This window comes from Nicotiana tabacum, chromosome 23, assembly GCF_000715075.1.
Source record: "Nicotiana tabacum cultivar K326 chromosome 23, ASM71507v2, whole genome shotgun sequence".
NCBI lineage: Eukaryota > Viridiplantae > Streptophyta > Magnoliopsida > Solanales > Solanaceae > Nicotiana > Nicotiana tabacum.
Window position 1 is genome coordinate 77408210 of NC_134102.1, and position 72089 is coordinate 77480298.

Sequence of the window (72089 nt, forward strand, 5' to 3'; positions counted from 1 at the left end):
GAGATTGAGGATAAAGATTGGGTCAAGAATTGATTGGAATAATTGACACTGATTGATGAAAAATGATTGGCCGAAGTTTGTCACGGGCAGTTGTACAAACAAAGAATGGCTAGTGCCTACAACAAGAAAGTGCGGCCAGAAAAATTTTAAATAGGGCAACTCGTTCTGAGATGTATCCTCCCGCATCATGAAGAAGCTAAAGGAAATTGGCTCCAAATTGATGCAGTTAAAAAGGTACTATGTTTGACCCTTCACGCACCTTTAATGCTCTTTGATTGTGATGACGAAGGCTTTCACTCTCGCTACCCAAACACCATTAACCCTTTTTGCCAACCCTTTGAGCCGGTTACCTTTCTTTGATTACCCTCTTTGGAACTTGAAGGAGTTATTGAAAAGAAAAAGAAAAAAAAAGGAAAAGGAAATAGAAAGAAAACAAAACAGATAAAAAGACAAAAGAAAAAAAAAAGTTCATGTTACATTGAACTACGTTTGACTTGATTCCAAAAGGATACGTAGGCAGCCTCTCTCTGGGGTTCAGTCACACCAAAATAAAAAAAAATCAACATTTCCAAAAAAAAAAAAGAAAAAAAGAAAAGAAAAGAAAATGAAACTAGGGCAGTTGTTACAGATGGTCGAAGATGGTTTCGCTTTAAAGGTTCCAAAGTTGTAATTCAATCCAAAACTTTTTTACCCAAATCCTTTTCAAGTCCTTCCGATCAATCAACGAGAATGTTCAAGAATTGGAGGATACAGTTACTTGGATCTGATACAACCAAATGAGAGAAATAAAATAAGAGAGTCTTATTGGTGAAAATCCTCACGACCATCGTAGGGCGTTGCAGAGCAGAAAAAATAAAAATAAGAGAGTCTTGTTAGTGAAAACCCGCAAAGGGCACTATAAGGCGATGATGAGAAGAAAAATGAGAGAGATTAGCTGGTGAAAACTCACAAAGGGCACTACTGATCGAAAAGAGGATCTTCACAGCCATTGGTATTGACAGTCCTGGGCATTGTTTCTCGATTACGAGGCAAAAGTTATGATGAATTTCTGAGAGTCAGACAGTTTACACAGATCATGCATCCAGTCCAAAAAGTATGTCATGTTCATTGAAATTTGCATGTACTCCAGATAAGTCCTTCTTTCCTTTCCCCGAAAAGGATATCTTTTGTCTAAATTCATTCTACATTCTACTGTTTGTTTTTCCTTGAATCCCTTTAGGTCTAACTCTGTTTTGAAACTAAGGCAAAGAAGGGACAGCAAGACTGATTTACAGGACTCCAGTTTGATACAAGCTAATATGCAAAAAAGGCACCCAGACTCGGTATGGGCATCAAGTTGACCCCGACTGGCCATGGCGGCCGATGCTTCGAAATCAAAAACTCTTGTAAGGATGAAATTAAATTGAAAGTTCCTACAAGGGTAAAATGAAGTTGAAAAGGTTAAGTCTCAAGTGGCTAACCGTTTTGGCAAAGTTTGAAACGCCAAAGGTTCCTCCAATGCTCTGAAATTGAAAGTGTTGAGGAAAGAAGTCGAAAGTGAAATGCCACAAAGTAAAAATAAAGTTGAGAAGGTTAGGTCCCACGCGGCCAACCGTGGTATTCAGGAAGTCATCATAAAAAAGATGGGCACAAAGCCAAGCTGCCAAAGACATCAAGGCCAAAAATCGACCACCACATTTTAAAACTCACATTTTTTCTTTGTTAGCAGCAGGAACAAAGCAGTGCAGAATGTCGATTCCTAAAGGACGAATGTTACCAAAGGTAAGTTTTCGCAAAATCTCCATTTTCTTTTTTTTTCAACATGCATCACTATTGTTCATACAGATCATTTTGGTAGCTTAACCCAGGTAGAACCTTTTCGCCTAGGGGGATCCAGCTCATAGTTCCGGGTAGAAGTACTCTTTGCCCGGGTTGTTTTTTCATAGCTTAACGCAGGTAGAACCTTTTCGCCTAGGGGGATCTAGCTCATAGTTTTCGGGTAGAAGTACTCTTCGCTCAGGTTTTTTTTTGTAGCTTAACCCAGGTAGAACCTTTTCGCCTACGGGGATCCAGCTCACAGTTCCGGGTAGAAGTACTCTTCGCCCAGGTTGTTTTTCGTAACATAACCCAGGTAGAGCCTTTTCGCCTAGGGGGATCCAGCTCATAGTTCCAGGTAGAAGCACTTTTCGCCCAGGCTGTTTTAGGTAGCTTAACCCAGGTAGAACATTTATGCCTAGGGGGATCCAGCTCATATTTCCGGGTAGAAGTACTATTCGCCCAGGATTGGTTTTTGTAGCTTAACCTAGGTAGAACCTTTTCGCCTATGGGGATCCAGCTCATAGTTTCCGGGTAGAAATACTATTCGCCCAGGATTGGTTTTTGTAGCTTAACCCAGGTAGAACCTTTTCGCCTAGGGGGATCCAGCTCATAGTTCCGGGTAGAAGCACTTTTCGCCCAGGCTATTTTAGGTAGCTTAACCCAGGTAGAACATTTTTGCCTAGGGGGATCCAGCTCATATTTCCGGGTAGAAGTACTATTCGCCCAGGATTGGTTTTTGTAGCTTAACCTAGGTAGAACCTTTTCGCCTATGGAGATCGAACTCATAGTTTCCGGGTAGAAATACTATTCGCCCAGGATTGGTTTTTGTAGCTTAACCCAGGTAGAACCTTTTCGCCTAGGGGGATCCAGCGCATAGTTCTGGGTAGAAGTACTTTTCGCCCAGGCTGTTTTACGTAGCTTAACCCAGGTAGAATATTTTTGCCTAGGGGGATCCAGCTCATATTTCCGGGTAGAAGTACTATTCGCCCAGGATTGGTTTTTGTAGCTTAACCTAGGTAGAACCTTTTCGCCTATGAGGATCCAGCTCATAGTTCCGGGTAGAAGTACTTTTCACTCTGGTTGTTTTACGTAGCTTAACCGAGGTAGAACCATTTGCCTAGGGCGATCCAGCTCATATTTTCAGGTAGAAGTGCTTTTCGCCTAAGCTTGCTTTTCATAGCTTAACCCAGGTAGAACCTTTTCGCCTAGGGGGATCCAGCTCATAGCTCCTGGTAGAAGTACTTTTTGCCCAGGCTTGCTTTTCGTTGCTTAACCCAGGTAGAACTTTTTCGCCTAGGGGGATCCAGCACATAGTTCCGGGTAGAAGTACTCTTCGCTCAGGTTGTTTTTTGTAGCTTAACCCAGGTAGAACCTTTTCACCTAGGGGGATCCAGCTCATAGTTCCGGGTAGAAGTACTCTTCGCTCAGGTTGTTTTACATAGCTTAACCCAGGTAGAACCTTTTTGCCTAGGGGGATCCAGCTCACAGTTCCGGGTAGAAGTACTTTTCGCCCAGGTTATTTTTCGTTGCTTAACCCAGGTAGAACTTTTTTGCCTAGGGGGATCCAGCACATAGTTCCGGGTAGAAGTACTATTCGCTCAAGTTGTTTTTTGTAGCTTAACCCAGGTAGAACCTTTTCACCTAGGGGGATCCAGCTCATTGTTTCGGGTAGAAGTACTCTTCGCCTACATTGTTTTTCGTAGCTTAACCCAGGTAGAGCCTTTTTCACCTAGGAGGATCCAACTCATATTTTCGGGTAGAAGTACTTTTCGCCTAAACTTGCTTTTCATAGCTTAACCCAGGTAGAACCTTTTCGCCTAGGGGAATCCAGCTCATAGTTCCGGGTGGAAGTACTCTTTGTCTAGTTTTGTTTTTCATAGTTTAACCAGGTAGAAATTTTTTACCAAGGGGATTCAACATTCTTTTTCCTAAGTAATACAGGGCACCAACCCCTGGTTACATTTCCTTTTCAGTAATACATGGCACCATCCCCTGGTTATATTTCCTTTTCAGTATAGGGTACACCAATCCCCGATCTCCTTACCAGTATAGGTTACACCAATCCCTAGCTGTGTTCTCCAATATAGGATACTTCATTCCCTAGTTGATTTGAGCTTAAATTCAGGGTACACCATTCCTGTTCTTTTATTTCTTTCAATAAAGAAGTAGTTTAGAATTTTTGTTACAATAACTCACGAAATTTTTCTAGTGAAAACTGGGGCAGAAGAATTTTGTTTGTTTGTTTGTTGTGATGTCTGAGTAGGTTTTACCACGAGGCACAGTGTTCGAGATGAACAAAAGAAAAAGTCTCAATCCAGAATAAAGAAAAGAAAAGGAAAAAAAGTGAATCCAAATGCAGAAGCAGATGGAAAGTATATGGACTACTCAAGACATGACTGAAGTTACGAGCTTCACATTTCCCGTTTTGCTCAAAAGAAGCCGTAGAAGAATGAACTAGCACTTACAGCTAGCAAGCATCAAGGTTCAGATCAGAGCTTGCATGAACAACCAGTCAAGATTCAAGATCAAGCTTCAAAAGACTTATAGATAGGAATCTTGTAACTCATAGTTGATAGGCTTGTTTAGTTTCTTTCAATTTTGATGTAATAGCAAGACCACGGACAGGAGCCCCGACGGAACCTCACTCGACTCTCCAACTCATCACTCCATCATTTTTCTTGAACTACACGCGACCTGATTCCCTTATAACCCAGGATATGTAGGCTGTCCAAACCAGGACTCGGTTGCACCTTTTTCTTTTATTTTCTTCCTCTTATGAATAACGATATGGTCAAAACTTAGTCACACGGCTCACTTTATCTTTGCCTGAAAACTTTTAATTTTTCCAAGCAAAGAGGGGCATGCTGTGAGCACCTAATTTTTTACCGTGCTTGAATATTTCCCGCTCCCATCTTCCCATGCGTGTCCCCACTCTTTGTCCCCCACGCGTGTTCCCACTCCACTTTTCCTTGTCCCCCACACTTGCCCCCCATGCTTGTCCCCCACACTTTGTCCCCCACACTTTGTCCCCCACTCACAATCCCTAACTCTATTCTTCCTCATCAAAAACGGACAAAAGGAGCCCAAAAAAGGGGGGAGCTCTATCCTTTTCTTCCTCTAAGAACAAGTAAGAAAAAGGCAGTCAAAAACCAATAAAAAGACCTCCAAAAACCCAGCTCAAAAACAGCTGAAAATCACTCCAAAAACGGCTCCAAAAGCACCTGAAAAATAGCCCTTTTCCAGCAAAAATTCGCTGCAAAAATAGCCAAAAAAGTGATGAATCGCAGCTGGAAATTCCAGCCCCCAAAAGGCAACAAAACAGCCCTTGAAACCAGCCTCAAATCACCCAAAAAAAACACCCCAAAACTCAGTTGTGTTACTGCTGAAAATCAGCCCCAAAAATACTTTTTTTCTTCCTCCAAACAACCATCAAAAGCGGTAATACACAGCTGCCGATAATCCCTAAACAGTCATTAAAACTAGTCACGAAAATAGTCATCGTCCAGGTCGGTAGTGGCGGTATTCCGTTCCAATCAAGTAGAGTTCGTCGCCGTCGTTCAAGCTACGATCTTGGTTTGAGATCCCCGTATATTTAGCTCAAGTTTTCTGGCCAGTTGTTTTGATCGTTAATTCAAAAATTTGACCTTCAATGGAGTTTCTTCATGTTTAAAATAAAGAAAGTTGCTACTAAAAGGTCATACTATAACTTTACTTATCTTCTAATTTTCAGATCTTGTGTCGTGGGTGTTTGAATTGTTTTGTTTGATTTCGCTTGTTTCTGTTTTGCTACTTACGTGATACTAATATTTTGAGCCTTCCATTTGTGATATTTTCTTGTTTAACTGTAGAATCAATATGAAATTTTAAGTGTTTGTTTGCTCTCATTAATTATCATAGTATCTTGTTTCATGTTAGATATGGTTTATGCGGATTCATTATTGATGTAAGTTGTCCGTTTGGTTAAGTTGAATTAACAGATGTTATAAATCGGTTTGGTTGATTTCTTTCCGTTGGAGTTAAAACTGGGAAAAAAGATAATATTGTTTGGTCATGAAAGCATTTGGGTTAAAGGGATTATTATTATGACATAGAGTAATAACAAATCATATTAGTTAGCCCATTCCTTATAAATTAATAAATCGTCCGAATCTTCCTAGCTTTAGTAAGATAATTGAACTTGTTAATGTATCAAGAGCTGATCATACGCGTCTTATCCACAGTCATTGCTCCATAATTCTCATGCCTCACAATAATCTCAAAATTAGTTTAGAAAAAATAATTCATAATAATCGCTAGTATTAATAAATCTATCATCGTGATTATGCATACGTTCGTATGACATAATTGAGATTTTCAAAATTAAAATAGAAGTATGCGTTCGCGCAACTTTGGACAAAAACAATCTTATATAATAAAATGTTATTAATTGTGTACACGTACGCGTAACATGATTTCGGCACAATAAACAAAACGGATTCACACACGTAATTTATTTCAAAGATAATTTCATATTTTAATAATTAAAAGCGGATAGATAAAACGTGGAAATAAATAAATCACAGTTTATCCAAAATTAACTTAAGCCAAGTTGTAGTCAATAAAGCGACCGTGCTAGAACCACGGGACTCGGAGAATGCCTTACACCTTCTCCTCGGTCAACAGAATTCCTTATCCGGACTTTGTTTTTGCAGACCAATAATAAAGGAGTCAAACCTTCCTTTGACTAGGGATTCAAATAAAAGGTGACTTGGAACACCGGCAAAAAATCAATTCCAAGTGGCGACTCTGTAAATAAAATAATCCCTATTTAAAAAATTATCACTTTAATTGGAAAAACTCTTTAACCCACAAACAATAACACATTTATCTTTTGGGGGGAAAAAAGGGGTGTGACACTTCCCTTAGTATTATCTTGGTTTAAATATTCTAAAGGAAGATTTTGACTCATACATGTGGTTGTTTGAAGAAGATAAAAGAAGTGAAGAGAAAAAAGATTTCAATGCCAAGAAAATATGAGGGTTATGGAAAATATTAATTTCTACTGCCAAATAGCAAGAGTAAACCATGTGAACTGTTCAAAGGGATAAAACAAGAAGTAAAGAGAGTTATTATTCACTGCCAAGAAAAGAAGAAGGTTATGGGAAATTATAATTACTACTGCTCTGCCAAATAGCACCAACAAAAGAAAAAGGTTATAGGATGTTTAATTTCTACTGCCAGTTATTAGCAAGAGCAACCCATGTGATTGTTTGAAGAAGATAAAAGAAGTGAAGAGAGAAAAATTTCACTGCCAAGAAAAGAAGATGGTTATGGAAAATATTAATTTCTACTGCCAAATATGGTAAGGGAAAACCATGTGATTTGTTTGAGAAGAGCTATTCTCCCAACATAGATATTTTATTTTCGTTACATTTTAGAACCCTAGCCTGGAAGCAAGCAAAATAGTTACTGGCATTGGCATTATAAATAGGGATGAACTATCAGACCAAGTCATTCACCTCTAGTTACTGGCAATTTTTCTTTCTTTCGAAAAGGAAAAGATTTCACTCACTTGCTTTCTCGGATCAGCCTTTATAAGAAGAACAAATGTATTCTTTCATTCTATTTCTCTTTGCATCTCTTTCTTCTTGTTTTGGCTTATACTCTTTTTTCTTCTTCATTGTTTTAGCTAGCTAAAACTTGGCAATCCGTTGTTTTAATAGAACGAATCTTTACACATGCAATATTATAAGCACGAACCAATAACTGCTTAATTATTTGACAACTATAATGGCCCAAAAGGAACTGATGGTCAACATCACCATACTTCACAGCGCCACTGCTGAAGGCGCAGGTATAATATTTACTGCAAAGTACATTAAGCAACAGAGTAAAGCGAATCACATGCAGACTAGTATACCAATTAATAATATAGTTGACTGCACAATACATTAAGCAACAGAGAAAAGAGAATGACATGCAGAATTGTATACTAATTATTTAATTTGATTTCGAGTCACTAACAGTGTGCCTTGACGGGAGTCCCCCAGCATATCATCTTGATCGGGGATATGGCACCGGACTTCGCAGCTGGATCATCACCATTGATGTTAGTTACTTTTACTTCTTCTTATTCTTCTATTATTCATCTTCTTTTCATCTTTATCGTAACCAAGTTGCCAAATCTACAATTATTAGGGCGGTGGTTGGTGCTCTAGTATCTCGGATTGCCATAATCGTTCAAATAGCGTCTTAGGTTCTTCCACAAAGATGCTGCCACCACAAGTCAGATTTTCAGGGATTCTTCATAACGATCTCAGAATTAATCCAGGTGAAGCTATATCATATTTACTATTTTCTTGCTTTGTCATTTTTCTTCATATTTTAGCGGCTACTAATTTGTGAATGTACGAGTTGGCAGACTTTTACAATTGGAATAGAGTTAGAGTCAGATATTGTGATGGGTCATCCTTCACAGGTGATGTTGACGATGTTGATCCTGTAAGTAGTACTGCTTCCCTAGTATTGAAAAATAAATTGTAGTAGTATTTGTTCTGCTTTACAACTTTTCTGATATGAAATATTTTCCAATCTACATTAGGATACCAAACTTTATTATAGAGGAGCAAGAATCTTCAGAGCCATTATGAATGATTTATCCAGAAAAGGAATGCAAACGGCTGAAAATGTAAGATTCAACTGATATCGCTCTCTTATAACCCCATATAGTATAACACAAGTCACATACTAAATTACTATAGTACTTTACAACTTTTTTCCCAATTAGCTTAATTTTGAAACCAAAATGCATTTTATATGTAGGCAATCCTAAGCGGAACTTCAGCTGGCGGATTGGCTACAATTTTGAATTGCGATAAGTTCAAGTCTCTCCTTCCAGATGATGCCAGAGTAAAGTGCGTTGCAGATGCAGGCTTCTTCATCAATGCGTGAGCTCTTCTTGCTATAGGATAACTCAAGAAATTAAATGATGTTTCGATGTCTTATTGATTTATGTCTATATTGCGCTTCATGATTTATGCAGCAAGACAATATCTGGCACTTCAGATATTCAAGATGAGTATAAGAGAGTGGTTACTTTACATGTGAGTCCCATTGTCTTTTTTGTTTAGTAAGATATATATGGTTAATAAGTAATTGCAAGTTAAAATTCATTTTTAAAATATTTCTATTTCCTCTTGTTTAAGGGATCGGCTAAGAATTTGCCTCCATCTTGCACCTCTATAATGGAACCAAGTCTGGTAAGAATTTATGTTTTAATTTGGAAACAAAAAACAGTTCCTTATGCTATATTTTTATTGCCCTCTAATAACATTAGTTTTCCTTAATGATGTTACAGTGCTTTTTCCCTCGAAACGTTGTTCCATACGTTCAGACTCTACTTTTCATAATCAATTCACAGTATGACTTGTGGCAGGTCGAAGATACAAATGCTAGTTTCTTTCCTTTAAAGAGTTTTATTATTCTTTTCTTTAGTTTCTTTAAAATCTCTCTCTTTCCTTGTGATAATTCAAAATACTAATTCCAGGTTAGTAACATTTTGGTTCCTGAGTATCTCGATCCTCAACGTGTCTGGAAGAATTGCAAGGTTCATATAAGTAACTGCACATTAAGCCAGCGTATAATTATTCAAGGTTGCATTAATAATACATACCTTCCAATTAGATAAGTTATGGCCTTCTTCATTCTTTTTGTTTCATTTTGTTTTTGTTTTTGAATATAGATTTTGGAGTGGAGTTCTTGAAGGCATTCTTGGGACTCACCCCTTCGTTTACGAGGGGTTATTTCATAACCTCTTGTTATTCCCATGGTCAAATTCAATCGGCGAGGTATTGGTTCAGTGCTAACTCTCCAAGATTACTTAATAAGGTACGTAATTTTCTTTGGCTTTACTATATAAAGTTTGATTAATACATGCAACTTTTGTTGTTTTTAAATTTTATTATGTGGGTATTATTCTTAATTTTAATTTACGAGTTAATAACAGATATTGCTGAACATTTTATCTGTGTAGACAATCGCTGAAGCCGTTGCGGATTGGTACTTTGATAGAGCAGAGTTTCATCAATACATAGACCCATACCCTTGTGGTAGAGATTGTTGGTCAACTTCATGAAACGAAATGCTCTACTGAGATGTGTAAAAGTAAAACTAATTCAGATCTATTCAGCGCTAGTGAATGAAAAGCAAACTTTGTTTGGTGTGCAATTATTGTTTTTTTTTTCGTTGACAATGACGTGCTTGCTAACCGTATATGTTTGAAAGATGAAGAATCATCTATTTGAAATAAGCTACAGTTTCTTAACATAAATTAAGTAATCTTAGAACTTTTCAGGATTCAAATTCCTGAACTAAGGTGCAACATCATTATTATTTACCATATTCCGTTGACATATGATCATGAAATCCACACAGAAAGGTTTCTCTAATTCTTAATTAGCAAAAAGGCTATAAGCTTTGACAATACAATTAATGAACTGTCTACAAATATTTTCTCATATTAATTAATGAGACTTCATTAATGTCTCTACTGAAACAACCAGGGTGAAAAGAGACCGAGCGATCGATGCATCTGAATATATGTACTTTTTTCAGCCTTTAAAATGAATGAAATGTATGTTCATCCATAACAAGCGTTACAGATCTAAATACTATTAATTAATATATATTTATTTAAATCCTACAGCCTTGTCTTGGGAAAAGGTAAAACGTTATTGTGCTAGCAAAAGAAAAGGGGTAAGCAAGAATATTTTTATTCTCCTTTTAATTTATTTATTTGTTTGTGTTTGCTTCTTAACACTGTGATTCTATATTTGGAACAATCACCATTTCCTTACTCTTGAATTTTGTAGGTTGAAAATGTCTTCTAGTCGGAATTTTCAGTTCATATACAATAATAGTATGTGAAAAGATGCACATTGCAATTTCGCATATATACAGATGCAATAGCAAAATTGCCACATCACTTATTCTAACGTGTATCTAAAATAAGAGCAACGATGACATTCGGGAGCGAGTGAAACAATTTGAGATTTCACTTCAAGAACCAAAATTAAGCTTGTCCACGTGCTTTATTGCAAAGATCTTATTTATTTTTATTTTTATTTAAAAAAGTGAGCATCGATATGGTTTGTTTATATTTGAGAGTATTTCTTGAATGCATAATGCTTTACAAGTTTAGCACAATAACTACATTGATGTGGTAAAATATGTACACGATCGAAGGCACAACTTTTGATACAATTAATATTATAGTTTATATAAATTCTAAAATTAAAGGGTGCTTATCAAAGTTTTTGACGTTATTGGATTATTGTTATCTTTGCAGGAAGTATAAACACATTTGGTTTGTAAGCAGATGAGGGTATTAAAGCAGACTTGTGTATTTTTCTTCATAACGTGTATGACTTTAGTAAATTGTAAAACATACCCTCCATCGGTAGAAGAAAATTGTGTTTGGGAATGTGTTGATTATTTAACAGTAACAAGAGGCTTAGATCATACTCCTCAGCCGGAATTGGAGAGAAGATGTAGAGATGGAGTACCAGATTTTTATTGTGAATCTAAGATGTTTTATGATGGATATTTTAGTGATGACTCTAATCCCAAATCCTTAGATGTATCCTGTTCTCCCCCATAGTAAGGTAACTTTGCATATGTATTTTTTGCGTATGGGAATAACTTTATATTTGTAATTTCAATTCAATAATAATATTATGATAAGACAAATGCAAGGCATAACGAAAGCTTTATTCAACATTCTGATTTTCTTATTTTATAGCTTACGATCTATTATTAGAGGATCCACTTTTTCTTTATCAGTTAAATAAGGGTTTCCAAATGAATTTATATGTGTCATTAACTAATCCATTCAACATCTTAAGGTTTTTGGTTGAATTGTTAGATTATTATTGCACATTGTTTTGTTATAAAACAAAAACTTCTGTGAGATCATTTTGTCAATTATCAACATGTTCTATTGCCATGTCTTTTCTCTCTTAATTAACTCAGCTCATCTAGTCGCTCTGAATTATTTTTCTCAATACGAGCCATTTACTTTTTTAAAAAAACTTGGTGAAAAATATTAAACAATTAATATAAGGTGAATTGTTCGCGAATAAGCAATCTAGCATTACATTTCCTCTCACTAAAAACATGCGTTCTTGAATGGTAAACGAGGGGTTGTGGAAGAAGTATGTGCAACTACCTAATCGGTCATTTTGAATTCTAGCAGTTCGTTCCTTAATTTGAGACTCCCCATAGGTTCACTTGATATTTTATGATTTGTGAGTGTGGATGGTTCACTGATGCGAAATAAGTTAACAACAGGAACTAATACTGGAATTTCGTAAGCGTGGTCATAACATAAAGGAATCAATTAAAGAAAACCACAATGATCATATACGGACAATAGCTGATATAACAATGAAGAACATAACAACAAGAAGTGTTTGCACCAAAAACTCTTTGCAACATGAGATAAACAACATGAGTCACAACGAGGTACCGCCTCGTGCATAATAAGAATCACAACCGAGGTACCGCCTCGTATATATCAAGAATCACACGGCACGACCCAAATTCCTAACCTATCATGATGGCACCTAATGTGGTACTAGGCAAACTGACATTTCACAAAATTTTCAACACTTTTAACAGAAAACGAATTAAAGCAGTTTAAACAATGAAAGTTCTCATAAAAACGAGATAGAAACCCAAAACACAACGCGAAAGTTCCCAACTATCGGGGTGCCATAGAGTACATGAGCAACTATACATCACGAGCCCGAAAAATACTGTCTATGATAGTGTGAAACTAAATACAATAAGTGGAAAGATAGGGAAGGAGAGACAAGGTCTGAGAAATGCCGGGCAGCTACCTTGGAATCTTCAAAAGATCAATTGTGCGATGTAATCAACACCCACCATGTCCGGAAATACCTGGATCTGCACACGAAGTGCAGGGTGTAGCGTGAGTACAACCAACTCAGTAAGTAACAAGACTAAATAAAGAGCTGAAAGTAATGACGAGCTTCACAGTTAATGTTCAATTATAGAAATTTCAACATAGGAAGGTAGGCATGCTTTCAAGTTCGACAATTACAGCCAAAACAGTTAATTCATGTCAAGTTCAACTGAAACAGAAGATAATATCTCTCAGAAATTTCAATACAGTGATATATGACAGCTGAACTGCAACAATGATGAAGTTAATGCATCCTCTCAGAGCAACAGTCACTCAGTCCTCTCATTCAATCCAACCTCACAATCACTCTTTCCTCACAGTCAATTATTTCTCTCAATCTCTCAACACTCGGCACTCAGTACTCAGCACTCGCACTCAGTAGGTACCTGCACTCACTGGGGGTGTGTACAGACTCCGGAGGGCCTCCTTCAGCCCAAGCGCTATAACAAGCCGATCTTGGCATATATCAGTGAAACATGCGGCGGCATACAGCCCTATCCCATATATATCCTTACAATCAAGCCCTCGGCCTCACTTAATCATCAACCTCTCTAGTCTCTCGGGCTCTCAGAAATCATGATAAGCAGTCCAAACTACACCGAGCACTTTTGTTTATGTATGTAATGCATAAGGGCAGTAAATAGTTAGTAAATAGGGGTAGTCGTTGCCTCCTTTGTGCAAGGTAACAACATAGGCCCCCTTCATATTTTTGTACTATTTGTTGGTTGAATGATAGGGCTACGCCACCATACGGCGTAATTGTTAAAAAAAAAAAAAGCCTCTTATGTTGATTTTGTGTTGTCAATTTGATCTATAGCATTTCGCTTTGTGTTTCGAGCTTTTGGATAAGTCTATATATGGCATTTATGGTGAGTTTCAAGGCGTTTGAAGAAGGTTTTAAAGGTAAAAATAAGCAATTTCAGACATATTCTACAAGCTGTGTCATTTTACAGTACTTGTATATATAGCCTCTTTTTTTTACTTAGAGTTTATTTCACCAACTTGGGAGCTAAAGAGATTGGATTAAAATAATTTTTAAATAAAATTTTATCTACTTTATTGTGGTATGTAATTCTAATTTCAGTCGAATATTACATGAATCTCTATGTGATTTTGCCTTAGAGTCAAGGATTTCAAAGAGAAAACACGGAATTCCGAACCATAACTTAAGAAAGTAAATTTTGAGGTTATGAATACTGATTTAGACTCAAATTTGAAAAACATTTCATATTCGGACTCGGTAGGTTATGGATCACCGGGATTCAACTCTCATTCGGGATTTGACCATGTGGGTCCAGGGTTGACTTTTGTTGACTTTGATCTAGGCTTATCCTTTGCTTATTGTCACGACCCAATTTTCGTCTGTAGGATGTCGTGATGGCACCTAATCTCTATGACTAGGTAAGCCTAACATGCATATAGAAATAGCGAAAATACTACTAAAACTTCAAAATAAAAACCTTCACGCTATAATAATGAACTCAACAGTGCAATGGCCAACACTCTTCGCAAAACATGGTGGAATGGAGTCATAAGATCTACCAAAAAGTACTAATAGTGTCGATATACAATACAGTTTGAAACAAGAAGTAAACAGTAGAATGTTGTCACGCCCCGAACCTAGGAGCGAGACAAGCACCCGGTGCCTCACCTAACCTGGCGTACCAAATTGCGACTAAGGGACTCTGAACATATAATGTCATACTTTGGCCATGGGGCCACCTTGCAAGACAATTTGCGAAGCAAAATATAAAACTGAATGGAAACTAGTGCTAACTAAACATCAATATAAAGCTAGGCCGAAAAGGCCGTCATAGCTACTACAGCTGACAAACTACCAAATATACATACCAGGCCTACAAACCCAACATACTGCACTAACCAACAGGATATGTCTACAAGCCTCTACTGATAGATGTATTGTGATCAGAACAGGGCCCCGACATACCCATATTATATATATAAATACATACATAAGATGCACACAAAAACCTAGACCCGATAACTCCGAAGGATGTGGAACTTACCGATCAGGCTAAACTCTGGAAACACCTACTGAGAAGGTCTACTCGTCTGTCTATCTAAACCTGCATGCATGAAATGCAGCGTCCCTGGAAAAGGGACGTCAGTACGAAATAATGTACCGAGTATGTAAGGCAATAACATAATTGAAAATCGAAACTGAACTGATAATATAATAACTGGAAGTAACTGGGAGTCAAAGATGATCTGGAGATATACTTACCTGCTGATAGTGACTAAACTCCTTCAATATAGTAAGTAAAATAATTGTACGGCCTTATAAGGCTCGGTATATATAACTGCTCTGCCATATTAGGCTCGCTCATAGGCGCTCGGCCATACTAGGCTATGTATCTCGACCATGCTGGGCTCGCTCATAGGCGCTCGGCCACAGTAGGCTCGGTATATAACTTTCCATCTGATCAGAGGTTGCCCAATAGGGGCCTGCCCATCGATTATAGCTCGATGGTAATAAAAATACTGTAATACTGTATATATAGGCTTGCTGCTCTCTTGACTGGAAGAAGACAATACTAAAATTGAATATAGAGTCTCGATAAGGAATAATATTGTAACTTATGAGACTAGAATAGTGTGAATAAATTCATAAATATGAACTTCTCTTTTTGTCTCATTACTAACACATGTAGCTACGAGATCATGCCAAAATGAAGGAAGGCTTAGCCTTAACATACCTTATCACAATCTTTCCAATCACCAAGTTGAACTCACCTCTTCGCACCTTAATCTACAAGAATGATAATAATACTATCGTTAAGTTACGAAAGTTACAACTATCGCACAACGAACGACAAACTTATTTTGTATTAAAACGGGCAGCATCTCCCCTATAATCCTTACTTCCTCCAAATTCAAGATAACACCAACAAATACAAGAACAGAACAATGACAACATATATACATCATTTTCCAGCCCTATATACACCATCAAATACTACAAAACAGCCCAACACACCCCAATCTCTTCATACACAAAACGACCACCGTAGTAGTGTCAAACGACCCGAAAATGTTATGATGAACGACCAGCCAACCACCCTACATTTATATGGTGTTTCTACACCCCCTTCCTCCTCCAAAACTCCACAAAACAGTAGTAAAACACGCAGCCCAACAGCAACACAAAACAGTCCACAAAACAGTCCGCTACAAGTGAATAACTCGAACTCACGGCTTCCGATCACCGTCCCGTGAGTTCTCACAAGTATAGAACGACTTACCATGAATTTATAGAAGAAAAACTGGATGAAAGGGAGCAGTAAACTCACCTTATTTGTTGGATAACTCAGCTCCTATCTTGGTTCTTCAAACTCTAGGTTTTACCTCCAATTAGAACTTGAAAGGGAGAGAAAATCAATTAGGGTTTGTGGGAAATTTTTGGGAGGATTCTTTGCAGAGCTTATGTCTGGTTATTATGCTCTATTTTAAGTCTAATATATGAAGAAAATAGGCCTTTAAAAGGCCTCTTTGGACGACCCGAAATGGCCCATTTTTGGGCTTTCATTTAAGCAAGTAGGTGACACACCTACTTGTCACCTAGCAGCTTGCGCAGTTTCGCAAAAATGCCCATATCTCATTATTCCGATGTCATATTGACAAACGGTTTAATGCATTGGAAAATAGACTCATAGATATTTAATTTGATGGGTGGAACACCCCATAACTCTAAGTATATTGGGAGAAAATTGCAGTTACATTTGACCCAAAGTTTCAGTAAAACTTATGAGTGTAACTTGTGATGACTTTCATCGACTTTTGTTCCACAACTCGCTTGACATTAAAACATAACACACGGATGTCATACGACTAATATAAATCATAACATATTCTCCTTATCATGTTAATCACCCTAGTCTCACCCCAAAGGTACATGTAATAACATTCCCAACTTGTCGACTTTCGACGAAACATTGTTTTATACAATTGCTTTAGCTTCTGAACTGTCCAACCCTCTTTGTACTTGTTGTTCATGATCTTCAATATTTGTAACCTCATAGGTAACATGATTAACTTACTTTATATACTTTTAAATATTATCTCATTTTTTGGTCCTACTTTAATTTGCTTACGACGCATTTTTACGTACAAACATATAGGGTGTAACAAATGTCTAAAACTAAAAGGGACTTCGAGGTCTGGGGACGTCAAGCAGGTGTACTTTGAAGTCTCCAAAGCAGTTACTCAATCAACCTCTAGCGTCTGGCATGAGCCGACATACCTGGATCTGCACAAACGATGTGCAGAGGCGTATTATGAGTACACCACAACGGTACCCAGTAAGTATTAAGCCTAACCTCGGTAGAGTAGTGATAAGGCCATGTCAAGACACCTACTAGGACTAAATAATTAGTATGAAAATACAATAACGATAAATAATAGAAGGCGGAGAAATAACTGATGCGAAATAAGTTAACAACATGAACTAATACTGGTATTTAGTAAGCATGGTCATAACATAAAGGAATCAATTAAAGAAAACCACAATGATCATATACGGACAATAGCTGATATAACAATGAAGAACATAACAACAAGAAGTGTTTGCACCAAAAACTCTTTGCAACATGAGATAAACAACAAGAGTCACAACGAGGTACTGCCTCGTGCACAATAAGAATCACAACCGAGGTACCGCCTCGTATATATTAAGAATCACATGGCACAACCCAAATTCCTAACCTATCATGATAGCGCCTAACGTGGTACTAGGCAAACCGACATTTCACAATATTTTCAACACTTTTAACAGAACACGAATTAAAGCAGTTTAAACAATGAAAGTTCTCATAAAAAAGAGATAGAAACCCAAAACACAATGTGAAAGTTCCCAACTATCGGGGTGCCATAGAGTACATGAGCAACTATACATCACGAGCCCGAAAAATACTGTCTATGATAGTGTGAAACTAAATACAATAAGCGGAAAGATAGGGAAGGAGAGACAAGGTCTGCGAAATGCCGGGAAGCTACCTTGGAATCTTCAAAAGATCAATTGTGCGATGTAATCAACACCCACCATGTCCGAATATACCTGGATCTGCATACGAAGTGCAGGGTGTAGCGTGAGTACAACCAACTCAGTAAGTAACAAGACTAAATAAAGAGCTGAAAGTAGTGACGAGCTTCACAGTTAATGTTCAATTACAGAAATTTCAACATAGGAAGGTAGGCATGCTTTCAAGTTCGACAATTACAGCCAAAACAGTTAATTCATGTCAAGTTCAACTGAATTAGAAGATAATATCTCTCAAAAATTTCAATACAGTGATATATGACAGCTGAAGTGCAACAATGATGAAGTTAATGCATCCTCTCAGAGCAACAGTCATTAAGTCCTCCCATTCAATCAAACCTCACAATCAATCTTTCTTCACAGTCAATCATTTCTCTCAATCTCTCAACACTCGGCACTTAGTACTCAGCACTCGCACTCAGTAGGTACCTGCGCTCACTGGGGGTGTGTACAGACTCCGGAGGGTCTCCTTCAGCCCAAGCACTATAGCAAGCCGATCTTGGCATATATCAGTGAAACATGCTGCGGCATACAGCCCTATCCCATACATATCCTCACAATCAACCCCTCGGCCTCACTTAATCATCAACCTCTCCAGTCTCTCGGGCTCTCAGAAATCATGATAAGCAGCCTAAACATCAATGATATAATGCATCAATAATGAACAATAGCAAATGAGATGTAATATGCAAGTAAAACTATGACTGAGTACAAAACAACAATTTAGCAGATAATTCAACATGTACACGACCTCTGTGGGTCCCTACAGTGTCAACACATGGTCTAAACATGATTTCTAACATGATTTGCAGTTTAGTGTCTCTTATACGTGGAAAATGTATGGATAACAGCAGATTATTCAACTACACAGTTCCATGGAATTGGCAGAGCTACAATTCATACGGTGCACGCCCACACGCCCGTCCCCTAGCACGTTCATCACCTCAAAACCAAATACATGACACATAATACGAGGTTTCGTACACTCAGAACCAAATTTTGAACTGTTACTTACCTCAATCTGAGCAACTCTCTATCTAACACACCTTTGCCTCACGAAACGGCCTCTGAATGCCTCGCATCTAGCCATAAACAATTCGATATAATCAATAAGGGCTAAAGGAATCAACTCCATAAGAAAATGTTAAGTTATTAATCAAAAGCCAAAAATCGACTCAAAAGCCGACCCCCCGGGCCCACGTCTCGGAATCGGGTAAAAGTCAAAAAATTCGAACAACCATTCAACCACGAGTCCAACCATACCAAAGTTATCATAATCCGACAGCAAATCATCACCCAAATCCCCAAATCAAATTCTCCAAATTCCTAGCCTCAAACTCTCAATTTACACTTTAAATACATACCAACTAGGTGGAAAAGCATTGGGGAAACAAGATTATTGATTGAAAATGAGCACAAGGGACTTACCTCAAGAATCCCTTCAAAAATCCTCTTAAGAGTCGCCAAAACCCGAGCTCAAGTTGTTTAAAATGAAGCAAAATCGCGAACCCTATATTTAAGTGTTCTTTCCAGTACTTCCGCTTCTATGGAAACTTAACAGCTTCTGCGGCATCGCAGAAGCGACAACTCACCCGCATACGCGTCTTCTTCCGCTTCTATGGCCCCTCCCTCCGCTTCAGCGGACTCGCTTCTGCGAGCATCCAAGTCGCTTCTGCGAAACTCAGCCCCCTTGCTCAATTTCGCTTCTATGGTCCCCCTGCCGTATCTGCGGTTACGTAGGTGCGGCAAATCCCTCACACCTATGGCCACCTGCACACACCCATCCAAACTCACACCTGCGCAACCTAGGCCGCACCTGCGATCAAAGCTTCGCAGGTGCGGTTACACCAGTAGAGTCCAGCCTCAGCAATCTCTCAACTTCAACTTTTGATCGGTTAACCATCTGGAATCAACCCGAGACCCCCGGGACATCAAAAAACATACCAACAAGTCCGACAACCTCATACGAACTTAGTTGAATCCTCAAATCACATCAAACAACTTCAAAAAATTAATCGCATGTCACGACCCCAAATTTCCCTCCATAGGATGTCGTGATGGCACTTCGTCTCTAAAACTAGGTAAGCCTATCAATGCGGAATAATAATAGAAATATGAAATAAATAAATTTTCAACCTCACATAATTATAACTCCCAAAACCTGATTGAAATAAGTCACAAGCTTCTAAGAAGTAGTACGAATATCTTCATACATCAGAGTCTAAAGAAAATAAGGAAACAACATAACAAGGATAGAAGGGGACTCCGGAGTCTGCGGACACTGGCAGATATACCTCGAAATCTTCGTACACGGGTAGCTCACTGATGTCTGGACTGGTAGGATGTACCTGGGTCTGCACAAAAAGATGTACGAAAGTGTAGTATGAGTACACTACAGCGGTACCCAGTAAGTGCTAAGCCTAACCTCGGTAGAGTAGTGATGAGGTTAGGTCAGGCCCTACTGGAATAACAAAAGACATGGTGACATGTTAAACCATATAATAACAATAAATATAATAGAAGTAAATCAACTAAGTAGTATGTCACCATTAAATTGCACAGAATAAGGGCAAATAATACTTCGTGAAAAGAAAACAGAAATTTATAACTTTAAAAAAATCACGATAATAATCAAATGCAACCGCTGCCAAAAATAAATATCAACAAGGGAACTTCCGAGGTACCGCCTCGTAGTCCCAAATTATAAATAAATTCACAATAACTCGTTTTCTTATATCACAGCGGGAGCCTTCACATTTAATTTTAAAGAAAATATTTTTCCTGAAATAGCATTCCGCGTTGTAGCCACCCTTATCACACCGCATGACTTCTAGTAGTTCCCCTACTAGCCACGCGTATCAAGCCACCCTTATCTCACCCCATGCGTTTCAACACCAAGCCCTTATACCACCGCGTGCGTATCAATATCACAATATATCATAATCTGCACCTCAAGTGCTCAAATATTTCAATTTTCCAAAATAAACAATATCAACAATATTTTTCACAACATGGAGCTCACGGCTCAATCACAATGAGTACAAAAATCTCACAAACTATTCGGGAATAAATAACTCAACAACAATAATATTTCAAAATTTTTAATATGTTGCCTCCGTACCAAATTTAGAATATCAAATACATCATATTAATAATATTTAAATTTAAGAAATTTAACCTTCAAATAATGTACAGAATCAAAGAAATCAAGTTTCAGCTAAACAGGTAAAACAATTAGATGGAAAAGGTCAAGCAAGTTTAAAGTATAAAAATTAGATCAATGATGAAGAATATGCAAGATAAAATAATTTAATTAATTTGAAATAGTGATCTACAAAAATTTAAAGACATAATCTTCCACATTTAGCCTATGTACACACTCGTCACCTCGTGTACACGACTTTCATCACATTACAATTATCACATCAATACCAATCCTAGGAAAAATTTCCCCCACACAATGTTAGACAAGTCACTTACCTCGATTTGCTCCAATTTAATCCAATAGTAGGCCTTTTCCTCGATTATCCAACTCTGAATGGCTCGAATCTAGCCAAACTAATTCGATACAGTCAACAAAAATTATAAGAATCAATTTCTTAAGCAAATACTATATTTTTCAATAAAAATCCGAAATTAATTCAAAAATTACCCATGGGGCCCACGTCTTGAAATCCGGCAAAATTTACGAAATATGAACGCCCATTCGACCACGAGTCGAACCATACCAAAATTACTAAATTCCGATTTCAATCCGCCCTTCAAATCCTCAAATTTTTTCAAGAGAGTTTTCAAACGTTTCCAACTTAATTTACCAATTAAATGATAAAAACAGTGATGAATTCGGGTAATCTAACCAAAATAGAGTTAAGAATACTTACCCCGTTATTTTTCTTGAAAATCGCCCAAACATCGCCTCTCCCCGAGCTCCAATTCGTCAAAAATGGAAAATGGGACGAAGTCCCATTTTCAGAACTTAAACATTCTGCCCAATGATTTCTTCTACGCGATCGCGGACCAACTCACGTGATCGCGAAGTACAAGTTTTTATTGTCGAAAAATAACTCTAAGCGATCGCGGAGAATTCCACGTGATCGCGAAGCACAGTCTCCGCAAGCCTACGCGATCGCGAAGCATTAAGTGCGTGGCCCAGCTCCCGCCATATTTCCTCTTCGCGAACGTGGTCTTAGCCACACGTTCGCATAGCACAACTTGCCAAACCTACGCTATCGCGGATCGCGTGCATAGCACAAAATTTCCAGCTTCCCAATTAAGTCTACGCGATCGCGGACCTTCTCACGCGATCGCATAGAAGGAAACCAGACACCAGATTTAAGCAACTCCAAGTCCAAATTTTGATCCGTTAGCCGTCCGAAACTCACCCGAGGCCCCCGGGACCTCAATCAAATACTCCAACAAGTCCTAAAATATCATACAAACTTAGTCAAAACTTCAAATCACATCAAACAATGCTAAAATCACAATTCACACCCCAATTCATGCTTAATGAAACTTAGGAATTTCTAACTTCTACATTCAATGCCGGAACCTATCAAATCAAGTCCGATTGACCTCAAATTTTGCACACAAGTCATAAATGATATAATGTAGCTATGAAAATTTTCGAAACTGGATTCTGACCTCGATATCAAAAAGTCAACTCCCCTGTCAAACTTCTAAACTTAAATTCCTATTTTAGCCATTTCAAGCCTAATTTAACTACGGACTGCCAAATAAAATTTCGAACACGCTCCTAAGTCCAAAATCATCATACGAAGCTGTTGGAATCATCAAAATTCTATTCCGGGGTCTTTTTAAAATAGGTCGACATCCAGCCAACCTTTTCAACTTAAGTTATAAACTTTGGAACTAAGTGTACCAATTCATTCTAAAGTCTTTTCGAACCCGAACCAACTACCCCGACAAGTTACATAACAGTTATAAAGCACATAATGAGAAGTAAATAGGGGAACAAGGCTACAACTACAAATAGCACATAATAAATACACCTAGGGGTAGTTTATCCCACACAGAGTTAGACAGGAGACTTACCTCGCTTTGAAGTTCCAAAACCGGCTCCAATGCCTCTCTAACAGCTCAAACCAAATCCCATCGATGCAAAACTATTCAAACAACGTGCAAACTAGTCAAAATATATTATAATATCCATAATTAATTATTTTAAACAATTTCCCACTCCGCTTGAGCAGTCTATAAAATTAACCCTCGGGCCCACGTGCCCGGATTTCAAAAATTTTCGAAGATAAATCCTACCCATAACATTACTAACTCGAATATACAATTTATTCCAAATTCCATGTCCAATTTCGTGGTGAAAATTCAAAAAATACCAAATTTTAGGTTTCTTTCAAAATCTCACAATTTCTACCAATTTTCATGCTTGAATCCATATTAAAAAAACCATGTAATTAACTCACAATGTGAGGAAATCACTTACCCCATTATAGTTGATGAAGATGGCACTCTAAAAGTGCTCGAACATCGGCTCCCATGGATGAAATGAGATGAAAATGGGCCAACCCCCCGTTTTAAAGAAGCCTCACTACCCAGCACAAATTACGCTTCTGCGATGAGAAGGTTGCTTTTGCGACTGCCGCTTCTGCGGCTCCAAGTCTCGCACCTGCGAGAAACCAAGCCAAGGTCGCTGGACATATTACGCCCCTCATGCGCATCTGCGCTGCCCACTCCGCAGGTGCGGTCCTGCTTCTTCGGCGAGATGACCGCATCTGCGATCTCAGCACTGCCCAACAAAAATCCGCATTTGCGTCCCTCTTGGCCTCTTCTGCGGCTCCGCACCTACGGCCAAAACCTCGCAGGTGTGGTTACACCAGAAGACAAATGCTTCACCATTTCTTCCAAGTCCAAACTCAATCCGTTGATCATCCGGGATCCACCCGAGGCCCCCGGGGCCTCAACTAAACCTACCAACAAGTCCTAAAATACGATAATGACTTAGTCGAGCCTTCAAATCACACCAAACAACATCAAAACTACGAAATCGACGATCGAATCCTTCTTTATACTTCCAAACTTTCAAACTTCGACGAACGCGTCTGAACCATACCAAAACATTCCGGAATGACGCCAAAATTTGCGCACAAGTCATAAATTATAATACAAACCTACTCCCACTTCCGGAATAGGAATCCAACCCTGATATCAAAAAGTCCACTCCCGATCAAACTTCCCAAAAATCATCAAATTTTCAATTTTCGCCAATTGACGTCGAAATGACCTACAGACCTCCAAATCAACGTCCGGACACACTCCTAAGACAAAGATTACCATACGGAACTACTCCAAGGCTCAGAATCCTAAACAGACATCGATAACATCAAAAACCCCTTCAACCAAAACTTAAGAAATTCTTAAACTTTCAAAATGTTAACTTTCCATAATAAGCGCCGAAATACTCCCGGGTGATCCGATACTCAACCCGAACATACGCCCAAGTCCGAAATCATGATACGAACCTATTGGAACTTTCAAATCCCAATTCCAAGGTCGTTTACTCAAAAGTCATACCTTAGACAATTCTTCCAACTTAAAGCTTTCGAAAATGTAATTTTCTTTCCAAACCAAATCCCGAACTTCTCGAAATTAAATTCCTACCACACGTACAAGTCATAATACCTAAAGTAAAGCTACTCAAGGCCTCATACCGCCGAACAATGTGCTAGAGCTCAAAATGACCGATCGGGTCGTTACATTCTCCCCCACTTAAACATACGTTCGTCCTCGAACGTGCTAAGGACTGCTCCGGAGTTGTCCAAAATCACTGTACAACACCTTGTGCACCTACCCGTGCCACCACATTCCGTTTGGATGCATTAGCTTGAGCCAGACTGAAAATCCTCCCTATAACCTTAGCTACCAACCTTTAAAACCAAGTTCCAACTTCCTAATTTCTTTACAAGGCCTGATTCTAACACACGAACACCGTACCAATCATCACGCACTGTACCAAAACATGATCATGCATCTATGCTAAAATCACACCATGAACCACATAAGTAGGTTGTCCATAATAATATCTTCCGACCACAATAGCTAAAATTTCACTAATCCAGTCCCTGCAATACATCTCATGACGCATATAAATCCTGTTCCAAATCTCGCAATACTGCCACAACGAAAAAGACGTGTAGAAACTCATAACCACCTGTCGAATCAATAATTCATGGATTCTCTCCTCCTAACAAGAACCATTACCTCATTCTGAATTGAATAATAATATTTTCCTTTTAACATACCTTATATAAATCTGATTGCACAAATTCCAGGCACAATAATCTCATCTCACCTATTACAAGCTGCTCAGGCAATAAACCGCCTCAAACACTGATTCAGATCTCATATGACTCCATCAATGCGCCAACAAAATACAACTCGAATATAACACATAAGGAGAAACAAACTCTGGAAAAGAATTATCCAGCCCGCGTAACGAATAAAACGGTCGAACAGATGTTATGAATCCTTCTCAGAGGATGAGAAACAAAATATGCAGGAATAGATATAGGGAACCGTACTCAACATAACACTGTTGCGGCGTGCAACCCGATCCAAACATGATACCATTGCGGCGTGTAACCCGATCCAAACATGATACCGTTGCGGCATACAACCCAATCCAAATAAAATACCCATGGCGGCATGCCACCCGATCCACTCACAAGAATAAATAAGGACATACCCCTCAAGACATAATGATTCTACCTATGGAATACCGAATATCGGCCACAAGCACTCCAAGTGAAAAAACACAACTCTGGGGAGACGGGTAGTGTAATACTCTACAAAACCCAAGCACGACTAAGGTGCAATAAATGACATGCATATCGAGAGCCATCCTGCTCATCTGAAACCACAAGCTACATGGGACCTCAACACACGTGCGAATAATCAAGTTGGATCAATCCGGCACAACCCCCACAGTTCACAACCAAAGGAATAGAGCGCCTTCCACGCATAAACCCTCACATTAACGATAGTACCAAAAATCTCCGTACTTGGTTTCGATCTTTAACCATCAAGTTACTAGCATGTCACACTCATACAATTTCCCCGTGGGGTACGCTCCCACGACCTTCCGCCCAGGTAGCCAAGTGCGCACATCCATACCACCAATTGTACTAATTTTGTAAAGCAGATCAAGAATCCGCAAATCAATACACAATGCTCCTTCCACATGGCACTATTCCCAGGAGACACTAGGATAATGTCAGCTTACTCTAAACATCTAATTCTTCTCGACTCATCCGAGCTCGTGACCTTTTTGTCAACACCGAACTATAACCTTGGTACTCAACTTTCAAATTCCCATGCCGCTCACTTGTAACGACCCGACTTGTTATTTTAAGAATTAGCATCCCGTTCAGAAGCTTAAGACCTCGAGAAGCTTTGTAATGTGTATTATGACTTACGCGCGCGGCCGAGTTTGGTTTTCGGATGATTCGAGATTTAATTGAAAGAATAATATACTCTTGTTTTGGAAGATTAAATGAAAAGAGTTTACCAGAGTTTGACTTTTATGCAAACGATTCCGGAATGGAACTTTGATGGTTCCAATAGCTTCGTATAGTGATTTCGGACTTAGGCGTATGTCAGGAATTGGAGTTGGAAGCCCGTAGAATAATTCAGCGCATTTTGGCGAAAGTAGAAAGTTGATGTGTTCTAATTATATTATTTTGTGTGCGAACGAGGACTAACAATATGATGGATACCTATTGGATAATAAGGGTACGAGGCATATTATAAGTGATATGGGGTCTAAGGAAAATCCTAAGTCTAAGACAAATTTGAAATTTTATGATAGACTAAAGTTCCAAATGAGTACGCACAAGACCAAACTTTGGACGAGCATATCTACATATATATAAGAAGTTATATGATGTATGAACTATCAAATTAAATTTCTTCATGTTTAGTTTCTAATTCTTCAAACCGTTCATCATTTGGACATCCCTACAAGAAGTTATGATCAAATTACCAAAGGCTGGAAGAAGTTATGACCAAATTACCAAACGCTGGCAGAATTTGTACTACCGCGCCGCGGCTGTACAAAAACGGGTTTTTATGACTCGAACCCCATTTCATTTAACTCGATTGGGGTTAATTTTTGGGGCAATTCCTGGTGTTTTAGAGAGAAGGGAGAGCGATTCTAGAGAGAGGAAAGGGGAGAACTAAAGATTTCACTACTCTTCCTTGAATCAAACCTTGAAATCGCATCAAAGGGTTGCTAAGGCTTCAAAGAGGTAAGCATTTCTTTCCCTAATTCTTCAATTTCGAAATCCAACTAGAAATGGGTAATTATTAATATGATTCTTGGATGTGAGAGTATTAATTATACATGCTTGTACCAATAAGGTTTGTGGGAAGATTGTTGAGTTCAAATGGGTATAGATTGGTTTGAAAATGGTAGAAATCTTCAAATGCTTTAATTGAAGATTTGAAGGGCAATCAGATGTCGGAATTCGATAATTTTTATATGGTTGAACTCGTATCGGAAAGGGTATTCGGATTTTGTGAGTTTTTTGGGATTCGAAATGTGGGTCCCACTGTCGATTTTAAAAATGAATTTCGGATTTTAATATGGAATATTAGTAATTTCATATGGAATTAATTCCTACGATTCGTATTGAGTATATTGAATTGTTTGTGACTAAATTTGAAGCGTTCAGACACGAATTCGCGAGGCAAAGGTTTATTGGGATCTTGAATTTGATTACGAAGCGAGGTAAGTGTCTTGCTGAACCTCGAATGGGGGAATTACCCCTTATGCATTGAGTCTTATGTGCTATTTATGAAATGTAAAAAGCCGTGTACGCGAGGTGACGAGTACGTACTTGGGCTTATATGTGCAAAATTCATTGAGTTAAAGCCTTGGGAATATTGTGTAGTAATTTGGAAAATTGTTAGTATTTATTAAATCATCTATTTGCCATGCCTAAATCCTTGTTGTTGAATTTATTTTTATATGACAATTTGATGTGATTGTTACTTGAAAACTTATGTAATTTCGTAAGTATTGTTGGTTTGATATTTCTTGGAATTAAATTTCAATATGAACTTTCCCTATGCAAATAATTAATTAAGCAAGTTTAAAAACAAGTGTTAATATAATTATCTAAATTTGGATTAGTAAAGGCTTTGCTTTATGCTGAGTAATGTATATCTCTGTTGATTATTTTTGGGTGTTATACACATTGTGTGGAGCCTTCGGCTAATTGTTGTGAAATTAATCGACTTGGTTGTATCTTTGAAATTTTGGTTGTGGCCATTGGGCAAAAATGAATTGATTTTGTTATGTTGCCATGTTAATTTCCCGTGTAAATTGTTGTGTTGTATGAGTTATTATTTTGAGGAGATAAGGGTGGCATTTCACCATTGATATTATGTGGGTATAAGGGTGGAATTTCACTGTTGTTGTGTTTGTTGGAATATTATCTGGGCGGAGCGATAAGGCGGGTTATAGGAGCGATAAGGGTGGTTATTGGTATTGTCAGGGCGGAGGGATAAGGGTGGCTATATGAGAGATAAGGATGGTTATAGGAGAGATAAGGGTGGCTATTATCAGGGATGGTATGTGATTATGAGGAGTGGTTGCATTGGTGATTTTTATGTGATGTTGTGATTTTCCTTGTGTTTATTTTTTTAACTTGTGCAATTTATCTTGTTGTTGGTAAATTGATAATAATCTGATTTATGTTGAAATTGAGAGCATGTGGATATTGCCAGACGGATTATAAAAATGAAATTTGGGCACGAGGTGTCGTGAGTAAATAATGAGGATATTGGCATGTGAAGTGTCTGTGCAGTTGTGATATGAAATGTGGGCACGAGGTGCTGTGATTAAATGATAATGATATTTGGCACGTGAATTGTCCGTGCAGTTGTGATATGAAATAAGGGCACGAGGTGCCAGGAAAATATGATAATTTAATTATGGGCACGAAGTGCCGTGGAAATATAAAAATGGGCTGAGATTCGTGTTTACGAAAAATATAAAAATGGGCTGAGACCCGTATTTTTTATGATTATGATACGAGGTGTCACAGGGTGACTTCTTAATTGAAAGAATTATATTCAAAATATTTATTTGGAAGGATTTTATTCAAAAAGAATTATATGAAAGAATCTTATATTCGAAAGATGTTTATTTGAAGAAATTATATTTGAAAAAAAGTTTTATTCGTAAGAATTATATGCGAAAGATATGTAATTGAAGAACTTGATTTAACTGAGTGTAATTGTATTTATCAATTGTTGAGCGATATTAATGGTGATTTTATTATCTAACTGTGCATATCACTGGTTGTTTTATGTTGCCCTTATTGTTATTTGTTTTCTATTATTTTGTATATTATATTGCACAGGTTATTAGACTGGTGAGTATCTTGACTGTACCTCGTCTCTACTTCATTAAGGTTAGTCTTGATACTTACTGGGTACCGACCGTGGTGTACTCATACTACACTTCTGCACATTTTTGTGCAGAGCCAGGTATTGGAGATATCGGACTTGAACAGAGTTAAAGCGGGATCGTAAGGATTCAAGATAGCGGTGCTTGGTCGTCGCAGTCACTTGGAGTCTTTTCATTTCATTGTACTGTTAATTTTTAATCAAACAGTATTGTATATTCGGTCCTCGTGACCATTCCATGTATTCAGTTAGAGTTCGTGACTCAGTACTACCAGTCTTGGGAGGTTGTATATTCATATTTTTTCGGATGTTAGTTTTGATTACCTATTTAATTCAAAAACAAATGGCTTCAAAATGTAATTGAAATCGACTTACCTAGTCTTAGAGACTAGGTGCCATCACGATGCCCATGGTGGGATTTTGGGTTGTGACAAGTTGGGATCAGAGCTCTAGGTTCATAGGTTTTACGAGTCACGAACAAGTCTAATAGAGTCTTGCAGATTGGTACGGAGATGTCTATACTTATCTTCAAGAGGCTACAGAACTGTTAGGAAATTTCCACTTCTTCATTCTTGTCGTGCGGAATTTGTTAAATTTGGAATTTGAGCCTTTGTATCTCTATTCTCTCACAGATGGTGAGGACACGTACTATCGGGTCAGCTAAGCAGGCACCCACGCTTACTGCTAGGACCGCAAGAGGCCGGGGCCGAGGTAGAGGCCGAGGAAGGAACGTGCCGTGACTGGAGCACCTGTCAGAGCAGCAGTTGAGGAGTCGCTAGTAGCTCCAACTGGGGGACAGGTACCAGAAGCACCTGTTGTTACCCCCGGGCTTCAGGAGACTTTAGCACAGTTCCTGAGTATGTTTGGTACATTAACTCAGGCGGGATTGATCTCTGTTGCACCAAATATTTCGCATATTGGGGGAGTAGCTCAGACTCCTACCACAACTCCTGAGCAGCAGTTCACGTTGGTCAGGTTCCGGGTGTAATACCGGTACAACCTGTTATTCTGGTTCTGCCTGAGGTCAGGCCAGAGGCATCAGAAGAAGAACAAAAGAGACTTGAGAGGTTTAAGAGGTATAGTCCACCTACTTTCAGTGGCACAACTACAGAGGATGCCCAAGAATTTCTAAAAAATTATCACCGTATTCTCCACACCATAGGTACTGTGGAAATGAGCGGAGTTGCCTTTACTATATTTCAACTGTCAAGCGCATCATATCGGTGGTGGCAAATCTATGAAGAAGGTATACCAGCCGATGCAACACCACCAACTTGGGCTCAATTTTCGAAAATGTTCTTTAAAGAGTTTGTTCCCCAGATTCTTAGAGATGCGTGGCGCACAGAGTTTGAACGGTTGCGTCAGGGCACTATAACAGTGTCAGAATATGCTATCAAGTTCAGTGAGTTAGCCCATCATGCACCTATCTTGGTTCCTACAGTCAGAGAATGGGTCCGTAGATTCATTGAGGGGCTCGATATGATATTAAAATATGCATGGCTCGAGAGTTGCAAACTGATACTCTATTTCAACAAGTAGTGGAGATTGCAAGGAAGATTGAGGGTGTTTTAGGCAAGGAAAGGGAGTCTAAGGAGGCCAAAAGGTCTCAAAGATCTCGAGGGTTTAATGAATTTTACTCTTCAGCTAGGACCCATTATAGCGGAGGCTCGAGCAGTCGGCCAGCTCAGTACGCACATCAGATTACTCGGGGTGCTCCAGTAAGTTCTCATAGTGCACCACCGACACGAGATTATTATAGTGGTTATTCCAGTTATCCGGCACAGACTCAGTACGAGCAGCCGCGACCTCAAGGGGTTGTTATGAGTGTGGTGATACTAGGCATATCATGAGAGATTGTCCCAAACTTGGGAGAGGTGGATTTCATCAGAACACTCAGGCTATGGGCCACAATGCAGTTACTACTACACGTGCACAACCAGTTAGGGGTGGAGGAAAGACGGGTAGAGGGCGCCTAAGAGGTAGAGGCCCGACCCGTTGATATAATCGCTATGATTTGGCTGAGGTCGATACACCAGATGGTGTCGTTACAGGTATGATCCTGATTTGTTATAAAAAGAATAATTCTCCTTAATTTGATTCGGTTCTGAATATTGAGGTGAGTCCTCTTATTATGCTCCGCTTATGGGTGAGCATCGTAATTTTGTGAACCACTTATATGTTTATCCCTGTTGGGAGGTTTGATAATGTTAGCCTGTGTCTATCATTTTATTTTTGGGCACCATTGAGGACTATAAGTACAAAAGTAATTTTTATTATTCATTACAGTGGGTTTAATGTGTTTCGAAATAATTGATTCCAATTTTTATGAATTATATGCCCTACCGGTATGAGGGTTTATTATGTGTTATGAAAACTGTTTATGAAATATATTGAAAAGAAGAAAGAAAGGAAATTGAAATTTCAGTTGGTACAATATGCAAAATACTTGTGATTTGGAGTTGAGGATGAGATCCTCGCATTTTTATATGATGTGAAATATTGAAACCGGGCTACAAGCCGCAGTGGAAGTTATATAAGGATGAGGTCCTTGTGGCGAAATATTTATGAGTTTAAATTCTCCCTTTGTGAAGTTTAATTTGTACTATAGTACTAATAGGGGGTTATGCCGGATAGGCTTATATGATAATTCTTTTATGTGTTTCTGTGCCATAATTGTGCTGTAATTATTGAGTTTTAGCCTACGAGGTGAGTGCCCAGGTGGCGTTAAATGTGACTCGTTAAGTCGGATAAATAGTTATGAGGTCTTCATGCCTCACATTTTGCTGTCAGTGTTGTGAAAATTTGAAATGAGGTTTTGGTTAATATGAGATTAATTGGCGATGTTGTAAGCGATTATGAACAACTACTAAGACCAGAGATTTGGTGATGGGCATACATATGATGTGCTTCATGTCCTGATATCATTATGATAATGTAGTGCTTGTAATGCTGAGATTAGTATTATTGATATATACATTGTGGTGCTTTGTGGGGTTGTGGATGTGTTGTTAGGAGTTGTTTTGGTATTGCTCTTGCAGGTGGATAGGCCCAATTACAGGGGAGACTCTGCCGAAATTTCTGAAAAATTTGGGAGTTAGTAAAATTTGGGGGATTGAGACGTGCGAAAGAAGAGATAAGTTATGTTATGTGTTTGAGGGCGGACTCTACTTCTAATTCAAGGGTGAATGATCCTAAGTGGGGGAGAATGTAACACCCCAGAAAAACTTTGAAGTACTTAAGCACTATCAAGAAAGTTGATGTGTGCGTAGGCACGAGTTGCTATAGTAGTTGAGACTAATACCGTGCGTTGTTGTGAAAATCAAGAAAGTAGAAAGTTGATGTGTTCTAATTATATTATTTTATGTGCGAACGAGGACTAGCAATATGATGGATACCTATTGGATATGATAATAAGTGTACGAGGTATATTATAAGTGATATGGGGTCTAAGGAAAGTCCTAAGTCTAAGCCAAGTGGGAAAATTTCATAATAGACTAAAGTTCCAAATGAGTACGCACAAGACCAAATGTTGGACGAGCATATCTACATATACATAAGGCGTTATGTTATGGACAACCTATCAAATGAAATATCTTCGAGTCTAGTTTCTAACGCTTCACACCTTTTGTAATTTGGACACTGCTACAAGAAGTTATGACAAAATTCCCAAACACTGGCAAAATTTGTACTACCGCGCCGCGGCTATGAAAAACGGGTATTTATGAACCAAACCCCATTTCATTTAACTCGATTCGGGTTCATTTTTGGGGCAATTTTTGGTGTTTTAGAGAGAAGGGAGAGCGATTCTAGAGAGAGGAAAGGGGAGAACAAAAGATTTCACTACTCTTCCTTGATTCAAACCTTGAAATCGCATCAAAGGGTTGCTAAGGCTTCAAAGAGGTAAGAATTTCTTTCCCAAATTTTTCAATTTCGAAATCCAACTAGAAATGGGTAATTATTAATATGATTCTTGGATGTGAGAGTATTAGTTATACATGCTTGTACCAATTAGGTTTGTGGAAAGATCGTTGAGTTCAAATGGGTAATGACTGGTTTGAAAATGGTAGAAATCTTCAAATACTTTATTTGAAGATTTGAAGGGCCATCCGATGTCGGAATTCGATAATTTTTGTATGGTTGAACTCGTATCGGAACGGGTGTTCGGATTTCCTGAGTTTTTCAGGATTCGAAACATGGGTCCCACTGTCGATTTTTAAAATAAATTTTGGATTTTAATACGGAATATTAGTAAATTCATATGGAATTAATTCCTACGATTCGTATTGAGTATATTGAATTGTTCGTGACTAGATTTGAAGCGTTCGGACATGAATTCGCGAGGCAAAGGTTTATTGGGATCTTGAATTTGGTTGCGAAGCGAGGTAAGTGTCTTGCTTAACCTCGAATGGGGGAATTACCTGCGGGCATGAAACGTAGCTTCCCCAGGAAAAAGAGACGTCAGTACAAATAAAGTACCGAGTATGTAAGGCATGATAGAAACATGGAGTAAGGAACTCAACCTATTAGTCTTAATAGCTCTGTGAATCATGAAAATATTTATAATGCCATGCATGTGCGTATAAATTCCATATAATGCATAAGTATATGCGCACATAACATCATCAAGCCTCTGAGGACATCCCATCATATCATCTCAGCCACTGTGGGCAAAATCATCAACGTATACCAGCTGATCAGGTGGTGGTGCGTATATAACGCCGTAACCTTTTTCCATATCCCATATACATATAATATATGCGTATATAACACCTTCTGGTCATGGGTCAATGCACATGTATAAATGCATGAAATGCATAAGAAATACGTTAATAAGATTTCTCGAATATCATAAAATCAATATGCCTTTCGGAAAAACTTTATCAAATACGTATTTTTCTGAGACTCATGAACAGAGGATATAATAATAATTCGCATGGGGAATCAAGAATATAGATACCCCTAGTATTTTTATGAATAGAGTCATTTATGAAAGTTGTGCATTTACTCGTTTCGTTTGTATCGTATGAATCATGCCAAAAGGAAAGAAGGGATAGCCTTAACATACCTTAATTGCTCGTATGAGCTCGTAGAAGATCGTAGACAACGGATCAAACCAAGATCACCTCTTTAAAGCTTCCCGATACCTTACTTCATTACAAAGTAATATTCAGATTGATAAGATTCATAGTATACCGATATTATAACCATGAAATCGACGGAGGGAGATTAGAATATTTGATCTTGGAAGGAGGAAGAGAACGTGAAGTAAATTGATGTACATTGATACAGAGATGAAGAAGGGAACGTTATTGCCTATGGATCTTGTATAAGGCAACAACATTTCCTTTTTAAAAGCCTTAGCTATTAAATCTCAAGAAGAGATATCAACTAAACAAAAATGATAGTCATACGGGTTATAAGCATATAAAGCAAGTCATTCATTAAATTAAAGAAAAGGGACTTTGATCCTATCCACGAGGTTGATTGGCATCCTCTAACAATTTTATTAATATAATAATATATAAATATCTAATTGAGTAGACACTATCGCGTGAAATAATGTCAAAAAAGTTAGAAACCTTGTCCTCATCCTAAAGTACCATTATTCAAATATTAAAATATCAATAAATTATGGTACCATATAAAAGTAATACATACACTAATATTTCATTAAAATATCCATGTAAAAATACATATATTTTATCAACTTCTAATTTTCCTAAACTCATATAAAGAATACAAATTTCCGTACGCTTAATTCTTAAAACGATAAAAAGATAACCTTCTTTTCTTGTGAGAAAATATTTTCTATATTTATAACAAAGAAAATCCCATTTATAAACTTTCTCATATCAAGTGTATAATTTAAAGCATATCCAAAAATAGAACTATCCAAGATTATATTTGATATTAAATATTTGATATATATATATGGGGTCCACCCCCATTTGCCACCACTTTGAAAATCATGATTTCTAGATAAATGCCACACTTTAATACAAATTAGTCACCTTTTTCTTTAGTTGCCATGGTCCCACGTGAACAACCCATATTTTTACACTTATCCACTTATACTAATTCCAAACAATCAATTTCTAGCTCTTATTTCACTTAAATACTAATATACTTCATATACCTTACTATCATGGTCATGTGATATAACACTAGTCCATAAATACGAGGTATTACAGTTTGGACCGTATTTGTTTCCAAAATGTCAAACTTCGACGAAACTCATTTTCTTCGATTCGTTTACCCCCTTACCTTCACGACTTTACTTATAACTTTTTTGAAATATAATAACACTTACAACCTCAAAAATAATCTTGTCCTTGAACTTATGTCGATTAACTTACGACGAAACTTTAACGTACGAAAATGCGGGATATAACATCTCATTTCTGAGCTTTCATCAATTTACTTATGGCATACTTTCACGTACGAAAACATGGGGTGTAACAAGTTCCTTTGTTGTGTGAAGTTTTGCATGTGGTTTGTGGTTGTACGTGCGGGCTTGACAGCCACATGAACTGATTGATTTGGGAGGTATTTGATTAAAATGGCTTAGTTGTGTAAATGGATTCCGGAAGAGTTATGACGGTTTAGATCACGATTTGAGGTTGTGTTTTTTGCGGTTTGGGAATTCAGTTGCGTGTCGCATGGGCTCTTTGGAAATGAGCTAAGTGAAAAGTTTCTAGCCGATGAAGTCTTATTCTACTGGTAGTTCAGAGGTTATGATGAATTCGTGTATTCTTGTGTAGCGGCATGATAGGTGCAGTGATGTCACGACCCAAAATTCCACCACGGGCGTCGTGATGGCACCTAGTCTCTAAGACTAGGTAAGCCGATTTCAATTACATTTTGAAGCCATTTTTTTTGAATTAAATAGGTAATCAAAACTAACAACGGAACAAATATGAATATACAACTTTCCAAGACTGGTAGTACTGAGTCACGAACTCTAACTGAATACATGGAATGATCACGAGGATCGAATATACAATACTATTTGATTAAAACTTAACAGTACAATGAAATGAAAAAGACTCCAAGGGACTGCGATGACCAAGCAGCTCTACCTTGAATCCTTACGATCCCGCTTTAACTCTTCTCAAGTACGATATCTCCAATACCTGGCTCTGCACAAAAATGTGCAGAAGTGTAGTATGAGTACACCACCGTCGGTACCCAGTAAGTATCAAGACTAACCTCAGTGGAGTAGAGACGAGGTACAGTCAAGACACTCACTAGTCTAATAACCTGTGCAATATAATATACAAAATAATATAAAACAAATAACAATAAGGGAAACATAAAACAACCAGTGATATGCACATTAAGACAATAAAATCACCATTAATATCGCTCAACAATTGATTAATACAATTACACTAAGTTAAATCAAGTTCTTCAATTACATATCTTTCGCATATAATTCTTACGAATAAGACTTTTTTTCAAATATAATTTCCTCAAATAAACATCTTTCGAATATAAAATTCTTTCATATAATTCTTTTTGAATAAAATCCTTCCAAATAAATATTTTGAATATAATTCTTTCAATTAAGAAGTCACCCTGTGATACCTCATTTTATAATCATAAAAAATACGGGTCTCAGCCCATTTTCATATTTTTCGTAAACACGGGTCTCAACCCATTTTCATATTTCCACGGCACTTCGTGCCCATAATTAAATCATCATATTTCCCTGGCACCTCGTGCCCTCATTTCATATCACAACTGAACGGATAATTCACGTGCCAAATATCATTATCATTTAATCACAGCACCTCGTGCCCACATTTCATATCATAACTGCACGGACATTTCACGTGCCAATATCCTCATTATTTACTCACGACACCTTGTGCCCACATTTCATATTTATAATCCGCCTAACAATAGTCACATGCTCTTAATTTCAACATAAATCAGATTATTATCAATTTACCAACAACAAGACAAATTGCACAAGTTATAAAAATAAACACAAGGAAAATCACAACATCACATAAAAATCACCAATGCAACCACTCCTCATAATCACATACCATCCCTGATAATAGACACCCTTATCTCTCCTATAGAAACCCTTATCTCTCCTATAGCCACCCTTATCCCTCTGCCCTGACAATACCAATAGCCACCCTTATCGCTCCTATTGTCACCTTTATCGCTCCTATAGCCGCCCTTATTGCTCCGACGAGACAATATTCCAACAAACACAACAACAGTGAAAGGCCACCCTTATACCCACATAATATCAACGGTTAAATGCCACCCTTATCTCATCAAAATAATAACTCATACAACACAACAATTTACACGGGAAATTAACACGGCAACATAACAAAATTAATTCATTTTGCCAAGGGCCACAACCAAAATTCCAAAGATACAACCAAGTCGATTAATTTCACAACAATTAGCCGAAGGCTCCACACAATGTGTATAACACCCAAAAATAATCAACAGAGATAGAAATTACTCAGCATAAAGCAAAGCCTTCATTAATTCAAATTTAGATAATTATATTAACACTTCTTTTTAAACTTGCTTAATTAATTATTTGCATAGGGAAAGTTCATATTGAAATTTAATTCCAAGAAATATCAAACCAACAATACTCACGAAATTACGTAAGTTTTCAAGTAACAATCACATCAAATTGTCATATAAAAACAAATTCAACAACAAGAATTTAGGCATGGCAAATAGATGATTTAATAAATACTAATAATTTTTCAAATTACTACACAATATGCCCAAGACTTTAACTCAATGAATTTTGCACATATAAGCCCGAGTACGTACTCGCCACCTCGCGTACACGGCTTTTCACATTTCACAAATGGCACATAAGACTCAATGCCTGGCCTGGTCGTTACATTCTCCCCCTCTTAAAACAATCGTTTGTCCTCGAACGAGCATAGAGACATATCCTGCTCGGTCTCCCAATTTGCCTCCTCGACCGGATGACCCCTCCATTGAACCTTCATGGAAGCAATGTTCTTTGACCTCACCTTTCGAACCTGCCTGTCCAAAACATCTACTGGTTCCTCAACATAAGATATATCCTTGTCCAACTGAACTGAACTGAAGTCTAACACATGAGACGAATCGACGTGATACTTCCGGAGCATGAAAACATGGAATACTGGATTAACTACAGAGAGACTAGGTGGTAGTGCAAGTCTGTAATCTTCCTCTCCAACTATCTCAAGAATCTCAAAAGGCCCAATATACCTAGGGCTCAATTTGCCCTTCTTCCCGAACCTCATAACACCCTTCATAGGCAAAACCCGGAGCAAGACCTGCTCACCAACCATAAATGCAACATCATGAACTTCCGATCAGCATAACGCTTTTGTCTAGATTGGGTTGTACGAAGTCGATCCTGAATCAATTTAACCTTTTTCAAGGCATCTTGAACCAAGTCTGTACCCAATAGCCTCTCCTCGCCCGGTTCGAACCAACCCACTAGAGACCGGCACCGCCTACCATACAAGGCCTCATACGGAGCCATTTGAATGCTTGACTGGTAGCTGTTGTTGTAAGAAAACTCCGCAAGTGGTAAGAACTGATCCCAAGCACCCCTAAAATCTATCACACATGCAAGGGACATATCCTCCAGTATCTGAATACTGCGTTCGGACTGCCTGTCCGTCTGAGGGTGAAATTCTGTACTCAACTCTACCCGAGTACCCAACTCACGCTGTACTGCCCTCCCGAACCGTGATGTAAACTACGTACCCCAGTCAGAGATGATAGATACCGGTACGCCATGAAGTCTTACAATCTCGCGAATATAGACTTGAGCCAGCTGTTCCGAAGGGTAAGTAGTAACTACATGAATTAAATGAGCTGACTTGGTCAGCCTATCTACAATCACCCAGACTGTATCAAACCTCCGCTGAGTCCGTGGGAGTCCAACAACGAAATCCATAGTGATCCGCTCCCATTTCCACTCCGGAATCTCTAACTTCTAAAGCAACCCACCTGGCCGCTGATGCTCATACTTCACCTGCTGGCAATTTTGACACCGAGCTACATATTTCACTATGTCTTTCTTCATCCTCCTCCACCAGTAATGTTGCCTCAAGTCCTGATATATTTTTGCGGCACCCAGATGAATGGATTACCGCAAACTGTGAGCCTCCTAGAAAATCAACTCACGCAAGCCATCTACATTGGGTACACATAGCCTGCCCTGCATCCGTAATACACCTTCATCTCTAATAGTGACTTTCTTGGCATCACCGTGCTGAATTGTATCTTTAAGGACAAGCAAATGTGGGGCATCATACTGACGCTCCCTGATACGATCATAAAGAGATGACTGAGAAACCACACAAGCCAAAACTCGGCTCGCCTCGAAAATATCAAATCTGACAAACTGGTTGGCCAAGGCCTGAACATCTAAGGCTAAAGGCCTTTCTGCTACCGGTAAATATGCTAAGCTGCCCAAACTCTCCGCCTTACGACTCAAGGTGTCGGCCACTACATTGGCCTTCCCGGGATGATAGAGAATGGTGATATCATAATCCTTAAGTAACTCCAACCACCTATGTTACTGCAAATTAAGATCCTTCTGCTTAAACAAATGCTATAAACTCTGGTGATTGGTATAAACCTCATAATGGGCACCGTACAAATAATGCTGCCAAATGTTCAAGGCATGAACAATAGCTGCTAACTCAAGGTCGTGGACATGATAATTCTTCTCATGTACCTTTAACTATTTGGACACATAGGCTATCTCTCTACCGTTTTACATCAACACTGCGTCGAGACCAATACGCGATGCATCACAATACACAGTATAAGACCTTGAATCTGTAGGCAATACCAATACTGGGGCTGTAGTCAAAGTTGTCTTGAGTTGTTGGAAGCTCTCCTCACATTCCTCGGTCCACCTGAACGGAGCACCCTTCTGGGTCAATTTGGTCATAGGTGCAGCAATAGAAGAGAAACCCTCTACAAATTGCCGATAATACCCTGCCAAACCAAGAAAACTCTGGATCTCCGTAGCTGAAAACGGTCTGGACCAACTCTGCACTACTTCAATCTTCTTCGGATCCACCTTGATCCCTTCGCATGAAACTATATGACCCAAAAATCCCACTGAATCAAGCAAAAGTTCACACTTTGAAAATTTTGCATATAACTTCTTTTCTCTCAAAGTCTGAAGCGCAGTTCTCAAGTGCTGCTCATGATCCTCCTGACTCCGAGAATACACCAGAATGTCGTCAATTACAATGACAAATGAGTCAAGATAGGGCTGAAATACAATGTTCATCAAATGCATAAATAATGCTGGGGCGTTTGTCAGCCCAAATGACATTGCAAGAAACTCATAATGACCATACCGAGTCCTAAAAGTAGTATTCGGTATATCTGGCTCCCGAATCTTCAACTGATGATAGCCTGAATGCAAGTCAATTTTAGAGAATACCCTGCCACCCTGAAGCTGATCAAATAGGTCATCAATATGTGGCAATGGATACTCGTTCTTCACTGTAACCTTGTTCAGCTAACGGTAATCAATACACATCAGTATAGAACCATCCTTCTTCTTCACAAATAAGACAGTAGCACCCTAAGGCGATACACTGGGTCGAATGAAGCCCTTATAAAGCAACTCATGTAACTGTTCTTTTAATTCTTTCAACTCTACTGGGGCCATACGATATGGTGGAATAGAAATGGGCTGAGTGCCCGGTAACAAATCGATGCCAAAGTCAATATCCCTGTCGGGTGGCATACCTGGAAGATCCGCGAGAAATACATCAGGAAAATCTCTTACAATAGGAACTGATTCCACGGTAGGAGTATCAACACTAACATCTCTCACATAGGCCAGATACGCATCACATCCCTTCTTAACCATCCGTTGAGCCTTAAGAAATGAAACAACACTGCTAGGAACATAATCCGAGGTACCTCTCCACTCTAGTCGAGGTAGACCTGGTAAAGCCAACGTTATTGTCTTGGCGTAACAATCAAGAATAGCGTGATAGGGCGACAACCAGTCCATGCCCAAAATAATATCGAAATCCACCATACTAAGCAATAATAAATCAGCTCTGGTCTCAAACCCACTGATAACAATCAAACACGAATGATACACACGGTCAACAGTGATAGATTCACCCACAGGTGTAGATAAATAAATAGAAGAACTCAAAGAATCACGAGATAAGCCCAAATATGAGGCAAAATAAGATGACATATAAGAATAAGTGGAGCCTGGATCAAATAAGACTGATGCAAATCTATGATAGACCAGAATAATACATGTGATAGCAGAATCGGATGCAACAGCCTCTGTCCTAGTAGGAAGGGCATAATATCTGGCCTGGCCTCCCCCTCTAGGGCGACCTATACCTATACGACCTCTACCTCTAGCTGGCTGTGCGGGTGGAGTGGAAACTGGTGCACTAATCATGGCTTGAGAAGCCTGAGGGCCCTGTGGAATAGGTGGGTCATGAGAAATCTGTGGAGGTGCACCCCTCCTAAATCTGGTGCAATCCCTCATTATATGACGAGTATCACCACACTCAAAACAAGCCCTCGGAGGACGTGGTTGTTGGGACTGGCTCGAGCTTGATCGACTAGACTGCCCGCTTAAGGCACCCCGTACAGGAGGTACAGTGGACACTGGAGGTGCATAATATGGAACTTGAGATCTGGGAATAGCTGGAGTACCAATGGAAGCTGGAAGTGCTAAATGAATAGGACGGCTTACATAACCTCTACCATGGGCTGTAGCCGGGGCACGAGAATTATTATATGTGCCAGAATCTCGGGGTCTCTTGGTTTCCCTCTCTTCTCTCGCCAGAGTCTGCATACCTTCCAATCTCCTAGCAATTGACACCACCTATTGGTATGTGATTTCCATCTCAAGTTCTCGAGCCACACTGAATCTGATACTAGGGTGGAGACCCTCAATGAATCTACGAACCCGCTCTCGAACAGTAGCAACTAAGGCTGGTGCATGCCTTGCCAAATTATTAAATCAGACTACATATTCCGAAACGGTCATAGAACCCTGGCACAACTGCTCAAACTCTGCGCGCCATGCATCTCTAAGACTCCGAGGAACACACTCCCTTAAGAACATATCTGAAAATTGAGTCCAAGTGAGTGAAGCTACTTCAACCGGACTATCCAACTCATATACCCACCACCACTGGTAGGCTGCTCCTCTAAGTTGGAATGCTGTGAAAGAAACCCTACTGGAATCCACAATACCCATAGTACGGAGGATATGGTGACATTCCTCAAGAAAACCCCGAGCATCCTCTGAAGCTAAACCGCTAAATGTGGGAGGGTGGTACTTTTTGTACCTCTCGAGCCTGAGCTACTCCCCCTCTGAAACTACTGCCCTAACCTCGGGCCGAACTGGGATAACTGGCTGCACTGGTATAACCTCTGGGGCATGGTCAACCTGGGCCCGTGGCTCTGGGGTATGGGCGGCAGGAGTCTGTACTCCTCCCCCGGCCTGAGATGTGTCAGGAGCAAGTGGAATTAGCCCTGCCTGAGCTAGAGTGCCAAACATGCTCAAAAATTGGGCAAGAGTCTCTTGAGGTGCAGGAGTAGTAACAGGCGTCTCAGGTGCCTGTTCTCCAACTGGAGCTACTTGTGGTTCCTCTGCAGCAGCTCGTGCGGGTGCTCTGGCTGCACCACGTGGTCTTTCTCGGCCTCTGCCCCGGCCCCTGCCTCTTGCGGCTCTAACAGGGGATATGGGTGTCTGATCATCGGATCGAGTTTTGCGTGTACTCTCCATTTGTGAGAGAATATAAATACAATGGTTTAAATTTTTTGAAGTCAATAAATGCACACAATAAGGAATTAAAGAAGTGAAGATTTTCTTAACAGTTACATAGCCTCCCGAAAATAAGTACAGATGGCTTCGTACCGATCCGCAAGACTCTAATAAACCTGCTTGTGACTCATAACACCTATGAACCTAGAGCTCTGATACCAACTTGTCACAACTCCAAATATTTCTCCATAGGATGTCGTGATGGCACCTAGTCTCTAAGACTAGGTAAGCCTATCAATGTGGAATAACAATAGAAATATCAAATAAATAAATTTGCAACCTCACATAATTATAACTCACACAACCTGGTAGAAATAAGTCACAAGCTTCTAAGAAGTAGTACAATATATTCATACATCAGAGTCTAAAGAAAATAAGGAAACAATATAACAAGGATAGAAGGGGACTCCGGAGTTTGCTGACACTGGCAGATATACCTCGAAATCTCCGTACACGGGTAGCTCACTGATGTCTAGATTGGTAGGATGCACCTGGGTCTGCACAAAAAGATTTGCAGAAGCGTAGTATGAGTACACCATAGCGGTACCCAGTAAGTGCCAAGCCTAACCTCGGTAGAGTAGTGACGAGGTCAGGTCAGGCCCTACTGGAATATTAAAAGGCATGGTGACATGTTTTACAATATAATAACAATAAATGAAAATGAAAGTAAATCAAGTAAGTAGTATGTCACCATTATATTGCACAGAATAAGGGCAAATATTACCTCGTGGAAAGAAAACAGAAATTTACAACTTTAAGAAAAATCACGACAATAATCAAAGGCACCCGCGGCCATAAATAAATATCAACAAGGGAAATCCCGAGGTACCACCTCGTAGTCCCAAATCATAAATAAATTCACAATAACGCATTTTCTTATATCACCACGGGAGCCTTCACATTTAATTTTAAAGAAAATATTTTTCCAGAAATAGCATCCCGCGTTTTAGCCACCCTTATCACACCGCATGACTTCTAATAGTTCCCCTACTAGATACGCGTATCAAGCCACCCTTATCTCACCGCATGCCTTTCAACACCAAGCCCTTATACCACCGCATGCGTATCAATATCACAATATATCACAATCTGCACCTCAAGTGCTCAAATATTTCAATTTGGCAAAATAAACAACATAAACAATATTTTCCACAATAGGGAGCTCATGGCTCAATTACAATGAGTACAAAAATCTCATAAAATATTCGGGAATACATAAATCAACAAAAATAATATTTCAAAATTTTTAATATGTTGCCTCCGTACCAAATTTAGAATATCAAATACATCATATTAATAATATTTAAATTTAAGTAATTCAATCTTCAAATAATGCGCAGAATCAAAGAAACCAAGTTTCAACTAAATAGGTAAAACAATTAGCAGGATAAGGTCAAGCAAGTTTAAAGTATAAAAATTAGATCAATGATGAAGAATGTACAAGATAAAATAATTTAATTAATTTGAAACAGTGATCTACAAAAATTTAAAGACATAATCTTCTACATTTAGCCCATGTACACACTCGTCACCTCGTATACACGACTTTCATAACATTACAATTATCACATCAATACCAATCCTAGGGAAAATTTCTCCCACGCAAGGTTAGACAAGTCACTTACCTCGACTTGCTCCAATTTAATCCACTAGTAGGCCTTTTACTCGATTATCCAACTCTGAATGACTCAAATCTAGCCAAAATAATTCGATACAGTCAACAAAAATTATAGGAATCAATTTCTTAAGAAAATATTACATTTTTAAATAAAAATCCGAAATTAATTCAAAAATCGCCTGTGGGGCTCACGTCTCGGAATCTGGCAAAATTTACGAAATATGAACGTCCATTCAACCACGAGTCTAACCATACCAAAATTACTAAATTCCGATAACAATCCGGCCTTCAAATCCTCAAATTTATCCAAGAGAGTTTTCAAACTTTTCCAACTTAATTCACCAATTAAATGATAAAAATATTGATGGATTCCTGTAATCTAAACAAAATTGAGTTAAGAACATTTACCACGTTGTTTTCCTTGAAACTATCTCGAACATCGCCTCTCCCCGAGCTCCAATTCGTAAAAAATGGAAAATGGGACAAAGTCCCATATTTAGAACTTAAACATTCTGCCCTGTGATATCTTCTAGGCGATCGCGGACCAACTCACGCGATCGTGAAGCACATTCTCCACAAACCTACGTGATCGCAAGCCTTCTCACGCGATCGCGAAGCATTAAGCACGTGGTCCAGCTTCTGCCTCATTTCCTCTTTGCGAACACGGTCTTAGCCACGCGTTCGCATAGAACAACTTGCCAAACCTACGCGATCGCGGATCGCGTGCATAGCACAAAATTTCCAGCTGTCCAATTACGTCTACGCGATCGCGGACCTTCCCACGCGATCGCGTAGAAGGAAACCAGACACCAGATTTCAGCAACTCCAAGTTCAAATTTTGATACGTTAGCCGTCCGAAACTCACCCTAGTCCTCCAGAACGTCAACCAAATACACCAACAAGTCCTAAAACATCATACGAACTTAGTCGAAACTTCAAATCATATCAAACAACACTAAAGTCATAATTCACACCCCAATTCAAGCTTAATGAAACTTAAGAATTTTTAACTTCTACATTCCATGCCATAACCTATCAAATCAAGTCCGATTGACCTCAAATTTTGTACACAAGTCATAAATGATATAGCGAAGCTATGAAAATTTTCGGAACTGGATTCCGACCACGATATCAAAAAGTCAACTCCTCGGTCAAATTAGCAAATTTAAATTTCTATTTTCGCTATTTCAAGCCTAATTTAACTACGAACTTTCAAATAAAATTTTGAACACGCTCCTAAGTCCAAAATCATCATACGGAGCTGTTGGAATAATCAAAATTCTATTCCAGGGTCGTTTGCATGTAGGTCGACATCCAGCCAACCTTTTCAACTTAAGTTTTAACCTTTGGAACTAAGTGTTCCAATTCATTTTAAAATATTTTCGGACCCGAACCGACTACCCCGACAAGTTACATAATAGTTATAAAGCACATAATGAGCATTAAATAGGGGAACGAGGCTACAACTCTTAAAATGACTGATCGGGTCGTTTCATCGCACCCCAATTCAAGCCTATTGAAACTAAGGAATTCTAACTTCTACAAATGACGCCGAAACCTATCAAATTACGTCCGATTGACCCTAAAGTTTGCACACGAGTCAGAAATGACATTACACACATACTCCAACTTCCAAAAATCATAATCCGACCCCGATGTCAAAAAGTCCACTCCCGGTCAAACTTTCCCAAAATTCTACCTTTTACCATTTCAAGCCTAATTCCACTACGAACCTCCAAATCACAATCCGGACACGCTCCTAAGTCCAAAATTACTTAACGGATCTAACGGAACCATCAAAACTCCATTTTGGAGTTATTTGCTCATAAATCAACATACGATCAACCATTTCAACTTAAGCTTTCAACCTTGAGACTATGTGTCTCATTTTATTCTGAAATCTCTCTGAACCCGTATCGACTACCCCGCCAAGTCACATAACAGCTATAAGATACAAAATAAGCAGTATATGGGGGAACAGGGTTACAACTCTTAAAAGGACCGACCGGATCGTTACATCCTACCCCTCTTAAACAAACATTCATCCTCGAACGGGTCTAGAAACGTACCTGGAGTCTCAAATAGGTGTAGATATTTGATCCGCATCTCCTGCTCGGTCTCCGAAGTAGCCTCCTCGACTAGCTGACCTCTCCACTGCACCTTCACTGAAGCTATGTCCTTTGATTTCAACTTTCAAACCTACCGATCCAAAATAGCCACCGGCTCCACATCATAAGTCAAATCACCATCCCACTGAACTGTGCTGAAATCCAAAACATAAGACGGATCACCGACATACTTTCGGAGCATAGAAACATGAAACACTGGATGCACACTTAACAAACTAGGTGGAAAGGCAAGCTTGTAAGCCATCTCCCCAATCCTCTGAAGTACCTCAAACGGCTAATATACCGAGGGCTCAACTTGCCCTTCTTTCGAACCTCATAATACCCTTCATGGGTGAAACCTTGAGCAATGCCTTTTTTCCAACCATGAAAGCAACATCACGAACCTTACTGTCGACGCTTCTGTCTAGATTGCGGCATGCGAAGCCGAGCCTGAATCAATTTAACCTTGTCCAAAGCATCCTAAACCAAGCCAGTACCCAATAGCCTAGCCTCACCCGGCTCAAACCAATCCACCGGAGATCTACACCGTCTCCCATACAAAGCCTCATATGGAGCCATCTGAATGTTCGACCGGTAACTGTTGTTGTAGGAAAACTCTGTGAGCGGTAGAAATTGATCCCAAGAACACCCAGAATTGATGACACAAGCGCGTAGCATGTCCTCAATATATGAATAGTGCGCTTGGACTGTCCGTCCGTCTGAGGGTGAAATGTTGTACTCAACTCAGCCTGGGTACCCAATTCTCGCTGCACGACTGTCCAAAAGTGTGATGTAAACTACGTGCCCTGATCTAAAATGATGGACACTGGCATACCGTGAAGACGAATAATCTCTCGGATGTAAATCTCAGCTAACCGCTCCAAAGAATAAGTAGTCCCAACTAGAATGAAGTGCGCGGACTTGGTCAGCCGATCCACAATCACCCAAAAACTACAACAAAAAGAGGATGTAGCGGTAATAAAAAAGGGGATTAGCGGCAATAATAATAGCCGTTATATCATTTACCGGCCATTGATCTTTAGCCGCTGTAGCCAGTGTCGCTAAAGCTTTTAGGGGAATTTATCACAAAAGCTAGTAAAAGGTATGACTTATTGCCGCTAATCATAATTTGTTTTAACGACAATTGTTTGCGACAATTATGATAGCTGCTAAATCCAAGCTAAAACAGCTACTAATGCTTTTTTAGTTTCCATTTTTATAGCCACTAAATTCAAAAAACAATTGTCGCTAAAAGTCCATACCTTTAGTGGTAATTGTTTTGTGGCAATTAGAATGACTATAATATCCCTTCTCAAAACGTATTAGTAAGCCCTTTTAGCATCCATTTTAATGGCTAGTAAATTCAATTAAATTGTCGCTAAAAAGGATCTTTAGCAGCAATTATAATGGCTACAATATCCCCTGTGCAAACATCATAATTTGCCCTTTTATCATCCATTTTTATAACCAATATATCATGTTAAATTGGCACTAAAAGTCACAAGCTATAACAACAATAGTTTAGCCACCATTAATAATAGCTACTACATTCGTTCAAACAAGTTTCCAAATAACAAAACATACTAATATTAATTCATAAAAACACAATGTATCTCATTAAATCTTAACAAATAAAAGGAAATACTAATCCAAAATATTAATATTACAGTAACTTAAAAAAACTTATATTATTTGAAGTAAATAACTAATTTCATTGTATGACTAATTCCAACGAATAATAGTCTTCAAGTAATATTTGCAACTCTTCATCATATTAAAATCTTTGACCCGCTAAATTATCGATCATCAGACTGTATGACCTGAAATTATAAAATAACTATGTCAATAGATGAAATATATGAGCAATGTAGATGTACGCATAAGAAAGAAAATCTTCTTCTACTAGCAATCACTAAATATAAGAGGAATGCAAGATAGAGATGATCACACCAATGTAGAAAGCAAAAACATATAATATTTATGCAAGAGGGTTTTGGGGGGTTTGGGGGGAGAGGGTAGGTGGGGAGCAATACTCATTTCTTAGAACGATCAATTTAACATTCTTGTTTCTAGTCATACACTCAGAATGTTTGATCAATTTCATAATACTCAACCCTTATTCTGGATTTAGGACAGCAGAAGACACATGTATGCTCAGCCTTTGGTCCAAACTTTGCAGTACATCATAATTATGCATGAAATAATAGGTAGTTATTAACACAACCAATACTCTAGATGCTTTTTTTATCCCGTAATAGCTTCCAGTATTCATGTGTCAGAGACCTATATTTTTGACTGACAAACAAGATTAATCATACTTTCAGGAGCAAAGAAGCTGCTCAGTTAAAAAGATTTGAACATCTAGAGATGGCTATATACAACATTCAATCAGACGTATTTGAACATAGTCGATAAATTAGCTTTTGGTTCCAAAGAGACCTACTAACAATGGGAAGTAGAAGAAGCATTTTTTTAAGTAAGGAAGGTCCATTTTCTTCTATTTAAGAAATTAACTCAGTTAACAAACATTTTCCTCAGAAAATGTCTTTCCAGCAGAAATCTCCCCCTTTAATTGGAAGAGATGTAAGAAGTTTGAAAGACATGTAATAATATTTCACAAATGAATAGCTGAAATCATTAAAGGAAGAAGAAAAAGTTCGGGCGAAGATATACTAAGATCATAAAAGAAGATTTTTTAATGATCTACAGTAAAAAACAAAAACAATAGCGAGCTAAAGGATAAAGATGAGTAGTATCGTGAGAAAGTGAAGTATTCTCAGCAACACTAGGTATCCTTGATATTTGTGGTACTCGTTCATAGTCTGTCTCTTTTTGAGAGAAGATTTTCTACCCGCCTGCCTAGAGTTGGGCGCTTTAACCATTCAGCCATGGATGCTTAGCGGGGATCCTCGTACATGGTGAATAACCAAATTTCAATTGAAAAGGAGATGTTTTTTATTTTCATTCAAGCCTTTTGGAAAGACCGCCCTTCCTTATTATAGGTATCACAATTTCATCACTACATCGAAGGCTTTTTTGTAAATATATTGATAAGATAGCTTGGTATCCAAACACGTCTGGAAGATCTGCGAATCCCTCCTGCTTATGTTAAAACTTTCCAAGGTCCGCCTCACAGGATCCAGAGAAGGGCAGTGGACAGAAATGGCCTTGTTGTACCTCACTCTCGTCTTCAATGGGGTCTTTTTTCAGCTTGAGCGGAATCGATTCTATGATTGAATAGCAGAAGTGCTACTTAGTAGTAGAAACTCGGAGAGACAGACAGAGAGGTCCGATGTTGACGTCGGGGACCTGATAATTATTAACTACTTTTATATGATTAAAATTTTATTAAGAATGTCTAAAACCTATGAAATCGAGTTATATGTTCACCTGAGGTGCCATTAATATTTTGAGGCATAAATTCATTAGAAACATATTTGTGCATTAAATGTCTCATTTGGAGTAATTCTGATTGCATCTTCTCTTGATTTTGTTTCATCAGATTCATTTCTTTATTGTGCTTATCCTTTAACTCGGTTATATCTTGTTCTAACCTTTGTACAGCCTCATTAGATGAATTCTCCGCAATAATATTTCCTAAGGAAGATCTACTACCCCCATAGAACCCCATAGAATAAAAGGAGTTGGACCAAGTCCTAAACCACAGACATACACACTTTTGTCATTTCCGAATACCTGAAAATACACATCGCCTTCCCAAGCGACACTGCGACGAGGTTGGTCAGTAGAGCTCTCACTATTGCTCATCCTTTCATTTATCATTTCCTGACCATAGACAACAACAACAATAACATTTTAATTTATTTTCTAGTGACTATAAGACATAAGCTTCTCCCAGTTTTGGGATAGAGAACTTATTCTGAAAAAATAAAGCTAACATTTAGAAGAAAACATCATGTATAAAAGATTGAGCTTGCTCATATAATAATAATAATAATAATAATAATAATAATAATAATAATAATAATAATAATAATAATAATAATAATAATAATAATAATAATAATAATAATAATAATAATAATCCAAGCGACACTGCGAGGAGGTTGGTCAGTAGAGCTCTCACTATTGCTCATCCTTTCATTTATCATTTCCTGACCATAGAATACACAATAAATCCAATTTGGAATTCATCTATTCGCTTTTAAGTTTTTTCCCCTAACTATTTCACAATTTAGAAATTAAATAAAAAAAATCTTACGATTGCCTTGGCAGAATCATCATCCAGTGGTCTATCATTCTTACGTTTTTTATGAGTTAATATGAAAATCATAAAACATTGAGCTTTTTCACATAATAATAATGATAATAACTACTCCATACCCTCACAAAATCCACCAATTTCTTCTTTTCCTCCTTGTCAAAATTTCTCCAATCATCTACATGTAGAGGTGTTAGTTTTGGAGTTCTTGCAATAATTCCTAGAAAGCTAGCAAGATTTCGACCCTCTTTCCCAATAGTTTGGTTACGATTATTGAACGGTACATCAATTGTCTTTTTCGGAAGAAGTTTCAAAATATCTTTTAGTAAAGTAATCCCACTAAGCTTTCTTGGCTCTCAATTACCTAGAATGGAAGACTCGAAGGTCATCAAATAACAAAAACTTATATGGTTAAGCACCTAAGAGATGTTACATCAATGCATGAATTAATGTAACACCCTGGAAAAAAAAATAATTTTTAAGTGTTTTAAGACCATTAAGAAGATTGGCGGGTGCTAATTATATCAATTCGGGTATGAACAAAACTTATAATTTGAATAATATTAATTGATCATGATAATATATGTATGAGGTGCATTAAAAATGATTTAGGGTCTAAGAAGAGCCGTAATACTAAGTCAAGTTGAAAATTATACGATGGGATAAAGTTTCAAGTGAGTTTGCACAAGATCTAACTTCAAACGAGCATAACTCTCAAGATATGAAGAGTTATATGGTGTATAAAATATCAAATTAAAGCCCTTTGAGTCTAGTTTCCAACGCATCACACCGTTTGTCATGTGGAGATTTCGACAAGAAGTTATGATTATTTTACTAAAGAATGACAGAATAGCTATGCGAGTCTTGCTTAGCCTATGCGCCATTGCGTAGGCAAATTAAGTATGGAAGTGAAGGGGAGGGTTAAGCTGCGTAGCCAATCTACATAGGCTATGCAACCAGCCTATGCAGCTCATTTTTTTTATAAAACAGGGGAGGTTCGGGGAGAGAGAAAAATACAATAATTTTGGCTAAGTTTTGGGTTCTAGAGAGAATGTGGAGCATCCTCAACCTAAATACACATCAAAAGTAAGTTTTATGATATTTTTATAATGGATTAACACTAGTTAATGGTAGTATTAACATCTACATGGATTGAAATTCATAGGAATTTCTCTAAACTTCAAGAATCATTCAAAAGGGTTCAAGTTAGGGTTTGATCTATAAGAGCTATATTCTCCACCCTACACTTAAATACAACAATGGATTAAGTATTTGAAATGTATTGTGAAGTAGAAAGGACAAATTGGTTGAAGAATTATGCTATTCCTTGAAATGGGTATTGTGAGTTAGGGTTCTTGAATGGAGAAGAAGATGAATAGTGAATTTTTGAATCTTGTTAGGATTGTTGGTGATTCTAGTGCTTCAATAGCTTGATAATGACTAAATATTGAATCATATAACCTAGATTGGGGCTTAAAGGCCAAGGATGAAATCTATTAAGGATAAAAGAGATATATATGGGTGAATTGGGCTAGTTGAAGAATTTAATTAAAGATTTGAGGGTCGAGTTGATGTCGGAATTTGGTAAAATTTATATGGTTGGACTAGTGGTTGTATGGGCATTCATATTTTGTAACTTTATCGGATTCCGATACGTGGGCCCCACGAGCGATATTTGGATGAAATTTTGGATTTTTATGGGATAAAGTTTCAAGTGAGTTTGCACAAGATCGAACTTCAAATGAGCATAACTCTTAAGATATGAAGAGTTATATAGTGCATAATATATCACATTAAATCCCTTTGAGTTTGTTTTCCAACGCATCACACCGTTTGTCATTTGGATATTTCTACAAGAAGTTATGATAATTTTACTAAAGAGTGGCAGAATAGCTACGCGAGTCTTGCTTAGCCTACGCGCCATTGCGTAGGCAAAATAAGTATGGAAGTGTAGGGGAGGGTTAAGCTGCGTAGCCAATCTGCATAGGCTACGCAGCCAGCCTATGCAACTCATTTTTTTATAAAATAGGGGAGGTTCGGGGAGAGAGAAAAACACAACAATTTTGGCTAAGTTTTGGGTTCTAGAGAGAATGTGGAGCATCCTCAACCTAAATACACATCAAAAGTAAGTTTTATGATATTTTTATAATGGATTAACACTAGTTAATGGTAGTATTAACATCTACATGGATTGAAATTCATAGGGATTTCTCTAACCTTCAAGAATCATTCAAAAGGGTTCAAATTAGGGTTTGAGCTATAAGAGGTATATTCTCCACCCTACACGTAAATACAACTATGGATTAAGTATTTGAAATGTATTGTGAAGTAGAAAGTAAAAATTGATTGAAGAATTATGCTATTCCTTGAAATGGGTATTGTGAGTTAGGGTTCTTGAATGGAGAAGAAGATGAATAGTGAATTTTTGAATCTTGTTAGGATTATTGGTGATTCTAGTGCTTCAATAGCTTGATAATGACTAACTATTGAATCATATAACCTAGATTGGGGCTTAAAGGCCAAGGATGAAATCTATTAAGGATAAAAGAGATATATATGGCTGAATTGGGCTAGTTGAAGAATTTAATTAAAGATTTGAGGGTCGAGTTGATATCGGAATTTGGTAAAATTTGTATAGTTGGACTAGTGGTTATATGAGCATTCATATTTTGTAACTTTATCGGATTCCGATACGTGGGCCCCACGAGCGATATTTGGATGAAAGTTTGGATTTTTATGGGATAAAGTTTCAAGTGAGTTTGCACAAGATCTAAATTCAAATGAGCATAACTCTTAAGATATGAAGATTTATATAGTGTATAATATATCACATTAAATCCCTTTGAGTTTGGTTTCCAACACATCACACCGTTTGTCATTTGGATATTTCTACAAGAAGTTATGATAATTTTACTAAAGAGTGGCAGAATAGCTACGCGAGTCTTGCTTAGCCTACGCGCCATTGCGTAGGCAAAATAAGTATGGAAGTGAAGGGGAGGGTTAAGCTGCGTAGCCAATCTGCATAGGCTACGCAGCCAGCCTATGCAGCTCATTTTTTTATAAAACAGGGGAGGTTCGGGAAGAGAGAAAAACACAACAATTTTGGCTAAGTTTTGGGTTCTAGAGAGAATGTGGAGCATCCTCAACCTAAATACACATCAAAAGTAAGTTTTATGATATTTTTATAATGGATTAACACTAGTTTATGGTAGTATTAACATCTACATGGATTGAAATTCATATGGATTTCTCTAACCTTCAAGAATCATTCAAAAGAGTTCAAGTTAGGGTTTGAGCTATAAGAGGTATATTCTCCACCTACACTTAAATACAACTATGGATTAAGTATTTGAAATGTATTGTGAAGTAGAAAGTACAAATTAGTTGAAGAATTATGCTATTCCTTGAAATGGGTATTGTGAGTTAGGGTTCTTGAATGGAGAAGAAGATGAATAGTGAATTTTTGAATCTTGTTAGGATTGTTGGTGATTCTAGTGCTTCAATAGCTTGATAATGACTAAATATTGAATCATATAACCTAGATTGGGGCTTAAAGGCCAAGGATGAAATCTATTAAGGATAAAAGAGATATATATGGGTGAATTGGGCTAGTTGAAGAATTTAATTAAAGATTTGAGGGTCGAGTTGATGTCGGAATTTGGTAAAATTTATATGGTTATACTATTTTAGTGTAAATATTTTTTTTAGGTCTTATCGTGATATTTTTAACTTTTATCGTACTTTTAGTAGAGTTTATATAATAAAATTAAAAATTACAAAATAAATATTAACATTCTTAGAATACATATTTATTTCTATTTGTAAAGAGAAAAAGAAAATTTGCATACAATATATGATTTTCTTTTAGTTAGAATTTTAATAAATTATGGTATTTATCTTAGTATTATTAAAAGTATATGTAAATGTTTAATTTATATATATATATATATATATATATATATATATATATATATATATATATATATTATTTAAAATAATTTAGTTCATTAATATTTTATCTTAATAGTTTAATTAAATTCTACTTATTAAAGAAAAAAAAGCAACAAGCATTCACGTGACTTTTAGAAGTTTGATAACAAATTTAACTTTCAAAAGAGATTCAACCAATCCATGATTCTTGTACATCCAAGTTATCTTATTTTCGGATATTTATTAATCGTGTGCAGATTTTCACACTAACCTCTTCCTTCTGTTACCCCATGATCACACACTCACATCACACACATACACACGATCAATACTATTCACCTGCACATCTTCCATCCATAACTCCTATACATGCCTATATGGTGACTTTTCTGGGAAAAACAAAAAAGGGGGTGAAGAAGACAATGAAATTGAGAGGAATAGAAAAGAAAAAATTGGGAAAATACTCAAGAGAGAAAAATATTGAGAGATTGCATTAGCTTTTAAGAGAAGCTCTCACTTCTTCATCTTTAAAAGAAGAAAACTAGAGGAAGAAAACATGGAATCTAGACAGAGGCTAAAATACGAGTCAATATTCGGGTCACCGTTAAGATTCCGATTTCACACGAGGGCTTCAGTTCTTATTGCGGTTTCTAAATCTAATTGATGCTGTATTTAGTTTGGATTTTCATCATTGTAAATTTATTCCGGAGGTTCTTTCTATCATATATTGAAGAAGATTTGCATCCCCCGGTTTCTTTCTATTCTTTTTTTTTTCATTCCTTTAAGTGTTAGTAATTTGAGTTAAAAGTTGGTAAAAGATAATACAATAATTTATGAAAGCAAATACTTACAGTTTTGGATGTTTGGACTTTTAATTACCGGCAGAATTGCATCTCCATGTTATTTAAATTTCTTCACTTTAGTGTCAATCATGATACTGAAAGTTGTTATTTTTTTTTTCTAGGTTCTAACTAGTATCCAATAATATTTTTTTTAAATTCATTTCCATGTTAATCCACTGTTGGTTGGACGAGGGATCCTAACGAACCAATATTTAGTCAATTTTTTTGTCTAGTAGAATATAATGGCAATTGAGGTTGTAGATTTCAAATGTTTGGAAATTTCAGAGAATACAAAGAGAGTTCTCATTATGCTTTAATTTTCAGTACATTCTTTTATCATTTGGAGAATTATTTAATTTAATACGCTACTTTGGGGATTGAATCATAAAGTTACATTTTAAAATTATATTAGATGAAATATATTATTTAGGTCAATAATTAAGTTTAGTGTAGTTAGTAAAATTTAGAGTTGAAGTACTTTTATTAAAGATGAATATAGGGACACAATAATTTTTCTCATTTCATTTTTTCCTTTTAGTTAAATTCTTCATAGATATATTTATTCTTTTTTTTGTGTGTAGATATATTTCTTCTTTTTTTAGTGTGTGTGTTATTTCATGAGATCAACAACGTATGTGTGGTAAAATTTCTTTATAGTTTAGTTCAAAGCTTTCTGCATGTAGCTTAGTTAGTAGGATGATTTCATTAGTTTATATTTTTTATTTTTATTCTCGTTCATATTCATATCTTAAGAGTTTAGATTATAATCTAATGTTTAGTGTCATTGTTGTTTAACACTTATTATGTGTTTAATAGTAAATTTTGATATTTGTTGGCGTTAAATTGTTTGCTTGAATCAATATTTTCATTTTTTCTGAAGAAAGTTTTAAATAATTAGACCACATAATAATTGGCATGTAATAGTTGATTCATTTAACTTCGCCTAATAGGATAAAGCTTGGGCCGAATAGAAGAATTTAGGCCTATCATTAAAGAAAAAGTATTTATAAGGTAGCGAAATAAGCCATGAACTAATTCAAGACTCGTTTCAATAAGTAATAAAGTAATAATAATAAAATATGCAAATAAACAGAATACTTTGAATACTTTAGTATGCTTTAGGTGCGTGTTAACCAATCAATTATTGTAATTATGTACACGTTCGCGTGATATAATTATGATTTTCCAAATTAAAGGCAAAGTATGCGTTCGCGCGACTTTGACAAAACAATCCTTAAAAATAATAAAGTGTTATTAATTATATACATATACGCGTGACATGATCTTGACACACCAAACAAAACGAGTACACATACGCGTGACTCGTTTCAAGATAATTTCATAATCACACCATAATCAAGCAATTAAAAACGGTAAAAGTTAAAATACACATAGGTTCTAAAACACATAATAATCCGTTAATTAAGCCAGGTAAATGATTGTAAAGCGACCGTGCTAAAATTACGGAATTCGGGAGTGCCTAATACCTTTTTCCGGGTTAACAGAACTCCTTACCCGGTCTTTTGTGTTCGCGGACCAATAAATAAAGTCAATTTTCTCGATTTGGGATTCTAAAATAAGCCGGTGACTTGGGACACCATAAATATTCCAAGTGGCGACTCTGAAATAAATAAATAATCCCATTTTGAATAATGTCACTTAAATTGAAAAAAAAACCCCTATCCCTAGGAGAAGGGGAAAAGGAGGTGTGACAGCTCTGGCGACTCTGCTGGGGACCAAGAACCCAGAACTTCTGCTTCAGGGTTCTGAATTCGAGCTTGTAATGTGATCTATACTTGGCTTTATTGATTTGATGTTATTACAGTATTTTTTGGCCTTGTGCTAATTGCCGCTTATTTACCGCTTTGATATTATTTGAACTGTATTAAATTGTCTTCTTACACCTCCCTTCTGAGTCTTCTGAATTTATGGTGCACATGTGCGCGTGGTCCACTTTTTTGTTAGAAGTCATACCAATTAGAATGAGGCTGGGCCAGTAACTAGGCCGGGTAGAATTTGGTACTCCCGGTACATTGCCCCCACCCCAACTTGAGTTGTCCGCTTGGGTAAGCCAGGTCTAAAACACTCCCCTTAGGATTTAAACCTAAAATAATGCAACCTCATGCCGGATTCCTAGTAGGAATGTTTGTTTGCATCACGTGCATTTGACTTTGGGGACTCAACACAGGGGTTGGGTCCGTTTAGGACAGGTGTACCCAAATTAAAAGACCATCCTGATGCATCTTACGTGCTACTTGCGTATCTGTCTGTTTCGGTTTGCATGTTGACTTGCATCTAGAATAGAAAAAGGAAACCAATAAAAACCAACAGTGAGGTAGGAGAGAGAAAATTTACCCGGTTTATGAAAAATTCAGGTATTTGAAAACCCCGAAACTCTGCCGAAATTTTGAAAAAAAAAAGATAAAAAGAAAAAGCTATTTCAAAATGAGCCAATATTTTCAAAAAGTCATATTTTTCTTGTTGTGTCAAAACTTACCGAACTACGCGGGTCTGATTCTCACCAGATGTGAGATACGTAGGCAAACCTCATTGGTTCCGGCCCCCAATTTTTAAAACATTCAAAAATATTTTCCTTTCCTTAATTCCTTCTTAGAATTATTCCTTAGAAAATTCAAAAAAAAAATCATTAAATCCGAAAATATTTTCTTTTTTTTTTTGAAGTCTTTCATTCGAAAAAAAAAGTGCAAATCAAAATCCAAAATATATTTTTTTTTCCTTCTTTAAAGTTTTTCTTCTTAAATTCAAAAAAAAATCAATCAAAATCCAAAAAACAAATTCGGTCTCCTTTAAAAAGTCTTCTTTTCAAAAATTTTCAAAGAAAAAAAAAAGAGCTAGCTTATGTACTTTGTTCCCGGTATTTCCAAATTAGGCAAGATCTGATTCATGCGGCGTCATGATACGTAGGCAATCCCCATAGGATTCGATCATTGCCATCAAATAAACTGAGTAAAAAAAGAGAGAAGAATGAAAAAGAAAGAAAGGAGTGACAAAAATAACAAAGAAAAACAAAGAGCAAAAAACAACTCCCCAAAAAAAAAGCAAGAGTGAAAAAAATACAAAAAGAGAACTCTTTGTCCAATTTGAAAAAGAAAATCGCGGAACATTTTTGTGAATGTTGTCAAATGGCGCAAGCAAGCCACCAAGGTAAAGCCTCCAATGGATGAAGCAAAAATGATTACGGTCTCTCTACAGGCCCAAGAGGCGGACTACTTCCAGAACATGATATCTGTTATGGGTAATCCGTCCGCTGGGGCTATCAAAATTGGGGAGATGGTCGAAAATAGTTTAAAAATAGGCTAAATCTTGAGTCATGCTGTCTTTAAGGCCACATCACAGACCGTTCAGAATGATTCATGGGATTTGATGACCAGAAACATGAGGGAAGAGGGAGACATGATGGCTTTGAGCTCGAGAGTGACCCGCAGGTCATTCAACCAATCATATATGCTTCCTAAGGTCCCACAACATATATTATCCCCATCAAGATGTTGTTTATACCGTGGCACTGCCTCTCTATGCGGTGATGAACGCGCAACCTTACACGCGGCCATAACATTATACACAAAACCGAGCTCCACCTCCCAGAAATGCCCGTCCCTACCAAGATCCATATAATCCCCAATCAAATATTCCCCAATATAATCCTCGCCCAAGAGAGCTCCTCAGAAGGAATCAGTTCACCCCTATTTATGAATCATAATTAAGTTTGTTTCAAAAGCTAATCGGGCTAGGTCTGCTGCAGCCTGTGGCCCCGAACCGGCCAAATCCCGAGTCCCCTTCGCACCAAGATGATGCTAGATATGAATACCACTCTATAGCAGTGGGACAGGATACAGAGGACTATTGGACCCTCAAAAGGGCAATTGAAGAATTTGATCTGGCTCTGAAAGCCATTGTAGCCATTGCCGCAATAGAAAAGAAACCTAAAAATGGGCGCAAAACCTGAAACTTTCCCTATTATATGAGAATATCGGTAGCCGGTCTTGCTATCTTTTCTGTATTTCGGGTTATTTCAGGGTGTAATCCGAATTCTTTTACTTACTGTCTTACTTTCTGATGTAAACCCTTTTATTTTTTTTACATATAAAATTCAAATAAATAAAATCAATATTTCATCATCCCTGAATGTCTCTTTTATTAATCTTGTCACCTTTCTAATTCTCTTTTCAATTTTGTTAATGCATATTTTAATAACATGACATGCTTGCGGACTTCATGCCCAGATCCTAAAATGATGTCAGACATTGAAATAATGAATCAAGAATCAGAATGTGTTGAAAATAAGGCGTGTAAGAAAATAAACAGAGAATTGGAATAGTAAGCCTAAATCAAATCCAAATGAAGCCGCCTTTACTTGATTGGTTTATGGAACTGAAGTCGTGATACCTGCTGAAGTTGAGATTCCTTCTCTCCAAATCATTGTTGAAGCAGGGATCGAGGACACTAACTGGGTTAAGTCCCGGTTGGAATAGTTGAGCTTGATTGATGAAAAGCGCTTGGCGGCAATTTGTTTTGGTCAATTATACCAACAAAGAATGGCACGCGCTTACAATAAGAAAGTGCGCCCAAGATAATTCGAGGTAGGACAATTCGTTTTGAAATGTGTATTTCCGTATCATGAGGAAGCTAAAGGAAAATTTGCCCCGAATTGGAAGGTCCATACATTGTAACATGAGTGCTGCCAAAGAGAGTACTATATTTGGGAGACATCGAAGTAAATGTTCTCGATGCAACTGACAATGCAGACGCGGTCAAAAGGTACTATGGTTGACCCTTTACGCAGCTTTAATGCTCTATGATTGGGATGACGAAGGCTTTCATTCTCACTATCCAAATACTATTAACACTTTGCTAACCCTTTGAGCCAGATACTTTTTCCTTGGCGACCCTCTTTGGAACCTTGTATGTAATGAGAAAGAAAAAGAAAAGAAAGGGATTGAAAAAAAATGAAAAATTATTTTAAAAATAAAATTAAAAAAAAGAAGAAAAAAAAAAGTCCAAAACAAGTTCATGTTTATTGAACTAAGTTCGACCTGATTCCAAAAAGATACGTAGGCAACCTCACTCTGGGGTTCGGTCATACCAAAACAAAAATTCACATTTTTCCAAAAGTGAAAACTGGGGCAGATGTTACAATGGTTCGGCGATCATTTCGCCCGAAAGGTTCCAAAGTTGTAATTCAATCCAAATTATTTTTACCGAAATCCTTTCAAATCCTTTTGATCAATTGGCGAGAATGTTCAAGAATTGGAGGATACGATTACTTGGATCAGATGCAACCAAATGAGAGAAATAAAATGAGAGAGTCCTATTGGTAAAAACCCTCATGGGCATTGTAGGGCGATGGTGAATAAAGAAAATAAAAATGAGAGAGTCTTGTTAGTGAAAACCCGCAATGGGCACTATAAGGCGATGGCGAGTAGAGAAATGAGAGAAGTCAGCTAGTGAAAACCCGCAAAGGGCACTATTGATCGAAAAGAGGATCCACGCAGCCATGACATCAACACAGTTATGAGCAAGGTTTCTCGGTTTTAAGTCAAAAGTTGTGATGAGTTTCTGAGAGTCAGACGGTTTACACAGATCTAGCATCCAGTCCAAAAGGTATGTCATGTTTATTGAAGTCCGCATGTACTCCCAAATAAGTCCGTCTTTCTGTTCCCCGAAAGGGACACCTCTTATTTTAAACTCATTCTCTATTCCATTGTTTGTTTGTTTTTTTTCTTTGAATCCCTTTCGGTGTAACTTTGTTCTAAAAATAAGGCAAAGAAAAGATAGCAATACCGATTTACAGGGTTCTCGTTTGAAGCGAGCTGATATATTCAAAAGGCGCTCAGCCTCGGCAAGGGCATCAAGTCGACCCCGAGTTGCCATGATTGGCCGATGCTTTGAAATGAAAAACTTTAAAATAAGCCAAAAGCAAAATGCCCACAAAGGCAAAATAAAGTTTTAAAAGGTTAAGTCCCACACGACCAACCATCATGGCAAAGTTTGGAAATGCCAAAGGTTCTCCGAGGTCAGAAATGCGGTTCATATTCAGGAAATAATCAGTTGCAGTTGGAATCATTAAAGAAGATGAGCCGAGATCAAGAGATTGAAATAATCAAGGTCACAAACCGACCTCCATTGTAAAACTAACAAATCTTTCTTTGTTCAGAATAGGAACACAACAATTTAAGAAACAGTTCGTGAAAAGATGAACACCACCAAGTGAAGTTCTCAAATCCTTGATTTTCTTCCAATATACATGTAAACATGTTATTTTTAGTTTTATTATAGGGAATCAATACCCTATCTTCAATACAGGGTACTACATCCACTGGTTGCATTACTTTCTGTCTATACAGGGTATGACATTCCCTAGTAGAATCTTAGAGAGATAAAAGCCACCTCTTAATTGCCAACACAGGGTACTACACCCCCTGGTTGTATTCCTTATTTCACACATAGGGTACGACATTCCCTAGTAGCATTCGAGAGTGCCACGAGCCTCACCTTATTACCAACACAGGGTATTACATCCCCTAGTTGCATTACTTTTTGCCAACATAGGGTACGACATTCCCTAGTAGCATCTCAGAGCGCCACGAGCCTCATCTTATTGCCAACACAGGGTACTACATTCCCTGGCTGCATTGCTTTCTGCCTACATAGGGTATGACATTCCCTAGTAGCATCCTAGAGTGCCAAGAGCCTCACCTTATTTCCAACATAGGGTACTACATCCCCTGGTTGCATTTCTTATTGCAAACATAGGGTACGACATTCCCTAGTAGCATCCCAGAGTGCCAAGAGCCTCACCTTATTGCCAACACAGGGTACTACATCCCCTGGTTGCATTTCTTGTTGCAAACATAGGGTACGACATTCCCTAGTAGCATCTCAGAGAGCCACGAGCCTCATCTTATTGCCAACACAGGGTACTACATCCCCCGGTTGTATTTCTTATTGCAAACATAGGGTACGATATTTCCTAGTAGCATCCCAGAGTGCCAAGAGCCACATCTTATTGTCAACATAGGGTACTACATCCCCTGGTCCTTTCTTCTTGTTAACATAGGGTACGACATCCCCTATTATAAAATATATATTAAAAAAATCTCTCATTTCTTTTTCAATTCCTTATTTTGCAATAGAAAGATAGTTTATTATATTTTCAATAACTCACAAAAATTTCTAGTGCAAACTGGGGCAGAAAATATTTGTTCGTTTTGTTTGTTTCTGATGGCATGCAGGTTTTTCTGCAAAGTACGGATTAGATGTGCAAGAAAAGACTCCAGCTCTCGCCAGAGAAAGTGGAACATTTGATCTCAATACCAGCCACAACCAGCTTTGACGTAATGCATGCAGAGACATAGGGTCTCAAGATCCATCTTCTTATCATCTGATCAAGAATCAAGCCTCGAAGAATATTTCATAGTTTGTTACATCGAGAGCATTAATTTTCAGTCTAAAGTCAATGGGGGAAGCAAGTCAAGAATCAAGACAAGACTCCAGATGGCATTTAGATAGAAATTTTGTAACTCTTAGATTTCAAGAGTATATAATTTTCTTTTATTTTTGATGTAATAGTAGGAACCGCGGATCGGAACCTCGACGGAACTTCACTCGACTCTCCCTCTAATCATACTCCATTACTCTTCTTCCACTTGAACTACACGTAACTTGATTCCCAACTCGGGATATCTAGGCTACCTAAAACCAAGGCTCAATCGCAACCTCTTCTTTTCTCTTCTTATCCTTTTTATATAATAGTGAGGTTAAAAATCAGTTGCCTTGTACATTTTTCTTTGCGTGAAAACTTTTCATATTTCCAAGCAAAGAGGGGCATGCTGTGAATACCTAATTTTTTACCACACCCCAAATTCTATACTATTTTAGTGTAAATATTTTTTTTAGGTCTTATCGTGATATTTTTAACTTTTATCGTACTTTTAGTAGAGTTTATATAATAAAATTAAAAATTACAAAATAAATATTAACATTCTTAGAATACATATTTATTTCTATTTGTAAAGAGAAAAAGAAAATTTGCATACAATATATGATTTTCTTTTAGTTAGAATTTTAATAAATTATGGTATTTATCTTAGTATTATTAAAAGTATATGTAAATGTTTAATTTATATATATATATATATATATATATATATATATATATATATATAGTTTAGTCTAGAGTTAGTTCATTAATATTTTGTCTTAATAGTTTAATTAAACTCTACTTATTAAAGAAAAAAAGCAACAAGCATTCCCGTGACTTTTAGAAGTTTGATAACAAATTTAACTTTCAAAAGAGATTCAACCAATCCATGATTCTTGTACATCCAAGTTATCTTATTTTCGGATATTTATTAATCGTGTGCAGATTTTCACTCTAACCTCTTCCTTCTATTACCCCATGATCACACACCCACATCACACAAATACACACGATCAATACTATTCACCTGCACATCTTCCATCCATAACTCCTATACATGCCTATATAGTGACTTTTCTGGGAAAAACAAAAAAGGGGGTGAAGAAGGCAATGAAATTGAGAGGAACAGAAAAGAAAATATTGGGAAAATACTCAAGAGAGAAAAATATTGAGAGATTGCATTAGCTTTTAAGAGAAGCTCTCACTTCTTCATCTTTGAAAGAAGAAAACTAGAGGAAGAAAACATGGAATCTAGATAGAGGCTAAAATACGAGTCAATATTCGAGTCACCGTTAAGATTCCGATTTCACACGAGGGCTTCAGTTCTTATTGCGGTTTCTAAATCTAATTGATGCTGTATTTAGTTTGGATTTTCATCATTGTAAATTTGTTCCGGAGGTTCTTTCTATCATATATTGAAGAAGATTTGCATCCCCAGGTTTCTTTCTATTCTTTTTTTTTTCATTCCTTTAAGTGTTAGTAATTTGAGTTAAAAGTTGGTAAAAGATAATACAATAATTTATGAAAGCAAATACTTACAATTTTGGATGTTTGGACTTTTAATTACCGGCAGAATTGCATCTCCATGTTATTTAAATTTCTTCACTTTAGTGTCAATCATGATACTGAAAGTTGTTATTTTTTTTGTCTAGGTTCTAACTAGTATCCAATAATATTTTCTTTAAATCCATTTCCATGTTAATCCACTGTTGGTTGGACGAGGGATCCTAACGAACCAATATTTAGTCAATTTGTTTTGTCTAGTAGAATATAATGGCAATTGAGGTTGTAGATTTCAAATGTTTGGAAATTTCAGAGAACACAAAGAGAGTTCTCATTATGCTTTAATTTTCAGTACATTCTTTTATCATTTGGAGAATTATTTAATTTAATACGCTACTTTGGGGATTGAATCATAAAGTTACATTTTAAAATTATATTAGATGAAATATATTATTTAGGTCAATAATTAAGTTTAGTGTAGTTAGTAAAATTTAGAGTTGAAGTACTTTTATTAAAGATGAATATAGGGACACAATAATTTTTCTCATTTCATTTTTTCCTTTTAGTTAAATTCTTCATAGATATATTTCTTCTTTTTTGTGTGTGCGTTATTTCATGAGATCAACAATGTATGTGTGGTAAAATTTCTTTATAGTTTAGTTCAAAACTTTCTGTATGTAGCTTAGTCAGTAGGATGATTTCATTAGTTTATATAGTTAGTAGGATGATTTCATTAGTTTATATTTTTTATTTTTATTCTCGTTCATATTCATATCTTAAGAGTTTAGATTATAATCTAATGTTTAGTGTCATTGTTGTTTAACATTTATTATGTGTTTAATAGTTAAATCTGATATTTGTTGGCGTTAAATTATTTGCTTGAATCAATATTTTCATTTTTTCTGAAGAAAGTTTTAAATAATTAGACCACATAATAATTGGCATGTAATAGTTGATTCATTTAACTTCGCCTAATAGGATAAAGCTTGGGCCGAATAGAAGAATTTAGGCCTATCATTAAAGAAAAAGTATTTATAAGGTAGCGAAATAAGCCATGAACTAATTCAAAACTCGTTTCAATAAGTAATAAGTAATAATAATAAAATATGCAAATAAACAGAATACTTTGAATACTTTAGTATGCTTTAGGTGCGTGTTAACCAATCAATTATTGTAATTATGTACACGTTCGCATGACATAATTATGATTTTCCAAATTAAAGGCAAAGTATGCGTTCGCGCGACTTTGACAAAACAATCCTTAAAAATAATAAAGTGTAATTGATTGTGTACATGTACGCGTGACATGATCTTGACACACCAAACAAAACGAGTACACATACACGTGACTCGTTTCAAGATAATTTCATAATCACACCATAATCAAGCAATTAAAAACGGTAAAAGTTAAAATACACATAGGTTCTAAAACACATAATAATCTGTTAATTAAGCTAGGTATATGATTGTAAAGCGACCGTGCTAAAATCACGGAATTCGGGAGTGCCTAATACCTTCTCCCGGGTTAACAGAATTCCTTACCCGGTCTTCTGTGTTCGCGGACCAATAAATAGAGTTAATTTTTTCGATTTGGGATTCTAAAATAAGCCGGTGACTTGGGACACCATAAATATTCCAAGTGGAGACTCTGAAATAAATAAATAATCCCATTTCGAATAATGTCACTTAAATTGGAAAAAAACCCCTATCCCTAGGGAAAGGGGGAGGTGCGACAGAGTTGATGTCGGAATTTGATAAAATTTATATGGTTGGACTCGTGGTTGTATGGGCATTCATATTTTGTAACTTTATCGGGTTCCGATATGTGGGCCCCACGAGCGATATTTGGATAAAAGTTCAGATTTTTATGGGATAAAGTTTCAAGTGAGTTTGCACAAGATTTGACTTCAAACGAGCATAACTCTTAAGATATGAAGAGTTATATAGTGTATAATATATCACATTAAATTCCTTTGAGTTTGGTTTCCAACGCATCACACCGTTTGTCATTTGGATATTTCTATAAAAAGTTATGACTATTTTACTAAAGAGTGGCAGAACATCTACGCGAGTCTTGCTTAGCCTATGTACCATTGCGTAAGCAAAATCAGTATGGAAGTGAAGGGGAGGGTTATGATGCGCAGCCAATCTGCATAGGCTACACAACCAGCCTACGTAGCTCATTTATTTATAAAACAGGGGAGGTTCGGGGAGAGAGAAAAACATAATAATTTTGGCTAAGTTTTGGGTTCTAGAGAGAATGTGGAGCTTTCTCAACCCAAATTCACATCAAAGGTAAGTTTTATTATATTTTTATAATGGATTAACACTAGTTAATGATAGTATAAACATCTACATGGATTGAAATTTATAGAGATTTTTTCTAATCATGAAGAATAATTCAAAAGCGTTCAAGTTAGTGGTTGAGCTACAAGAGGTAAATTCTCCACCCTACACTTAAATACAACTATGAATTAAGTATTTAAAATATATTGTGAAGTATAAAGTACCAATTGGTTGAAAAATTATGCTATTCCTTGAAATGGGTATTGTGAGTTAGGGTTCTTGAATGAAGAAGAAGATGAATAGTGAATTTTTAAATCTTGTTAGGATGGTTGGTGATTCTAGTGCTTCAAAAGCTTAATAATGATTTACTATTGAATCATATAACCTAGATTGGGGCTTAAAGGCCAAGGATGAAATCTATTAAGGATAAAAGAGATATGTATGGGTGAATTGGGCTAGTTCAAGACTTTAATTGAAGATTTGAGAGTCGAGTTGATGTCGAAATTTGGTAAAATTTGTATTATTGGACTCGTGGTTGTATGGGCGTTCATATTTTTTAACTTTTTTTGGCTTCCAAGACGTGGTCCCTACGGGCTATTTTTGGATGAAATTTTAGTTTTTTATGAGATAAAGTTTCTAGTGAGTTTGCACAAGATCTAACTTCAAACGAGCATACCTCTTAAGATATGAAGAGTTATATAATGTATAATATATCACATTAAATCCCTTTGATTCTAGTATCCAACGCATCACACCGTTCGTCATGTGTATAATACTACAAGAAGTTATGATAATTTTACTAAAGCGTGGCAGAACAACTACTTGAGTCTTGCTTAGCCTACGCACTATTGCGTAGGCAAAATCAGTATGGAACTGAAGGGGAGGGTTAAGATGTGTAACCAATCTGCATAGGCTACGCAGCCAGCCTATGCAGCTCATTTTTTTATAAAACAGGGGAGGTTCGGGGAGAGAAAAAACATAACAATTTTGGCTAAGTTTTGTGTTCTAGAGAGAATGTGGAGCATCCTCAATCCAAATACACATTAAAGGTAAGTTTTATGATATTTTTATAATGGATTAACACTAGTTTATGGTAGTATTAACATCTACAAGGATTGAAATTCATAGGAATTTCTCTAATCTTCAAGAATCATTCAAAAGGGTTCAAGTTAGGGTTTGAGCTACAAAAGTTAAATTCTCCACCCTACACTTAAATACAACTATGGATTAAGTATTTGAAATATATTGTGAAGTATAAAGTATCAATTGGTTGAAGAATTATACTATTCCTTGTAATGGGTATTGTGAGTTAGGGTTCTTGAATGGAGAAGAAGATGAATAGTGAAATTTTGAATCTTGTTAGGAATGTTGGAGATTCTAGTGCTTCAATAGCTTAATAATGATTATCTATTGAATCATATAACCTAGATTGAGGCTTAAAGTCCAAGGGTGAAATCTATTAAGGATAAAAGAGATATGTATGGGTGAATTGGGCTAGTTGAAGACTTTAATTGATGATTTGAGGGTCGAGTTGATGTCGGAATTTGGTGAAATTTGTATGGTCGGACTCGTGGTTGTATGGACGTTCATATTTTATAACTTTTCTCGATTTCCAAGACGTGGGCCCCAAGGGCGATTTTGGGATGAAATTTCAAAATTTTATGGGATAAAATTTCTAGTGAGTTTGCACAAGATCTAACTTCAAACGCGCATAACTCTCAATATATAAAGATTTATATGGTGTATAACATATCAAATTAAAGCCCTTTGAGTCTATCTTTCAACGCATCACACTGTTTGTCATTTGGATATTTCTAAAAGACGTTATGACTATTTTACTAAATAGTAGCAGAACAGCTACGCGAGTCTTGCTTAGCCTACGCACTATTGCGTAGGAAAAATCAGTATGGAAGTGAAGGGGAGGGTTAAGTTGCATAGCCAATCTGCATAGGCTACGCAACCAGCCTACGCAGCTCATTTATTTATAAAACATGGGAGGTTCGGGGAGAGAGAAAAACATATCAATTTTGGCCTAAGTTGTGGGTTCTAGAGAGAATATGGAGCATCCTCAACCCAAATACACATCAAAGGTAAGTTTTATTATATTTTTATAATGGACTAACACTAGTTAATGGTAGTATTAATATCTACATGGTTTGAAATTCATAGGAATTTCTCTAATCTTCAAGAATCATTCAAACGGGTTCAAGTTAGGGTCTGAGCTATAAGAGGTAAATTCTCCAACCTACACTTAAATACAACTATGGATTAAGTATTTGAAATGCATTGTGAAGTATAAAGTAGCAATTGGTTGAAGAATTATGCTATTCCTTGAAATGGGTATTGTGAGTTAGGGTTCTCGAATGGAGAAGAAGATGAATAGTGAATTTTTGAATCTTGTTAGGATGGTTGGTGATTCTAGTGCTTCAAAAGCTTAATAATGATTTACTATTGAATCATATAACCTAGATTGGGGATTAAAGGCCAAGGATGAAATCTATTAAGGATAAAAGAGATATGTATGGGTGAATTGGGCTAGTTCAAGACTTTAATTGAATATTTGAGAGTCGAGTTGATGTCAAAATTTTGTAAAATTTGTATTATTGACCTCGTGGTTGTATGTGCGTTCATATTTTTTAACTTTTTTAGGCTTCCAAGACGTGGTCCCCACGGGGTATTTTTGGATGAAATTTCAGTTTTTTATGAGATAAAGTTTCTAGTGAGTTTGCACAAGATCTAACTTCAAACGCGCATAACTCTCAATATATAAAGATTTATATGGTGTATAACATATCAAATTAAAGCCCTTTGAGTCTATCTTTCAACGCATCACACCGTTTTTCATTTGGATAGTTCTACAAGATGTTATGACTATTTTACTAAAGCATGGCAGAACAACTACTCGAGTCTTGCTTAGCCTACGCACCATTGCGTAGGCAAAATCAGTATGGAAGTGAAGGGGAGGGTTAAGTTGTGTAACCAATCTGCATAGGCTACGCAGCCAGCCTACTCAGCTCATTTTTTTATAAAACAGGGGAGGTTCGGGGAGAGAAAAAACATAACAATTTTGGCTAAGTTTTGTGTTCTAGAGAGAATGTGGAGCATCCTCAATCCAAATACACATTAAAGGTAAGTTTTATGATATTTTTATAATGGATTAACACTAGTTTATGGTAGTATTAACATCTACAAGGATTGAAATTCATAGGAATTTCTCTAATCTTCAAGAATCATTCAAAAGGGTTCAAGTTAGGGTTTGAGCTACAAAAGGTAAATTCTCCACCCTACACTTAAATACAACTATGAATTAAGTATTTGAAATATATTGTGAAGTATAAAGTACCAATTGGTTGAAGAATTATACTATTCCTTGTAATGGGTATTGTGAGTTAGGGTTCTTGAATGGAGAAGAAGATGAATAGTGAAATTTTGAATCTTGTTAGGAATGTTGGTGATTCTAGTGCTTCAATAGCTTAATAATGATTATCTATTGAATCATATAACCTAGATTGAGGCTTAAAGTCCAAGGGTGAAATCTGTTAAGGATAAAAGAGATATGTATGGGTGAATTGGGCTAGTTGAAGACTTTAATTGAAGATTTGAGAGTCGAGTTGATGTCGAAATTTGAAAAAATTTATATTATTGGACTCGTGGTTGAATGGGCGTTTATATTTTTTAACTTTTTTCGGCTTCCAAGACGTGGTCCCCACGGGCTATTTTTGGATGAAATTTTAGTTTTTTATGAGATAAAGTTTCTAGTGAGTTTGCACAAGATCTAACTTCAAACGAGCAAACCTCTTAAGATATGAAGAGTTATATAGTGTATAATATATCACATTAAATCCCTTTGATTCTTGTTTCCAACGCATCACACCGTTTGTCATTTGGATATTTCTACAAGACGTTATGACTATTTTACTAAATAGTAGCAGAACAGCTACGCGAGTCTTGCTTAGCCTACGCACTATTGCGTAGGCAAAATCAGTATGGAAGTGAAGGGGAGGGTTAAGTTGCATAGCCAATCTGCATAGGCTACGCAACCAGCCTACGCAGCTCATTTATTTATAAAACATGGGAGGTTCGGGGAGAGAGAAAAACATATCAATTTTGGCTAAGTTGTGGGTTCTAGAGAGAATATGGAGCATCCTCAACCCAAATACACATAAAAGGTAAGTTTTATTATATTTTTATAATGGACTAACACTAGTTAATGGTAGTATTAACATCTACATGGATTGAAATTCATAGGAATTTCTCTAATCTTCAAGAATCATTCAAATGGGTTCAAGTTAGGGTCTGAGCTATAAGAGGTAAATTCTCCACCCTACACTTAAATACAATTATGGATTAAGTATTTGAAATGCATTATGAAGTATAAAGTAGCAATTGGTTGAAGAATTATGCTATTCCTTGAAATGGGTATTGTGAGTTAGGGTTCTTGAATGGAGAAGAAGATGAATAAAGAATTTTTGAATCTTGTTAGGATGGTTGGTGATTCTAGTGCTTCAAAAGCTTAATAATGATTTACTATTGAATCATATAACCTCGATTGGGGATTAAAGGCCAAGGATAAAATCTATTAAGGAGAAAAGAGATATGTATGGGTGAATTGGGCTAGTTCAAGACTTTAATTGAAGATTTGAGAGTCGAGTTGATGTCGAAATTTGGTAAAATTTGTATTATTGGACTCGTGGTTGTATGGGCATTCATATTTTTTAACTTTTTTTGGCTTCCAAGACGTGGTCCCCACGGGCTATTTTTGGATGAAATTTCAGTTTTTTATGAGATAAAGTTTCTAGTGAGTTTGCACAAGATCTAACATCAAACGAGCATACCTCTTAAGATATGAAGAGTTATATAGTGTATAATATATCACATTAAATCCCTTTGATTCTAGTTTCCAACACATCACACCGTTCGTCATGTGTATAATACTACAAAAAGTTATGATAATTTTACTAAAGCGTGGCAGAACAACTACTCGAGTCTTGCTTAGCCTACGCATCACACCGTTTGTCATTTGGATATTTCTACAAGATGTTATGAC

The 72089-nt window shown here is 37.2% G+C and overlaps 1 protein-coding gene across 8 annotated transcripts; it reads left to right on the top strand.

The window, feature by feature from the left end:
* Positions 1-7242: 7242 nt before the first annotated feature.
* LOC142177618 (pectin acetylesterase 8-like) lies at positions 7243-11551 on the top strand. Of its 8 annotated transcripts, XR_012706174.1 has the most exons (14): positions 7291-7630; positions 7803-7885; positions 7975-8107; positions 8198-8277; positions 8378-8464; positions 8599-8723; positions 8819-8879; positions 8982-9035; positions 9134-9226; positions 9323-9428; positions 9518-9663; positions 9809-9939; positions 10481-10530; positions 11123-11551. XR_012706174.1 is itself a non-coding variant. In XM_075246847.1 (13 exons), exons 2-13 carry the CDS (start codon positions 7567-7569, stop codon positions 9908-9910), a joined length of 1134 nt encoding a protein of 377 aa, XP_075102948.1. In that variant the 5' UTR covers positions 7243-7385; positions 7500-7566; the 3' UTR covers positions 9911-10002. The 8 variants fall into 8 exon arrangements, 7 of the variants coding, with proteins under 7 accessions (XP_075102948.1, XP_075102953.1, XP_075102949.1 ...); XM_075246847.1 differs by lacking the exons at positions 10481-10530; positions 11123-11551 and having other exon boundaries at positions 7243-7385; positions 7500-7630; positions 9809-10002; XM_075246848.1 differs by lacking the exon at positions 10481-10530.
* Positions 11552-72089: the final 60538 nt, after the last annotated feature.

What these genes read in the sequence shown, in the direction of transcription:
- LOC142177618 (XM_075246847.1), top strand. Translation starts at nt 7,567, where the DNA reads ATGGCCCAAAAGGAACTGATGGTCAACATCACCATACTTCACAGCGCC. An exon ending in CGATCTCAGAATTAATCCAG is followed by an intron (nt 8,108 to 8,197) that starts GTGAAGCTATAT and finishes ACGAGTTGGCAG; the next exon opens with ACTTTTACAATTGGAATAGA. An exon ending in GAATGCAAACGGCTGAAAAT is followed by an intron (nt 8,465 to 8,598) that starts GTAAGATTCAAC and finishes TTTTATATGTAG; the next exon opens with GCAATCCTAAGCGGAACTTC.